At 34.1% G+C, this 62,417-nt stretch overlaps 4 protein-coding genes, 2 long non-coding RNA genes and 1 pseudogene across 8 annotated transcripts in view; 5 read left to right on the top strand and 2 right to left on the bottom strand.

Annotated features, from left to right (window-relative positions):
* The window catches only part of LOC145609647 (transcription factor TGA2.3-like), a 7,665-nt gene extending 4,223 nt beyond the window's left edge, over nucleotides 1-3,442 (top strand). The window contains exons 4-11 of the mRNA XM_081665099.1: nucleotides 1-138; nucleotides 323-397; nucleotides 500-559; nucleotides 772-849; nucleotides 948-999; nucleotides 1,130-1,401; nucleotides 2,012-2,260; nucleotides 2,854-3,442. The exon at nucleotides 1-138 is cut by the window's left edge and continues 6 nt beyond it. Of these exons, the coding sequence (XP_081521225.1) occupies nucleotides 1-138; nucleotides 323-397; nucleotides 500-559; nucleotides 772-849; nucleotides 948-999; nucleotides 1,130-1,401; nucleotides 2,012-2,260; nucleotides 2,854-3,000 (1,071 nt within the window). The 3' untranslated portion in view covers nucleotides 3,001-3,442. The remainder of the gene's footprint in view (nucleotides 139-322; nucleotides 398-499; nucleotides 560-771; nucleotides 850-947; nucleotides 1,000-1,129; nucleotides 1,402-2,011; nucleotides 2,261-2,853) is intronic.
* A 1,164-nt stretch (nucleotides 3,443-4,606) lies between these two features.
* LOC145609118 (uncharacterized) lies at nucleotides 4,607-10,346 on the top strand. Its single transcript, XR_014105981.1, has 3 exons — nucleotides 4,607-4,762; nucleotides 6,321-6,465; nucleotides 9,950-10,346. It is a non-coding gene; the product is annotated as an uncharacterized LOC145609118 (long non-coding RNA).
* A 7,938-nt stretch (nucleotides 10,347-18,284) lies between these two features.
* On the top strand, nucleotides 18,285-24,980 carry LOC145607841 (microtubule-associated protein 70-1-like). The gene is made up of 11 exons (XM_081663437.1): nucleotides 18,285-18,760; nucleotides 20,442-20,527; nucleotides 21,901-21,966; nucleotides 22,074-22,244; nucleotides 22,439-22,609; nucleotides 22,706-22,861; nucleotides 22,967-23,113; nucleotides 23,494-23,565; nucleotides 23,646-24,167; nucleotides 24,255-24,442; nucleotides 24,542-24,980. The coding sequence occupies exons 1-11, from the start codon at nucleotides 18,580-18,582 to the stop codon at nucleotides 24,558-24,560; spliced, it is 1,779 nt and encodes a 592-aa protein (XP_081519563.1). The 5' UTR covers nucleotides 18,285-18,579; the 3' UTR covers nucleotides 24,561-24,980.
* A 1,876-nt stretch (nucleotides 24,981-26,856) lies between these two features.
* On the top strand, nucleotides 26,857-40,098 carry LOC145606736 (DNA gyrase subunit B, chloroplastic/mitochondrial-like). Its single transcript, XM_081662561.1, has 21 exons — nucleotides 26,857-27,134; nucleotides 27,474-27,618; nucleotides 28,331-28,411; nucleotides 28,544-28,657; nucleotides 30,415-30,471; nucleotides 31,539-31,640; nucleotides 32,184-32,334; nucleotides 32,473-32,549; nucleotides 32,820-32,930; nucleotides 33,019-33,089; nucleotides 34,177-34,318; nucleotides 34,505-34,603; nucleotides 34,715-34,843; nucleotides 34,953-35,067; nucleotides 36,500-36,567; nucleotides 38,032-38,145; nucleotides 38,224-38,340; nucleotides 38,435-38,488; nucleotides 38,603-38,708; nucleotides 39,210-39,340; nucleotides 39,618-40,098. Exons 1-21 carry the CDS (start codon nucleotides 26,983-26,985, stop codon nucleotides 39,684-39,686), a joined length of 2,205 nt encoding a protein of 734 aa, XP_081518687.1. The 5' UTR covers nucleotides 26,857-26,982; the 3' UTR covers nucleotides 39,687-40,098.
* Nucleotides 40,099-46,992: 6,894 nt separating this feature from the next.
* On the bottom strand, nucleotides 46,993-51,792 carry LOC145607932 (uncharacterized; annotated as a pseudogene). Its single transcript, XR_014105666.1, has 8 exons — nucleotides 50,668-51,792; nucleotides 49,541-49,673; nucleotides 49,177-49,392; nucleotides 48,685-48,840; nucleotides 48,261-48,513; nucleotides 47,725-48,126; nucleotides 47,452-47,568; nucleotides 46,993-47,366 (listed from the first exon to the last, which is right to left on the bottom strand). The product of XR_014105666.1 is annotated as an uncharacterized LOC145607932 (transcript).
* On the top strand, nucleotides 47,461-51,452 carry LOC145607934 (uncharacterized). Its single transcript, XR_014105667.1, has 5 exons — nucleotides 47,461-47,598; nucleotides 47,688-47,811; nucleotides 47,949-48,158; nucleotides 49,013-49,422; nucleotides 51,347-51,452. It is a non-coding gene; the product is annotated as an uncharacterized LOC145607934 (long non-coding RNA).
* A 3,780-nt stretch (nucleotides 51,793-55,572) lies between the features above and the next one.
* Nucleotides 55,573-61,176, bottom strand: LOC145608042 (pentatricopeptide repeat-containing protein At1g80270, mitochondrial-like). 2 transcript variants are annotated; one of them, XR_014105705.1, is made up of 4 exons: nucleotides 61,004-61,176; nucleotides 59,576-60,173; nucleotides 56,439-57,763; nucleotides 55,573-55,943 (listed from the first exon to the last, which is right to left on the bottom strand). XR_014105705.1 is itself a non-coding variant. In XM_081663647.1 (3 exons), the coding sequence occupies exons 1-3, from the start codon at nucleotides 61,039-61,041 to the stop codon at nucleotides 56,513-56,515; spliced, it is 1,887 nt and encodes a 628-aa protein (XP_081519773.1). In that variant the 5' UTR covers nucleotides 61,042-61,176; the 3' UTR covers nucleotides 55,964-56,512. The 2 variants fall into 2 exon arrangements, 1 of the variants encoding a protein (XP_081519773.1); XM_081663647.1 differs by lacking the exon at nucleotides 55,573-55,943 and having other exon boundaries at nucleotides 55,964-57,763.
* Between the last annotated feature and the right edge of the window lie 1,241 nt (nucleotides 61,177-62,417).

Genomic DNA, 62,417 nt, shown 5'->3' with positions numbered 1-62,417 from the left:
TCATTGGAAAGAGAATCACAACCTAACTTGGCTTCTGTGAGCGGGGGTCATCGTGAAAATTGGGCAGAGTCCAATATGGCTGATGCTAGTCCTAGATCTGATTCTTCATCAGACGATACTGAGGACAAGAATCTACAGGTAGTTTTTTCAAAGAATCATTTTTTGTGATCAACTAATGTGTGCACTTCTTTTAGGAAGGGTGCAGAATGTGTAATTTTGGTCTCTCCTTAATAGTCTCTTCGTCCCCCCTCTTTCTCTCTTTCTTGGACTGTACTGTTTCTTTGATGCTTTCAATAAATTGATATCCTGAACATGTGTGCAGTTTGAAGCAGGTCAAACAAACAAGACTGCTTCTGACTCCAGTGAGAGATCCAAAGAAAAAGCTCTTGATCAAAAGGTAATTCAGCATTACTTAGTTCTATTTGCACTCCTGCTGTGTGGCTTGGCATATTCTACAACCTGCTAGTCAAGTTAAACACTACTCTCTGTAATTTTTCAGTCACTGCGACGGCTAGCTCAAAATCGTGAAGCAGCTAGAAAAAGCCGCTTGCGGAAAAAAGTAAGTCATCGTCATTTATTATGCAATGTATCTTATGGGGATCCTTTGGGCAGTGCAATTTTTTTCATTTTGATTACATACTGTATAAAAATGCTAGAATTTGTGTTTGATTAACAGATGACTTCTCTTGCTATACTTTATTTGTGGTACATATATATGCATGATCCAGAAGTGTGTCTTGCGGTGATAATGGTCTTCCAATTTTTTTTCAGGCGTACGTACAGCAGCTGGAAAATAGCCGACTGAAGTTGACCCAGCTTGAGCAAGAGCTTCAACGAGCCCGTCAGCAGGTGTTCTTCCTGCTGCTTCTGTTATTATGATCTATTCGTTAGCTGCTATTACAAATGAAGAAATTTACCCTTTCTGGTCTTCACCGTTTGCATTGTAGGGAATTTTCATCTCAAGTGCTAGTGATCAATCACATACAATAGGTGGAAATGGTATTTTTCTTTGTGGTGCATATTATTTACTCATTGCTGTTTACTGTTACCAAGATTAATATTACTCGTCAAGTAAACGTTGATTTTTCAATAGTCACTGGTTATAATTTCTTGTTTGGTGACCCTGCAGGTGCCTTGGCTTTTGATGCGGAGTACTCTCGGTGGCTGGAAGACCAAAACAAAATGATAAATGAACTGAGGACTGCAGTCAATTCACATGCTAGTGATACTGAACTGCATACAGTTGTTGACAATGTAGCTACACACTTCAATGATATTTTCAGGCTTAAAGGTGTTGCTGCAAAGGCTGATGTCTTTCACATCTTGTCTGGAATGTGGAAAACTCCTGCAGAGCGTTGCTTTATGTGGATTGGTGGCTTTCGTCCATCAGAACTCTTGAAGGTGAGGCCCATCCTTTCCTGTTGTATTTGTTGCATTTTTAAATTTGAGCAGAAACATGAAAACGTACTCAAACTCTACATTGAGCCTTAAAGCATTGACCAAATCAAAGCCCACCTTTGGCTATTTGTGAGCTTTTATTTACCTACGAAGACTCTAGCTGGCCTCTGGTGACCTTCTGAGGACTCTTCATGATGGCAATGGCAAAGTTATTTATGTGGAGCAAGTTACAGCACTAATCATTATTTACAGCTTACAGCATTGTCCCGTGCTTTTATCTAGAAATTGCTGTGGTGTGGACCTGGAAACTTGAAAACACAAGTATTTTTCAAATTGAGATTTCTTGTTTTGGGTCACCGTAAAGCTGTGATGGAAATCTGAAAACCTAGTTGGCATCCTTCAGGCCTGATGCCCTGCTTTTTTGGATTTGTTTTGTTAATATTTTCGGGCCATATAAAATTTTCTGGTTATGCAAGAAACCATTGGCAGTCAAATTAACAGTCCAAATAAGTAAATAACTGGTGTTTCCTATTGTATTTTTTGCTTCAGTATATGATTGTTGGTTTGTTGTTGTACCTGCTGCATATTCAACTTTATTAGCTTTTAAATGCAGCTTCTGGTGAATCAATTGGAGCCCTTGACAGAGCAGCAGCTAGTAGGCATCTATAACTTGCAGCAGTCATCTCAACAAGCCGAAGAAGCCTTGTCGCAAGGAATGGAGGCGCTTCAACAGTCTCTATCTGAGACATTAGCCAATGGTACACCAGGATCTTCTGGTTCATCTGGCAATGTGGCAAACTATATGGGTCAGATGGCCATGGCCATGGGGAAATTAGGAACTCTTGAAGGATTCCTGCGACAGGTATTTTCTTAACAAATCTGTTTGAGATGTTTCTTAGCTAATGTATGTGGGAGGTTAATTCACAGTTTTCTGAAACTTTGGGATATATCATAGCATTTTTCTGCTTGCAGTTTGTTAGCTAGAGAATTGACGGTATCATGGTTTTAGACAGATATAATTTGTAACTACAGGAAGTTTGGTCCTATATAGGAGTTATTGAGGAAAGTTTTATAATGGAAAAGATCTTTGAGGGGATTAAATAATCATACTATATTGGTTGTTTTGGAAACACGAGATTATTTTTTTGTGTGATTTTTGGGGGGTGAACTCATGGATTGGAGTTTCCACTGTTTTCATCTAATTTTAAGTGCTCAAATTCAATGTCATGTCCTATTGTTTGAAGCTTAAGATATTTTGGGCTGAATGAAGAGCTAGCTAAATTTACATTTCAATTCTGGGTTTCTCACTTGCTGGTGTAGCTGCGGTTTGTAATTTTTTGTTTTTTCGTATCACGAGTTCACGACACTTCTTCAGAGTATATAACACTTGCTGATCTGTCTCAATTATTGTCTCATAATGTCTTGATCTGTTCATTGCAATGATGCTTCATGCAGGCTGATAATCTCCGTCAACAAACACTGCAGCAGATGCACCACATATTAACTACTCGACAATCTGCACGTGCCCTTCTATCTATACATGACTATTTCTCAAGGCTTAGGGCGCTCAGTTCGTTGTGGCTTGCTAGACCGCGTGATTAAGCAGCTTTATGTATCGTATCAATTGAAGTAATTGGGTCTTTTGACTTACCTTGACCCCCTTGGCAGTTTTAAAGGCAGCGGCGTAGTTTGATCCTGGCCCCTGACAATGAAGACACCTTTTCATGTTTTCTTTCTGTTCTTTGTATGATTACTGTTGTTCCGGTTGATGTAATTTAAGGGTATTGTTAGGTTGATGTTATAGTATTTAGAGAAGTTTCTTTTGTAGTATATAGACAGTGGTGCCATTGTGTTAGAATCCAACTCCTTTTGATGTATTTGGTTCCCTTTAGATGCTTTCTTAGAGTTTAGTTTATGTTTTCTAGGCCATATGTCCCATTATTGTGTTACTGTCAGTTCAGTGTTCACTAGGGAATCTATGCATGTACTACATTAAGCTCTTTAGAGGGCGAATGATTAATGAAATCTTAAAGCCTTCTACCAAGTGTTGCCTTGCTTTTATGCTTGTTTGTTGTTAGACCTTTATAGATATTGTGTCTTACTTGCATATTAGCTCCCCTCCAACCCAACTTGATGCGCTAAGGACTCGTGGTTTGGATCCGCTTGTGCCCGCTTTGAAGTATCGGCCGTCACAAGCCCCGACCACCAGCACTCCGTCGCCCAGATAGACGCGAGTGCTCCTGAGATTCTATTGCCGCTTGTGTTGCTTTGTGCTCACAAGCCCTTCTTCCGCTCAAGGCTACCGTTCTTGCCGCCAAGAGGCTAGAGCGCGCCGCACGTTTCGGGGCCCAAACTCCCGGACCGTGACACATTGTTAGTAACCACATTACAGTGTAGAATTTCGCTTAGTATTACTAGTATTTAGGATGTCATTTTTTTTCCTTGTGTAAGAATTTAACTTCTTCAATAAAAAAAATGGCAAGTCTTCTTGGTGTTATGGTTACTACTTGTTCTAAGCAGCTATCTGAACAGTGTTATTGTGTTTATATCGATATATCATTCATTTTTATCTCAGTGATGCTATGTAGATTCAATTTTCATAATAACTTCAATGCGTATGGAGTGTTGGCTCTTGGCTGCCATAGGATGAAAAATCATGACGCTCATATGACTCGAGCACGTCTTGTGCATTCAATGTTATACTCTTGCCATCTTTACCAAATGCAGCTATCGCGGCAAGTGTACCCTGAAGTAATGTGTTTTTAATTAGCGTTGCTTTGCTTACTTGATCCGCTGTCTAACTTATTCCAATTCCAAGATCTCGGGTATATCAATATTGATTCGATCCGAGATCTTGGAATTGCTCATTCAATGAGCATTCTCAATATTATGCCTTGAAGAGGACTTGAACCTCCACGCTCTTTAGCACGAGATTTTGAGTGTGTCTACCATTTCACCACCAAGGCATCTTGAAAGCCATTCGTATTCCATGAATATGATATCTATCTAGTGTGATAAAAATACCACTTCTAAACCAGGAGCTTCTGCTGTCTTGACTCGAACATACCAGTAAGTTGCGGAATTGTAATTTTAGTTCAGTTCAATTCAATAAATTTCAGTCAAAAAGAACGAGACCTAAGACGACCAAAATAACTAATTTAGAACGCACGGAGTGTGAAGATTGATGTTCTTTCAATCTGACACGTGTCATTGATATTTCTCCCGCATAATTTCTTCTTTTCTCAACGGAGCTTTCCAATTTTACTCTGCTCCACTTTCTCTCTCCTCCATTGAAGCGTACTCTCCATTCTCCATTAAAGCAGCTTCTGAGCTTTCTCTCTCCTCCATTGAAGCAGCTTCTGAGGTAACATTTTGTTTCATCTTTTCAATCACTGAATATCAGTTTCATAATCTAGGGTTTAGTTTCTCACTATCGATGTATTCAATTTAGGGTTCTTCTTTGAACTATTGATTATAGTTACTGAATTTATGAACTTATTTATTGCTCGAATTTTTCTATGTGTAATTTACGTTTACATTGATATTCTTAAGCAAGAAGAACCTTTTGTGATTTTTCAAGCCTAATTTGATAATTGAGCCAAATTTGGTTGCTAATGTATTGCACTGTTTAGTTTTTAACCCTTTAATGTTAGGACGGAACTATGTAATTGAACCTTTTCTCCGTGAGTTTGGAGTTATGTGCTCTGGAGAGTATTTAACAATGTCGAATTCAAATGCGAATTATTGAATGATGAACCTTAGTGCAAGAAACCAAAGGCAAATGCAGAACATCTCGATCGCTGCCAATTTTATTACATACGAAGTATATACTTACAAATAGAATGATTGAGTGCATGTGGGTATGAATTTAAGAAAGGAAATGGAATGGGAGCAAATGAGAAAGAGTAAGGGTAATGTTAAAACTTAAAGGTTAGTTCGATACCATTATTAGTGGTTTGGTTCTAGTAAGGAAAGGATTACCTTGTACCTTGTTGGGGATTGAGAATAACGATTATGTTACCATAGGGTTGGGACTTGGGAAGGGTGATATATGGGTGGTAATGGTTACTATTAAGAAATTGAGTTTTTTGTTCCACCTCCCATGCCAAACAATAGGTGATGCAAAGCGACTAATTGATTCCATTTCAACTCTAAAAAACCCTATAACAAAAACGCTCATAGTGTATGCTGCTTTAACTTTCTTTAACCCTAAAACCGTCCTGGTAATTTTACCAATGCCTTAACTGTCTATCTCACCCTGGCAACATATTGTTAGTAACATGCCGTTTTATGTTATTATCAGAGTGATAATGCATTAAGTCATTTTGTTTATCCTACCTGGAAGGAATGTGGTCGTTTTTGTGGATGTTTGGTTACTTTGCTTGGACATAGGATATTTCTAGTCTTCTGGATTTGTTTTGTGCATTTCTTTGGTTGACATAACAAACTAAGTAGAACAATATTTATGTGATTCATCATCAATGAAACTAATTTTAAAATATACAGAATTGGGATTTCTTGTCAATTATGATACCAAATTTTTTATTATGTTCTAGTTCTAGATTTCATTGTCTGTCATAGCTCTGGATTTTCTATTCATTACACTATTAGTGCCGAGTATTTCAAATTCGTTCGAATCCTTCTAGGTTTAAAGGTGCATGTAACTTATAACTTATCTTTATATGATCCCGAGGCTTTGTTTGCCTAATTTTTTCACTTTTTTGTAGACTGTAACACTCTTTGGGCTGTAGTAATATAACTTAGTAACTTACCACAGTGGCACAACACTTGTATATTTTTTTAAAATTTATGGTATATATTTTTTTCTCAAGTGCTTTGGGTTTCCGCTGCCATTTCATTATTAGCAATTGTTACATCTTTCATTTATAAACTCCTGATGGTAATTATATCTATTCTTGCAGCACAAAAGCTTAATCTTGACCAATGCCTCATAGAGCACGGCCTATGGCAGCTCTTCTTTTGTTTACTGGCCTGAATGTGGTTTTGGTGTCATCAATCTCACCTGTCTATGATTATGTGTGCTTTCATCCTTATTGGGAAAGAAGGGTATGATTTTGCACCATAAGCTGTCTTTACCTCTTTTGTTGATATAAGTGCAGCATGTGAAACTTTTTACTTCGTATAACAAACCTATTAACTGCTTTATTAGTTTATTTTAATGGACTCATATTTGCAGAACTCACAATAGCATGTGTAAATTTCTTCTTTTTTATCATATTGTTGATTGCTCTATTCTTATAGGAAACTTTGTTTATGAAACACCTTTTTGTTATTGTAATGGTGGCTCTATGTACATATCTGGCCTTTTCTTCCTTGCCTTGTGTTTTCCTTTAATGCTTTCTAGGCCTTTCTTTAAGTTTTCTAGACCTTGGAAGAAATCAAGAAATAACTATTGTATATTTCTTTCAATCCAATGGGAAAAAACGTGATTTCAAAATAAACCTCTCTAGGGACCAAACATATTCCTGTCAACATATCAAGTAAGGCATTGTTAATATCTTTATCAAATCTCAACCTGCAATTTCCAATACATTTCCCATTCTTACTCACCAAACGCTGTGCAAAGAGAGTAGGAAGTAGAGTTGAAGTATCATCTTGGTGAAATTAGAAAGAAAATCTCATGATCTTATCACCTTTGCCTTTCGTTCTTCCTTTGTCATTTCTTTGCTTTTGGGCTGCTGGTCAGAAATAAATCAATGCAATTTAGAGAAACTATGGTAGTCTAAAACTTCAAGTGAAGTGTTGAGTATCAGGATATTTTGGGCACTTAAAGGAAGACAAGCTCCTTCGTAAAGTTGGTTTCTTTTTATATTTTTTTTACTTTTTATATCAAACTCGCATGGTAAGCTTGGTGCAAAATAGTGTTTTTAAAAGTGTGCTTGAGGCCACCTTGTCTACTAGGCGTTGCTGCCCTAGTCTATGTTACCTGGACTCGGATGAAGTGTCCAATTAGACACGGGTGTCCAAGTATCGGACTCGCCCATTTTCTTGAAAAAATTGTGTTTTTAGTTAAAAATGAAGTGTCCAAGTGTCGGTGTCGGTGTCCAATTAGACACGAGTCGTGTCGACACGGACACGTGAGGTAAATGAAAGAGTCCGAGTAACATAGGCCCTATTGTTTATCTAGGCCTGGACATTGGACAAGGCACTTTTGATGAAGTAAACTGGCTGCTCTTATCTCCGCTGCAAAAATTTTTTACACTGATCATCTTTAATATTGGGAAATCAGAAATGTGCCTCACTCGTGCATTGCACACCTAGGCTTCAGGCCCCTGATTACCTTAGTGTGCCTTGAGCTTTTTAAATTACTTGTGCAATTGCAGCATGCAAAAGTTTTCCTATTTATCTTCATCAATTCCTCTATTGTTATAGTAATCCTTATAAAGCTTCTCTCTTTGTGTAGGGATATTAAATCCCCTAAATTCTTAGAGTGACAGGTAATGTGATGCAAGACATTAATAATGAACAGCAATATTGGGAAATAAGAGAACCTAAAAAGGGGGGTCTAAAGGACTTGTGAAATGTAAGGTGTGTGGGGGGAGATCATCATGACTTACCTCAATGGAAACTTATAGAAATCAACGCTCTCTACCTGTGTGTGTCTTGAACCTGCACATAAAAATAACATGATAATTAGCCTGTAACATATCTAGCCTCACTTTAGTCTTTACTCTCATATTCTAACTTCGGGTGATATATTGAGTTTCATATATTCACATCATTGGTTTGAGATGGATAGTTTGGTTTAAGGAGGTAATGCCAAATTTTGAACAACTTAGAAAGTGAACTGCATAACAAAGGGAATGGTGCATCATATATATGGCCTTAAAGCATAGGATATGTCTCATATGAATCAAAGGCATGGGCTGCTTGTGTTTGAAACAAAGTTACAGCTATAGAATGCAAGATCAAACATGTGATGCATACTAGCTAGCATGCAATAACGCTTTTCCTGACTTTCAACCCAATATGTCAGCACCTACTGGGACACCCTAAAACTCCTGAGTCCTGAGAGCCTACAACAGTTGCAGGGGTAAGGTTTCATGATATGTCCATATGGGAACATAAAACGCGAATTAGCTTTTGGAATACATCTGCAGTTTCAGATGTATATGCAATGACCTGGTCTGTGAGTAAGGAGTTATTTTATTGATTATCCTTCTCAAAATCCTATAGTTCACTGCAGCAAGTTTGAGTAGGCTGCTAGCACTCATGGAGACACAACTCTGCCTAACTTCCTTAAGTTCTAGCCTCCTTTTGAGGATTTGACATGCATAGTGTACCCTATCAAAGTTGTGTATAATTCAAGAAGTTTTCTAAAGATAAATTTTATCTAAGATGAAATGTCTGGTTACTTTCTAGGATTTTTACATTATCTAGGCATGTAATTTTTAGACAATAATGATTAAAAATAATTTAGTTTTTACTTTTTCGTTTTCTAATTAGTTTGGACTATTCTAAGTTTAGCCCTTTATATATTAACTATTAAGGCCTATGCAATGTATAATTGGTGTTTGTTTTGAGCATATGATTTTGGATTAATTCCTTTTGTCAGTTCAATTTAGTCTCTACAATTCTCTTTTTGAGTTCAAATTTAGACTAACTTTGGTTTATGAGAATCATGACTTTCAGCCATTTAAAAAGTTTTACTTGGCTTTAATTCCTGTAAACTTGGATTCTGTTGTGCTTTGTGTGTGGGAGAATTGATCTTATTTTAAGCATTTTTTTAAGGTAAATCCATCTCCTTGTCCATTCAAAATATTTCATTCTTTAGCTTTCTTTGTGTACAGTTGATGCAGATCTAGTCCATCTCTTAGACCTTGAATCTAAATTGCATCACTATGTACGTTCAACAACTCACAATCTAGTGAAGAATTATCTTTATAGGCATTACTATAATGTCATTGCTGAATTGTTGATGTTGAATATCTCTTATTTTCTTTGTAAACCAAATAAAGGTAGGATCTGACTCAATCGCTGCATAAGTTAGTGATGAGTTGTCTTTCATGGGTTCCAGGGTGATAATTCCTTTCTAAAATAAATTGCCCGTTGTTCAGTGGCGAAGAGGGGAGTAAACTCTTTTGCTCTTGCTGTGTTTTGTGTATTTTTGGCACCCATAATAACAGAATGGCTCTGTAATTGAAGTTTTGAGAATGACTAGAGAATCTGTTTTAGACAAGTTGCTGTAATTTAGTGTTGAGTATCAAGTTCAGGACTAGGTTATTGCTTTGGTGCTTTCCATTTTTGCAAACAATTTTCACCATAGCAAGACAAGTTCCTCACTTGAGCAAAAAAGCTGGTGCTCCTTGCAATGTAATAGATTTTGCACTAGCATTTTTATAGACCATTTTAGATGTGCCTGTAAGTTTGAGGACTGTAGAATTGATCATTTATGCCTTTTCTAGGGTCACCAAAAAATTCGATTTAAATTATTATTAACCTTGAATATACGGAGTATTGCTTAACATTGAACATGGTATCAACTTGTCTTTTCCTTGTACTTTGGTTGTTGATTTTGGATTGATTGCAGAGAGAAAGGCGTCGATTGGAACGTGAAGCTTCCATGGAAAGAGGCTCTATGTCGGCCTAATTTCAGCTTCAACATTAAGCTACTTCTAATTGTGGAAGAATTGTCTTAGAGGACCATGTGTCTGGGGGAATGGGGGATCTGCAGCATTATACAGTACAAATGCGATACATACGAGCAAACAAAGGAGCATGTAACAAAGTTTTCCCTTCTTCATAACAGCTTACGTTCAAAAAAAATTATTGATTATTGTCTTTCTGGTGAGTACCAAACTGCCCTTATAATCCCAGATTCCTAAACTTGAGTCCTTAATTTCCTACTGTCTGTCTGTCAACTGACCTTGGCTTTCTTATTACTCTTGTAAATACTTTTGATGATTGTATAGATTAATTTTTCTCGATCCTCATGCTTGAAGCAATCCACTTTTTTTAATTAATTAATTCACTTTTTTTGAGTAAAATTTCAGATTATATTCTTGTGTCTTAGAGATAAATTTATCTGATATAAAGTGTTCCAATTATTGGATGACATGTGATAATTGAAGTGGAAGCTAATGTATTGATACTGACATGTATGAAAAACTTTGAGTAGAAGCTCAGTTAGTACAAAAAAAGTGCAGGTTGTTTTTATGTAGGCAAATGTAAATTCTTTGTAAAAAAACTGGAAAACAACAAACTGAAAGAGGTGAGAGACAATTTGGTTGTTTTTGGAACTCTTTTTATTTTTATCCTGAATTTGATTGAAAACAAAAGAAAACTTCAGGGCTTTTGTTTTTGAGTGAATTAAGGAAATAATTGACGGCAAAATGGATTTGTAGTATGCACGAAATATGTATAACGTAGTATCAATAATTGAGCATGTGAGTTTTGAACGTAAAAACAATAATCGCCTGGATTGGGGACATGAGCATTTGTGAGCTGATAATTGAGCTAGATTCACGATGATTGTGATTGTAGAGATTTTAGGTCAATGTGAGCTTCGAGGAAGCTTTGAGCTTAGCTATGTCTAGCGGGAGGAAAACAACTCCGGTTTGGAATCAATCGTTACATGCATCGTTTCAGTTTTTGTTAATAGTTTTTGTTAATAGTTATACTCTCTCTGTTCCTAAACATATATACCAGTACTAATTTAATTTAAGTTTTATTTTGGCCTAAAACACTTCTTCTAATGATCAATTTAACATATACGCAAATGAGGAAGTACTTTGTACTACTCGTATATCTTAGGGGGGGCTGAATGCCCCGTGACATATCGAGCTATAAGCCTTAATTTTAATTATTACTCGTAGCTCTATTTTTTCGTTTAATGTAGAAAAACTGATAAGATGAAGTACTTTGTATGTTTTGAGAAACATACCTTTTGTTAAGATGGAATTGGCATCTATGCTTCTAGTATTGCTTTGCTGCAATTAAGTACATCACTTATCAAGTTATCATCATTCTTTCTTTTTTATCATCTTTCTTTCTTTTATAAATACAACCTCCATTTCCGAAGAAAATTGCACTTTTCTTTTTGTAGCAATTTCACAAAGATTGTTATAATGACAGCCTACAGTCACTTTTTTCTCCTCCACTTTTTCCCCACTAATCTTTTTTATTGTTGTAAAATTTCATTATACACTATTTTTTTTTAATATTATTATACAGTATAACAATCTAAAACTTGTATACGTACTTGATTTATTCATTTATTTAATTCTTTGGAGTATAATAAGACACTACTTCCAATCATTTTCTTGGTTTTTGTGAATTATAAGGAAGGAGATTAGATAATGCTATAATTTAACATAATCTGAGTAGTTTAGAGTCTTTAGAACAAAAAGGACAGTATAAATTAAATGATGAACTTTTCGTCATAGGAAAAAATATTTTGGGAGGGACTAAAAGAGACTTTTGTCATTTCCAAATAATATGAGTAGTTGAATAAAGTTCTACTCCGTATTTGTTTGTTTTGGACCCCCAAAATCCCCCATTAGGTTGATACGAGTAATTACTACTCCATACATCCCTTAAGTATTAGTTTCAAGTTTAGTATAACCTCTGTGTCTTAAAGAACGACCTATTTGACCTAATTTTAATCCCAAAAAGAATGAACTATTTGCATTAAAACACCCACCAATTTGTAATAATATTTGTGCAAAATTAGCCTCATATAAAAAAATTTGATTTTCCATGTAATTTTATTACTTTCTCTCTCTATTTTTTTATTACCCACATTTAAATTTATATTTTCAATATACTTTTACTTCTTTTTATTTAACTTTTTTAATACCCGCGTAATCAATCCAAATGGGTCGTTCTTTTGGGAGACGGAGGAGTATTTCATATAAAATATTTTAAAGTTGCAGGTAATACTTAACGGAGGTAGTATATGAATAAGTAACAACATTCTATAACCCAATTCATTTCACAAGTAATACTAATTTATTACTCCGCAAAAACTTTATTTATATATAAGAGAAACAGAGTAATCATTTAAAAAACAAAACAAAAAAAGGTCTGTCATTTATTAAACTGAACTAATTATTTTATGAGAGGAGGAAATTAAGAACTAAAATGAATTGAACTTAACTTAACTGAAGTGAACTTAAGATGAAGAGAACAGGCACTTAGCGCCTGTTCTGACCTGAACTGAACTGAGTTGAGCTGGGCTGAACTGAACTGAACTGAAATCAATATTTTATAAGAGAAGGAAATTAGGAGCGGAACTGCACTAAATTGAGCTGAGCTGAACTGAACTGAACTAAATTTCAACGTAAGAGAACAGGCCCTAAGTTTGCCATCTTAGTCTATGAAAAAAATTGCACCTTCTAACCCTTATTCAATTCTCAATAGAGACACACTGAAGTTGGGGATCTATTATTCTTCTCTTTCACTTTTAAAATGTCTAACCCACAAATACCGAATCAAACAACCATGGAATATTGAGTCATTTGGAGTACTTATGCTTGGTTATGTAGAATATGAAAATGGGACCAAATAATAAACGGAGCCAAGAAGAGTGTGCGCACGCTTTGTCTCTCTCAGTACGCAACCCCATGTGCTTAACCTTTGCCTTCCTTCTCACATGTGCACTTGTCCCATGTTATTGTTATCGTTTCTCTCCACTTTTTTTTATCTTTCTTTTCTTTTTTTTAATTTATCAAATATATTTTGATTATCTTTTTACAACTTTACAACTTTTTTGGTTTTCTTACTTTCTCATCAATTTATGATTTGTTGTATTGTTTTATTTGTCTCCTTGATTTAGGTCATTGTTACTTGTTACTTACCTGAAGATTCTTGTTTATTTTGTGTTTTTGATTGTGATTGTTTTATACAAGTAGTCAATAATCAATATTTAATTAAGGGTATGTTCTAATACGTTTATTTTTAAGTCAGTTTAGTTCAGCTCTAATTAGTTCAGTTCAACTCCTAATTTCCTTCTCTTATAAAATATTATTTTTTCAGTGCAGTTCAGTTTAGCTCTAATAAGTTCAGTTCAGTCAATAAGAACAGGCTCTAAGGCCTTGTTTAGTTCACCTTATTTTTACTTATTTCAAAAAAAATAAGTTCAGATCATATCAGAAAAAATAAGTTCAGACTAGTTCAGATAAGAAAAAATAAGTTTAGATCAGATCATCGTTTTATGTGCAGTTTTTTATCGCTAAATCTTTAATTTCATAATGGAAAAAAATTATGAAAATTACATTTAAATAAAATACACATTATTACGAATCTAACAAGATCACACTTGATATATTTTTTCCTTATAGATTATTTGTACATCTAAGGTCAAAGTTTGGTCAAATTAGACAATCAGATCAGACCAGACCAGATCAGATAAATTCAGATAAGCAAAAATAAGGTGAACCAAACAAGCCCTAAGTAGTTTTTCCCTCCAAATTTGGAGTATTATAGTTAGTGTTAGTTATTAAATTAGTTCATACTCCTATTATTCATCATCTTATTCTTTCTCTGTTTCGTATTAATTGATATGTTTGACTTCGTAAAGGTTTAAACTGTATGACTTTGACTTTAATTTTTAGTAAAGCGGTTTGTGTTTTTAGACTGCTATATGTAATTTGAATTAAAATTGTTTAAGGTCAAGGTGTGCCTTGGAGATCTTAGAAAAACAAGTGAAATTTTGATACATTAGGAATTCAAGAGTGGAATACATTAAAATTAGGATAGTTCAGGTTCAAATTACGACTAAAGTATATTCTTATAAGATTTAATAAGTTTAGATGAATCTAAATATTTAATACATAATTGAATATATTTGTGATTGGAATAATGCATTGACAAGAGTAAAAAAAGAAGTATGGTATGTAAAAAGAAACAAAGCAAATACATAAGATTAAATACAATTGTATGTGCTTGTTAAAATTGTCTTAAGACCTATTTGGTAATTACTTTTATGTGTTCGTTTGACTAAATGTTAGCTATTAGCTATTTGTATAAACTGTTTTGACTTGCTAGTTGTAACTAGCTATCTGTGTAAAAGTATTTGGTATATAATGGTTGATTATTAGTTGTTTCAGTGTGTAAACAACCAAAAAGCAGTTTTCTAAAAAGCTCCTTATCAGTATTTGAAAAAGTGCTTTTAGAACTAAAAAAAAACTCTTTGAAAAAGCTTCCAACCAAACATTTGAAAGAGCCATTTAAAATGGTCAAACAACTCTTTTTGCTCCAAAGAGCTCTTTTAACTCTAAAAAGCTCATATTTTAACTCTAAAAAGCTCATATTTACCTACATCGTATTTTGAAATGAAACTTTTATTTTGAAATGCAAAGAGTAGTTTCTTGTTAACAGTATGCATTCTCTCTTTGTAATGTACAATATATATGTACGCCGCTCATCTTTTGTACTATTTTAAAACAGGAGTATAATGAGTTTAATATGGAGTAGAAAGATTATACGAGTACATACCGAATTTTAAATTAATTGATTAATATCTCCTGCATCCAAATTACTACGTATTAGAGTAGCTTATTTCAAAATTAAAATTAAAAAAAATTATATGATTAAATTAGCTCTTTGATTGATTGATAAGCCTAGTGAGTAGTGATTAGTGAGGGTGATTAACAAATTTGATGTTTTGTCTTATCCAGAAATATGCTAATACAAATTCATAATTTCATTCGTTAGGTAACCTGTTTGAAGATTGACATTTTGGTTAATGATAGATATAGACTAATTACGTTAACAACCAATGATGAACCAATTTCGTAAAAGTTGCTTTTCTATTTCCGCAATTTACCAAAGTGAATTTTGCGTGATGTAAGGATATATTTCCCTAATAAGCTACTCTTACCATACTACCACCCTTAATACGATAACTATGTAAATAGCCTCAACTAATCTATTTATTTCATGTATCTTGTCTTTCCAATCAAGCTATGACACAATTGCTTGTCACCGTTAAATTACAACAATTCGACTTTAAACCGTGTTAATTTGTATGATACAGAATACTGTTAAATTTGTATCAACTTTCTATTATTATAATAATAATTAGACTTGTGCATTTACGCTTGTAAAAATCAAACCATTTCAATTTAATGCTCTTCACTTATGTGCATATCACAACTTGTTTCTATGTTCCATAAGTCCTTCAAGGTACATTGAAATAATATACTTGTATGATAGAATTTGCAATTTTATTTAGTTTTTTTTTTTTTTTTTTCATATTTTGTTTATGGACAACATTGTGTAAGATATTTGTGACGAATAAGTGGAAATCCCACATCAATATCATAATAATATACGCTCATATTAATTGCTTGGTCACCTATGCAAATGCCAAAAGTGGGCAAGAATTGGGGTTGCTATCTTTGCTGTTTTTGCGGCCCTAAGAAGTGATCTAATCTATCAACAGATCCAAAAGTTAAAGTATAGTCTTTCTCTCTGTTTTTTTCTCACACAAATTTCTTTTTTCCTTTTTTAATGTAAGATTCCGTTAGGTCATGAGAGTGACAAGATGTGGCAAATGGGTTGTGGATACTTTCAGGTCGAGTATGAGCTGAATCGAGTTGGGTGGGAGTGACAAGATGTGGCATACGGGTCGTGGATATTTTCAGGTCGAGTATAAGCTGAACCGAGTTGAGTCAATTTCAGGTCTGTTGATAATTGTTGTAGACTCAATTTCGATTCAACTATTCAAGTCATCCTCTTTCGATTATAGTTTGAGTTTGAGTCAGTTTCAAATCATCCAATTTTCGGGTATCTTACAAATTTAGATATGGTCCTTATAAGAGTAATTAAGGTGACCACCTAAGGAGATTAATAGCGGTTGAGATACCTTAACAGAATTGGTAGTGGCCGTTGGATCATGGGCACCAAAAAAGTGGCCCACAAAATAAGCTAAGGCCTTAGGTAGACCTCCACCATCAAATTATGGCCCACAAACTAATTCAACAGTAGTTTTTTTTCCCTTTGTTTTTTAATTTTTTTTTTTTTTTTATAAAAAAAAGCCCTTTTTTATTTTTAGATTTTTTTAATATATAAGGATTTCATAAGAAGGTGATTGCACTTGGAAGACAAGGTAATGTGATAAACAGAGTGGATAAACCATGCATTAATAACAACTTAAAGATAAATTCTGAGCATTGATTATTCTTGGTTCAAGGAAAGTGCAAATCTCAATTAAAGTTGTCAAATTTGTACTTAAATTAGTGGGACATTTTGTAGCACTAACCACCTTATATCCACATGATATCTTAGCTTGTACCTTCCACCTTACCACAAACCTTTAATATGTATGTGTGTCTTTCAATTTTCTTTCTGACATGAAAATGGATAAAATGGATTTATTCCTTGATCTTTACATATCATGGGAGCTGTATTTGTGTAACCAAACAACTTGGCAATTCTAACAAAGTTAACATTGTGATAAGGGGCATGTTTCCTGTACTTTTGAGACTCTGCGCGATAAAAATAAAAATAAAAAATAAAGTATGGATCGTCTTGATTTGTTTATTTATGATATGTAAGGTCGAGGTCAATATTATTGATTGAGTACTTAACGTTTGAAATTTAGTTTCAGTTGTAGTTGGCTTGTAAACTATAGAATAATCATATTTGTTCGATCCTCAAGACCTAACATCATCGCAAATATGATTGATTTACATGATATTATTGCTTTTACTGAATTTTGTAGAACTATGAATACACCCATATGGCCATATAGCTTTACATGATTGTTTTATTTCACACTGTCTACATATGAGGAATTTTAAAGGGAGGAATGTTAGGCATTTAGAAATGCATAACAAGGGGTATTCATGTAATTATGCATATGTACAAACGAATAAATATTCTGGTATCATTGGATGATCAAATGGTACCACTGAATATACAGTGATACTATATATGCACATAATGGTATTATATATGCATTCAGTTGTACTAAATTTATGCGTAAATAGTACCACTGAGGATTCAATGGTACTATATAAACTTTCAGTGGAACAATTAGCATGTGGTCCCCCATCACGTGATACAATCCGACCAAAAAATAGGTGGGGTGATTTCTTCCATTTAAAATTCATTTTCATACTAGTATATCTTAATATATCACATAACCTGGCCTTCCACAGTACAAGTTCATATAAGCTAAGGGTGCAATACTTAAAATGCAAAAGAAAAATTGCATTTTTGAGATGTGTTATACAAGTCTCTATCCCTTTTACACTTTTGATCTAGATTAGACCAATTTCCCTTTTACTACTCCCTTACATACAAAGAACTGAATAGAATCATAAAAAAAAAAAAAAGGTTGTATATCACGTGTATGCACAAGTGATACTGTGACATTATATCTTATACATTTAATGGTACAGAATATTGATTACTAAGTTTAAGTAGTCCATTGTATTAGCAGTTTATATAAATTAAAACGATTTATTTTATAAAAAGCGAAATACCATAAACATTTTTTTTTTCAAGTTTAGGAAACTCTTAAGGTACATAAGAGTCTTACCAAATGAGCCAAAATCAATTTTGCCGAACATACCCTTAGCGACGTTAATAATGAATAGTGAATATGATCCAAAGGAGCCTGGCAAACACCTGGAATACAAGGGAAGGAAGAAAGCAGAGGAATGAGAACAGAACATCCATCACGTGTTCACAATCACATAAATCAGATCCTGCTATTCATTCTTTCGAACGTGGACCAACTTTATACAATACCCTTCAAATTATTAACCAATCAATTAATTAATTCTTTTATTTAATTAATCAATAATTAACCCCCTTAATTTAATCCCTCTTATTAAATCCCCGCCTAAATCCTTTATATACCTTTCAAAATCATCAAACCCAAAAAAAAAAAAAAAAAAAAAAAAAAAAAAATCCAGCCAAAAAGGCAAAAAGCACATTCCATAAAATCATAAATTATTAATTTTTAAAAAATCATTCCCCATATTCACTCTTCCCTCCCCTTCATTTTCTCTCTCTTCACACTTACTTTCTCTCTCCTCATTTTTTCAAATTCAATCAAAATATTATTTTTGAGCTACTTGTTATCATTATTATTACCAGTACAAAGTACTAAGTAGTAATTTTGAAGAAAGATTTGATTTTTATTCTAGGGTTTGTTGAATTTGGGAGTGGAAATCGGAATCTGAGCAGATCTCGCCGGAAAAATCAATGGCGAACGGTGAAGCGACGGCGGCGCCGGCGAAGTTAACGACGTCGGCGTCGTTTAAGTACCGGAAAAAGAGCGGCGGACATTCAAGAGTAAATTCGGGAGTTGAAGATGTTGTTCATTTGTTGCACGGTTCTGATCCTGTTCGCGTTGAGCTCACTCGCCTTGAGAATGAAGTTCGAGGTTTTTTTTTTAAAATTTAATTTAATTTAATTTTTGTAAGTTGGTGAATGAATTTTTAATTTTACTATTGGCATTTTTGAAAATTTGAATATTTTTGGTATTCGTATCGAATATAATCGTGGTCCCGAATGAACATAAAGCTCAAAGATTGCAAACATATAGCTCAATGATTATGAATATATACCAGTAGTTTATTTGCTATTGTGTTCACATGGAATTTACAGAATGATTAAGGGTATTTTTTTTTAAAATTTTTGAAGAAATTTTGTGGTTTAATTTTTTGGAATTTAAATTTTTGATGGATATTTTGAGAGGCAATTTTTTTTTAAAAATCTATATTAATTGGCATTTTCAGATTGTTGCCGAAAATATCAGGAAAAGTTTTTATTTTATTTTCATAATTTTGATTGATTTATGCGATTTTTCTATGTTTTTTTTTTATTTTTTTATTTTTTTTATTTTTTTAAAATGGGTTTGTAAATTTAGGTAGAGGATGTTCCGTTTTGAGTTGTGACTGCTGAGTGCTGTCACTTTTTTTGATCAATTCTTAATTAAGTAAAAGGTTGTTTTTTTTCGCTTTATTAATCGAGTTTATAATTTTAGGTAGTTGAATGACTTTTAGTGTTTTTTCTTATTTATTTGTTTGAATAGTAAGTGTTAATTAATATGAAATTGTTGTCTCCTTGCTATAATTAAATTAAGAGTGAATTATGGAGTATTCATTTTGGATCTTAGGTAGATTATGTTGTATTTTATGACATATTAAGCTTAATTTCCTTAGATGGAAATGATTAATTTTATTGGGTTATTGGATTGCAAAAATGTATATTTCTATTGCAAAAAGTAACATAGCATCTATTGACTGAAGAGGTAAGTTAGATGATTACGCTACTTCAGGAATTATGTTTTCCCTATAACTTTAATAATGTTATGAATAAAATTCGAAAACTTTGAATCGTAATGCATACTCTTTTCTAAAACAAGAACAATTTGTCAAAAGTGATCTATTAGAGGGCTGCAACATTTGCATATTTTTAGTGACCGATGATGAAATCAATGGTCAATTTGGATATGAACAAAAGGTTAAGAGGATTAGTAGAAAATGGTTGAAATTTACATATTAAAATAATTAACTTCTGATGATGGTGAATCGATGTTTGTCCGCTATTTTAGGATACAATTATGAAAGTGTGAAGAGAATAATCTTACTGTATGGGAGGACTTGCTTTTACTATATTGAGCGAATACGGATTAGATAACATCAATATACAGACCCTCTTCCTGGTAAGCTTTATGTGATTATTTATCATGATGGCTGCATGGAGCAATGGAGGCAGTTTAGGTGTTTAGCTTGTCTACGTATTACTCCGGGATAGACAACGTTTGTATTGGGTTCAATGGATGTAGACCCGGCTGGTTTAGTTAGTAGTTATTGCATAGTAGATAAAGTTTGGATCTGTCCTTGCATATTAGGTAAATTAGGATAGGCCTTCTAGTATCGTTGTGGTGTCTTGTGATTAGGGAAGCAACTTTCAGTAGTTATACCTACATTGGGTCTGATAATCCTAATCGTACTTGATTGTCCATTTGTCCTATAAATTTGTTGGACATTTGTTTTTATTACAGATGGATGCCTTGTAAATGTATCTAATTCATGTATACTTTTTTTCTTATGCTGCAGAGAAGGATAGAGAATTAGGAGAAGCTCATGCAGAAATCAAGGGATTAAAACATTCAGAACGCCTTAAAGAAAAGGCAGTCGAAGAGGTATTTTTGACATAAATCTGCCTCCCCTACATTCTTGCTCTATGCAGTATTGCATAATTTCCAATCTTCCCAATGCTCAATTTGCAATAGGATTTTGGAGTTTTAAAACCAGTGTGTTAAAAGGCACTCTATGTGCTATGATTTGAGACGCGTTAGGCATGGTGATCTCAGTGAGGTGTAATTGGTGCATTCTAGGTGCTGGAAAAAAATTAGTCATGTATATGTGTGCTATATATGAAATAGTTGCCAGTTTTAAGCTTTAACCTATTATGAACTCAATCCAATTAAGGAATTAGTTTGTTAGTTCTTGCAAACAAAATGAAATAAAGAAACACATGGGAGTAATTGATCAATCAAGAGAAAGTTTGAGGAAAATTAAGGGATGGTATTCAAAGTAATTGAAGAGCGGGGGAAGGGAAAGAGGTGAACAGAATATTAGTACATCAAAGTTGGACCTGGATTTTTTTTATCAACTTTTTTTTTTTATTATTATATTATGGTATTCGAGTGCATTGTTATAATGTTTCTAGCTAATTTTATTTTCTTGTTAAGACTTTAAAATATTGGTTAGGTGAATGATCATAGTTCCCATGGAACACATGTGCGTTTTCTTAGGTTTACACCTTGGCTTCTCGTTTTATGCTTAGACCTTGGGAACCTATAAGTGAATATTCTTCATGGCTTCCATATTACTACTCGATGCACATCTATCTCAGTTGTGCTAATATTATTGACAGGCAAATTGGTAGCTTCTTCTTGCGTAATGTCTAATAATAGACAAAGTGTCGTTCAATCATGATGTGGGTCAATTTAATCAAGAACCAATGCCATAAAAGGATTATAAATAGTAAGTGAACCATACTTCATTTTTGTTTGATCGATGAAACCGAGGACAATACACTGTGAACTTAATAGTTTCCTAGAATTTTTGTACCTCTGAAGAAGCTCATGTGAGTTGGACTTGTTATACGAATAAAATCTTCTAATGACACAATAAAAAAAAATTAAATGTTAGAATCTAGGTTGGGCTGTAAAATAATGCTTTCTCTGCAATGGCTTGTAATGTCTTTTCCGGTCTTAAATATTTATGCTATTGTACAAAACATCATGATTGCAAGTTCCATTATTTCTAGCATGGAATCTTCCAATGACGATCTACCATACAATCTGCGTTTATTGGTATATGAGAGATGTCAGAGAACAACTTTTTTTGTAATTGGCTTATGTGCACATCCTGTCGTCGTGGTAATTTGTGCTGAACACTGCCTTCTTTCACCTCTTAAGGGTATACTTTGCACGTAGTTCATTGAGATACATGTTCAGTTTTGTACAAATGAACAAGGCTGATCACACGTTATTTGGCTCTATTCCAGCTTAGTGAAGAGCTTCAGAAAGTGGATGGGAAATTAAAAACTACTGAGGCTAATCTGGAAAGCAAGGTACCAAGCTTAAATATTATTATATCAATTGAAACTTTATCTTCAGAACTTAAAGCATAGAGGATGGCTTATGGATGCTATAGTGAAGTTTCAACTTAATATTGCAGAATCTTGAAATAAAAAAGATAAATGAAGAGAAGAAAGCAGCTCTTGCTGCACAATTTGCTGCTGAAGCCACACTTAGACGCGTACATGCTGCTCAAAAGGATGATGACATGCCACCAATAGAGGCCATTATTGCTCCGCTAGAGGCGGAGCTAAAGCTTTCAAAGCAGGAGGTACATATTGTCCATTATTCTTCATTTAGTGCTGCATTAACCCATTATTAATTTTCTACTCGTAAGTCAATTTGTTAAGGTGGTTTGCATGAATGCTGCGTATCTCATCTTTGCCCATTCCCTTGTTTGGATGAAAAACCAGATCTTGTGGAGTTGGAGAAAAGTTCTGATTCACTGGTCTATTTCTTTTCTAGATTGCAAAATTGCAGGATGACAACAGGGCATTGGATCGTCTTACAAAATCCAAGGAAGCTGCATTATTGGAGGCAGAGAAAACTGTTCAGATGGCTATGGCAAAAGCATCCATGGTTGATGATTTGCAGAACAAGAACCAGGAGTTGATGAAGCAGATTGAAATCTGTCAGGTATACTGATTTGCTGTTTTTAATTTCTTTTTCTAGTCAAAGTACACAAATATGGTCACTTTTCAGCTGCTTATTAAATTATATGGATTCTATCAGGAGGAGAACAAAATATTGGACAAAATGCATCGTCAAAAGGTAGCAGAAGTTGAAAAGTTAACCCAAACAGTTCGGGAGCTTGAGGAAGCAGTGTTGGCTGGTGGAGCAGCTGCCAATGCTGTGCGTGATTACCAACGTAAAGTGCAGGAGATGAATGTAATTCTATGTTCTTATAACGGATGTTGTTTCAAGAAATAGACAGCTTGATCAGTATGGCTTGTGCTTTATGCTGATAGTGATTTATTATTGTTTTCTTTATAGGAGGAGAAGAAAATCCTAGACAGGGAGCTTGCTCGTGCAAAAGTAAACGCTAATAGGGTTGCTACTGTTGTGGCAAATGAGTGGAAAGATGGCAATGACAAAGTAATGCCTGTAAAGCAATGGCTTGAAGAGAGGAAATATTATCAGGCATGTAATCTTGTTATCTGTTTCAATTGACTATCTTGATGACCTTACTATAGATAAGGATGCCAATGGCCTAAACCGTGTTTCAAGATTTCACCTAAATCACTCATCTGAGTTGTTAGTGTTTTGGAAATGTTTACTCTTTGCTTCTCTTAAACTTTGACTTAGGATGACCTCGAGTGGGTGATACTGTGAAAGCCATCTAAAAAATAGCTACCTACAATAGTTCCTGTAGTAGATGGCATGAATCTTGGTTTCCAATTCTTTTATTTAGTGGTTCTATATTACTCTTTTTCTGTAGGTCTCTGTTTATCTTTCTAATGAATGTTAATGTTGAAAACATTTATATTTTTTAAATAATATCAATTTCTGCATCATTGCAGGGAGAAATGCAACAACTTAAGGATAAGCTTGCTGTTGCCGAGCGTACAGCAAAAGCAGAAGCACAGTTAAAAGTGAGACTCCTTTAGTTTCTTCTTTTGATGTAGTCCATCATTCTCTATGGTTGTCTAATTCTTGCATTACTTTCCATTAGGAGAAATACCAGTTAAGGTTTAAGGTTTTAGAAGAAAGACTGAGAGGATCTGCGAGTGTCAACTCTTCCCGTGTCACCCCAGAAAGAAGAAGCATAAGCAGTGGTCGAACACGACGCCAATCTCTTGGAGGAGTAGAAAATTACTCAAGGGTGGCTTCTAATGGATATTTATCAAAGAGAACAACAAATTCACCATCCGGCACTCTACGATCTAATAGCGTAGTTGCATTGCTAAAGAATGCCAAGAATCCGTCACAATCATTTGACGGCGGTGATAAATCTCAAGAAGGAGGTAAGCCATGTCCAATGATGCCAAACACAACTTCGAATGGTATTGACAAGACTCACAATGGCTCCCAGAGAGAGGATGATCACAATAATCTAGTTGAAAAAACAAAAACAGATTGTGATGACTATGTATCTGGGGCATTGTATGATATGTTACAAAAGGAAGTTGTTACTCTAAGGAAATCTTGTAATGAGAAAGCTCAGAGCCTCAAGGACAAGGATGATGCTATTGAGGTTAGAAATTGCCGCAGCTTCCAAACTCGCTATCTTTGTTTTATTTCAATGTTGGTTACATCTTACCTTAATGTATGAATTTCTCAGATGTTATCAAAGAAGGTTGAGACCTTGAACAAGGCGATGGAAGTCGAAGCAAAGAAAATGAGGAGAGAAGTAGCAACGATGGAAAAGGAAGTTGCTTCCATGCGTATTAACAAGGAAAATGATCAAAGGAACCGGAGAATGAGTATGGCTAGAGGGGTTGTCAATGGTTCTCAGCCACATTCTGCAAGGTAAAGTGTTGGGGCATACTGAAGGTTATTTATTTAATTTAATTCTTTTCTTTATACAGGAGATTGGTTTTTAACCAGGTTGTCTTTTCTACCATTCAGGAACATTCGGCATATGTAGGAAATGATCCTTGCAAGGTGAAATTACACTCGTAAGGATTCAGTCCTTGAACTCTAGGATGATAGGGCTTTATTTTACAGATTTCTCCCTCCACAACTCGCTTTCTTCTGACATTCCCGCTTCCTATTCAAGAGGCTTCCCCAGTCTGCTATTCATTTGTAAAGAGCTGACTTCTAGATTGGTCCACGGAGAATTACATCAATCGTGTATATTTTTGTATTAACAACATGAGTGTGAATCTATGTGAAAGTAGTGGTGTGTATTAGGTTTTTGTGGTCATCTTTCAATTATATTTGATTTTGAAGGATTGCTGATATTCTGTAAAGGGCATGGTTGCATGCCCCAGTTGCTACTCTTGAAGTACGGGTGAAAGCTACTTTGACTTCATAACTAGTTATGGATTATAGATCTTTTCTGAAACGCCTCCAACTTCCATGTTTGTCATAACTGATTGTATTCGGAAATGAAACTATCTTCAGTTCCATTGAAGAGTTAAACATGGCTAACAGAAACTTGTGTTGCAATGTAAAAAGAATTTGCCTACCGTGCAAAAACCCTGACTAGTGCTCAAGTTTGTGAGCTGCATCCTTGGGGGTTAGGGGAGTGTAGGGTTAGTTACCGGGATCCATCTTTGCCCCATTGACATTCTAATATCGATAGACAATTAATAGCCAAATAACATATTGTAGACTCAAACTCTCATTGTCTATTATCATTATTATTATTATTATTATTATTTGAAAAGACTCTCGTTACCTATTACTCCCTCCGTGTTTTTTTAAGTGATACACTTTGACCGGCACATAGTTTTAGGTGATTTAATTGACTTAAATAAAATAAGAGGTAAGTGGGGTAGTGGAGTATTAAAAAATTGTTAAAGAAAGATAGTAGGGTTAATAGTTTATTGAAAAGTAATGAATGTGAGAGGAAAGATATAATAAAAAAGTAGTAGTGGGTTTGGGTGGGGACCATGAGAGGAGAGAGATATAATATTTTAATGTATTTTATTGCCAAAAAAAGACGTGTATCACTTAAAAAAACACGGCCGGAAATGGAAAGTGTATCACTTAAAAAAAACACGGAGGGAGTAAATTACATTATGGTATCTATAAAGAATTTTCTTGCACATTCTCCATAAATTTTTGCAAGTAGCTTACCATGACTATTGAAGTGGGGATTTTACTGCTTAAACATGCTACACTGCTAGCAGAATTTGATTATATTAATACTTGTATAAAATTTAAAAAAAAAAAAAATTTAAAAAAACATTGGTATCATTTAGTCATTTACTTTGTAATAAACTTCGTGGTAATGATACAGTGTGTTGTATCCAACCATTAGACTTTAATTATGGCTTCAAAATATATTACCTTGAAAATCATACTCCCTCCCTATGTTATAGTGCTAATTTTTAATGATACAGGAATTTAGGATAGTAGTGAAATTGGGTAATATTTTTAAAAGAAAAAGTGTTTTTTATATGAGAAAAAAAAAAAAAAAAAAAGAGTAAGTAGTGATTTAGAAATACGAGAATTTTACAAGGAAAATCTTAAAAAGCAAATAATGAATGAAATTTAGGGAAATGTAGGGTATTTATATAAGAAAAGTTAAAAATAAAATTATATGGATCATGATAAAAAAATATGTAAAACAAAAAAAAATATTAAAACAAACACAACTTTTTTGGGACACATAAAATAAACATTTGCATTATACTATGGACGAAATGGATACCAACTAGACTAATCGGTTAAAATTTTGGGAGGTTGTATCCAAGACATGAGATCAAATCTTGTCTACATCATTGTTATTTTTGCGGCTCTCTTTACACACACAAAATAAACTTAATCGTGTAGCTCTGTTGGTTTATGATGTCGGTTGGGCCACTGGTTGGTCGATACCCTTTTCGCGTCCTTAATCGATCCGTTGATGAGAAGGAGATGGTGGGGTTGTCAATGTCGTCGCCAATAAGGGGCAGCTCTTTCTCCACGCTGCTATTGTTGGGTGAGAAGTGGGGAACGAAGTGGCATAAGTTCTGGTGGTGGCAAGTTGAAGGGGGTGGTGGCAAGAAGGGGAGGCGAAGTTATTAGGGGCATTATGGTCACTTTATCACCCTGACACAATGTACAACCCGTCATATGAGAAAAAAAAAATTACTAGATTTGAAAATGAATAAGTTTACTCTATTACCCCAACACAATGTACAACCGGTCATATGATGAAGACTCGATCAACTTGAGCCTAGCCCTCCTAAGGCTCCTAGGCTCCTACTACCCCAACCATTTCTAGTTTCAACCTTTAATTTAACCTTCACCTTCTCCCTTTCTCTATTATCCTTCTTTTACGCCGCAGAAAACAGCAGTGAGTGTAATAGGCAACAAACCCCTCAAACAACAGAGGTTTCTGAATGAATTTGAACTGAATGGCGCTTCTTGTTTTCAGACCTCGCCATTTCTCTCTTCGCCTTCTAATGGCCACTGCTTCTTCATCTTCTTCACGTTTCCTTTCTTCTTCCTCTTATCTTCACTCATGTCCTCCTCCTTCTCTCACCTCCTCTTTTCCCCATACTCTCAGGTCTCTTTCTCCCTCATTTTCTACTTCTTACTTTAACTTTTTTTTTATCTGGGTATTGTATAATTGGGTTTTTTTTTTTTTTTTTTATCCACCCTTTTTGAAAATTTCATCTTTTGCTACAAAAAAAATTCTGGGTATTTTATTGGGTTTTCTCAATTTTTTCTATGAGTAGTGTTTTGGTGTTGTTTAGAATTAGTCTTTTCCGGGTTTATATAAATTATGCTGTATTTTGCTTTGTTTAGTTGATTATTACTGTCTATATTCTGAGGGTTTATGCTTTGTTTAATTGGTTTGATGATTTTTGGTGTTGTTAATTTTGTTGGGAATTTGTGGGTGTAGGGTTAATTTCAGATTGAAGAGGGTTTCTAATGGTGCAGTGGCTAGAAATGTGGCATTTCCCAGAGCATATATATCTTCTAGTACTGCCACTGAGTCTTCTCAGGAAAATATGGCTTCTAAATCATATGGGTCTGACCAAATTCAGGTATCTACTAGCTTCATCGTGTTCGCGGCCAGTATTATTAATCTTAGCTTCATCATGATATTGTATGCCAATGAGTTTTTGCTTCTCCATTGTGTTGTGCTATCCATCTACTTGATGTTGATAATCAAGGAGTTAATATGGTATTGATTGTGATATGTGCTAATTGCATATATTTTTTTTACCTGTAATTGGACTTTACAATCGGTAAATTATGAGATAATGAGGCGTTTTTCATCATGTGGTAGCGTTTGAGGTATTGTAGAGTGCCGTTTTTCTACTTAAAATCATTATTAAGGGTGTTTTATATGATGCATTGGCAATTTACCTTGCTGTAGGGGCCAACTTAGCCAAACACACCAAGAAAGGAGGACATTTTATTGTATATGTTCACCATGTGGAATATATCTGTGTTTCTCTGACCTTTTTAGAGCAACCTTATTAGTGTCGGGTGCTAATATGCAATGCGTGGGCAGCTTTAGTATCTTTCTAATCATTGACTGAAAAGAGAGGACTAGAGTAGATCCTTGGTGAAGATGTTGTTCTTTCATCTGGTCTTGTTTTTCTTAATGATTGATGTGACTTCATTATAGATTAGATGAATATGTGTCATCTTTCTTTGATTTACTGCGCAATTGTGTTCGCAGCTTGAGGTTTAATTTATACAGTATGATATATGTATGGCTTATATGTTTGTGATAATTGCTTGGCACAGGTCTTACAGGGCTTGGATCCTGTTAGAAAAAGACCAGGGATGTATATTGGAAGTACAGGTTCTCGGGGTTTGCATCACTTGGTATCTACCTTTCTGAATTATCATTTTTTAGCTACTTGAGGTCCAAATGCTGTCTTATTATGATATTATGGTTAGAAATTAGAGGATTATGAACTTGTGAATTTAAATTGACTCCAATATGGGATCTTTCAGGTTTATGAAATCCTCGATAATGCTGTTGATGAGGCACAAGCAGGATATGCCTCAAAGATTGATGTTATCTTGTATGCTGACAACTCTGTTAGCATTACTGACAACGGGCGTGGGGTATGGAACATCAAATTCCAATATTTGCACTTCTTTGATAGTTTGATTATGTTTGAGAGTAACTTAGTGCTATAATTCACACAAATTTTCTGTTAATTGTGGTAGACCATCCCAACCCCTTTACCCAAAGGCATTGCTGAATAAACATCAAACAGTGCCTTGAGACAGCAGTTGACTGCTTTGGCTTCCCCTGGTTTTTCATTATCATCCATTAGTGATAAGTTTGGTTTCTGCCCATTTTCCATTTGCCTTAGGTGCCGAACTTTGTTCATATAGTCCTCCTTTTCTTTTTTCTTTTTTCCTCCCTCTTTGGTGGATAAAATCTCCTGTGAAAACAGTGAATAAAATAAATACACCGGAATAATTCTATTCTTTCAAGTCCCCATTTAAGTAATACCTAGTATCTTTTATTTTTGCAGGGAGACTAAGGATAATGAAAAGGTTGAGAGAAAAAAATGAGTGAGTGTGGGCCCAAACGTAGAAAATGCTGACTTATATATGAGGTGGACTTACAAAAAATTTTGAAGAAAATATAACAATATACATAGTTAAGTTTGAACCAAACAATAGTAATAGGGGATTAGGATAAGTATTCCATTCCAACCTAAGACATGTTTGCAATTCATACTCTCTTATGAGGTGTATTGATGCTTACATTTACATTTCCAACAATGATTTTTATATCGTTTGTGTGCTTGAGTAGATGAGTATGTGGCTAAGCAAAAATGACTGCGAATACATGTACAAATATACTTCCTATGACACATACAATGATACAAAAAAAGGTAGTTGGAGAAATTTTGGGGCTATATTTTATCCACAAGCATCATGACCAAATAATTACGAAATACTTCCTCCGTTTACTTGACTAACATTCCTAAATTGGAAATGCCATATTACATGACCCATTCTATATTAGGTATGATTTTGGTTGTCATATTCACTAAACTACCCTTATAAAGTGCATGTGGGTTAACATTTCATGTTCTTTCAAAGGATAATAAAGTAGACCATGTGCACCGATTACAACTCCCCCCCCCCCCACCTTCTCAAATATTGTGCCAAAGGCTATGGTTCCAGTAAAGTAAAGCAGAGGAAGTAATACTTTAGACGATGATTAGCGTATATGTCTATGATGTGGTTTTTCTTGAATCCTGCTTCTACCTTTAGCTGTTTCTTTGTGGAAATGATATGATTTTTATCATGACCTATAATTTCGTCGTATCTATTTATTGATAATGCATATCATATAGGTGGCCTGAGTACTTCAGTCTCTTCATACCTTTTTACCTCCCACTCTGTTTTTCTGTGTGAATGTATTGCATGTTATCACTAGCTACTTATCTAGGTTCTGCTTCAGCATTATAGTTGCTCTGGTAAATGATTAAGCTTGCCGGTGATTGATAAATATATATTTTTGGTGTTTAGAGAGCCACAAAGGCGGGTGATGAGATTCGATCCCAAGATCTCTTGGAACCGGGAGGGGAGCTCTAACCACTTGAGCTATCCCTCACTCTCATTGATAAATATATTTTAAGTGTTGTGATATTTATAATTATTTACCTAGAGGCATCAAGCTAGTGTCCACGATAATTCATGTGTAAACTGCATATTGTAGACATCTTCCTTAATATATTTAGTCATATAAGGAGTGACATATCACTTAATTGCAGATTTTGACTTTTTTTTTTTTTTTTTTTTTCCTTTTCATATTGTTGTTTCTATCCTAATTATTTTTTCTCGTCTGTATGTTGCAGATCCCAACTGATGTTCATCCAGTAACGAAGAAATCTTCTTTGGAAACTGTCTTAACGGTAAAACCTTAGAAGAAAATCAGGATAGAAGTTGCAACCTTTCAGTCCAATTTTTACGTTACAATTGCAATATATCCCCCCCCCGCCCCCCTCTCCTCCTTACCCTCTTGGTCTGCTTTTGAAACTCCCTAATTAGGTTCTGATAAATTGACTTATGGTATCAGAACTTGTGAGTTTGTGTTATTACATACACGTTTGTGTGACAGCCACTTTGTATCATTGTTCAGCTTTGTGTATTAGGTTTTTTGCCGTAGGAACTTCACTAAATAAGATGTCTTTAACCTTCCAATCCTCCATATGATTAGAATTATTTTGGCTTGTTATGTCTGTATTGCATATTCCCCCCCTTTTTTTTTCTTTAGCTGTGTTTAATAGCTTTCATGACTTTTGTGGTATTGAAAGGTGACTAGGAAGCTTAATGATCAATTTGGCATTCCTGATTAAGAAACACTGATTCTTGCCTAGTCATGCAGAGGTATCACATCTTGAGTCTACTAAGGCCACTTCTGCTGGGGATATATTGAGTGCAACGCAGGATATACCAGCTGAAATGAAGCTTGGTTTAATCTATTGTCTTTGTGCTTCTCTGTTTATTGCAGTTGTGGTTGCTTTTTGAATGGTTGGTTTATGTGCAAAGTTACAGTGGTATTCCGCCCCTTGTTGATTTAGTGTGATTGGGTGAAGCAGTGAGTAGGTGATGGGTTTAAGAACATATGGCTATCAAAAATTTAGGATGAGTGTTGCAAATGGGATTTGTAATTGAGTAGCAAGAGTAGTTATCTATACCCTCTATGATACAGTTATTATGCTTTGCTTTAACAGATAGTAATTGCAGAAAGTGAGCTGCTGCATTTAATTGAAAAGAGATATGGTTATTAATATTAAAGAATTTATCTGGTTGGCAGTGGTGGCCATATGAATATTGAACATGGGAAGCTGTAATTGTCTGTTAGAATTCATTGCTCATGGTGAAAATATACTCTGTTTATTGAACTATTTCGCTGCATAACATGTGCTTCCTATAGTAATTTCTAACAGTATTGAATGATGGCTGCTAATTTATGCAGGTCTTACATGCAGGTGGGAAATTTGGTGGTTCGAGTAGTGGGTACAGTGTATCAGGAGGATTGCATGGCGTAGGTCTATCAGTTGTCAATGCATTATCAGCGGTAGGTACTTCGTTTATGATTCAGAAGTATTCACTTCTTTTTTTGTGTGTGATTCTTATGTTTTGTCTTAATTTCTAGTCTGTCGCAAGATTGAGAAAAAATTTCGAAGTTATTTCAATTATGCTAGCTGCAATATTGCTCCTCCTTGGAGAAGACTTTAATGGTTGACCTTTGACACATCAAAAATTCTACTTTCAAACACACAACATACATTTTCTGGGTACACAAATATATTGGGTAATTCGGCCTTAGGCATCCTATGATTTAGGAGCAATAAAATTGCTCTAGGCCTATTGCCCATTTTGCGCTCTGTCATCTGATATTGCAGTATGCTTATTGACATTGGCTTAAGACCCTGGGTTTTCGTTCAGTTTCCACTGCATATGGTTTTGCATCACATTTATATTCATATTCTTGTCTTATGTTTCTTCTGGATGGAGGTCAAAAAATAAGAAAAGAATCTCTCTTAATACTATCAAATTGAAAGATGCAACTTTTATGCAAAGGTATTTCGGTCTCTGATGCTCTACTAGTATTGTGTAGGCTCTAGAAATCACAGTTTGGCGAGATGGAATGGAGTACAAGCAGAAATATGTCCGTGGAAAGCCTGTGACAAATCTGTCATGTCATGTGCTTCCACCAGATTCTGAGGATCGCCAAGGAACATCTGTCAGGTTTTGGCCTGATAAAGAAGGTAACTGAGGAGCAGTGTATCTTTGCTATGTTTTCTCTGTATTGACTTTGTTACTTGGCAAATGCTGTTTCTTTGTATTACAATTATCCTTTGGATTTGGCTGCTAATTATACTTTTATAATGACAATTTTATTGCAGTATTTACCACTGAAATTGAGTTCGACTATGACACAATAGCTGGGCGTATTAGGGAGCTTGCATTTTTAAATCCCAAGGTAAAGTATTGGCAATGTATCTGGATACTCTAACTTTTGAGTAAGATGTTTTTATATGCGGTGGTGGCTTGGTGTTGATAGATTATGAGGCTAATTCTTTTGCTAATTGGTTGTATGAATTATATTGGTAATTGATCATTGTGCCTTTGTTTTTCTTCTTTTGCTTTTTAATTTATTGGAATGGCAGGGGAGGATATTTATGACTTCTATTCACTAGTTGGGGCTATTGACTGAAAGCATCTCCTTTCTGCTTTTACTTCCTGTTTGCAGCTTACCATTGCCTTTAGCAAGGAGAGTGAAGATCTGGAGAAGAGCCGGTATAATGAATATTACTATGCTGGTGGGTTGGTTGAATATGTGAAATGGCTAAACGTTGATAAGGTATGCTTTCCACGATGACATTCCATTTCTGATTTTTGCTCCACATTTTCACATTATTTTGCTTGCTAATGCTGAAATGTGCATCCAGAGACCAATTCATGATGTCGTTGGGTTTCACAGAGAAATAGATGGTTTAGCTATTGATGCAGCTTTACAGTGGTAGGCTTTTATATCTGCGTTTATATCTGGACTTTTCATAGCTACTTATTGTTAAGCATTGCAATTTTTTTTTTTTTTGGTTCTGTTTATTGCGTTGCCTCTGTCTATTCTTTTAAGTTTGTTTGTGTTGGTTTTGATATAATGTATAGGTTTTGCTTTATATTTGTATCCTTTGGCTGTTATCTGATTTTGAGAGTAGGCATTAGATATGACAACCCCACAAATTCCCTGAGAAAATACTGTAGGAATTTTGATATGTTCAGTTGCGTTTTAATCTTCTCAATAGCTATATATGTCGGGATTTTTCTCGTAATTATTTAATATTGGTTATTAAGATGTTGATTTCTCTGAGTTTACTTGCTAAGCTTAATGTGATGGATATTTTGTTTTCTAAAGTTTAGTTTTCCTTTGTCAGGGTATTCTCCCACTGTACTTGCATCTATGACTTTGCTTCTCCTTAATCTAATCGTGTTAGGGTGGTCTGCCAACTATTATTGTATCTATGACTTTTCTTTCCCTTAATCGCACCGTGTGACTGAGCTAAACTTAGTCCATGTCTAGTTCACCTTATTTTTGCTTATCTAATTTGAATTTTTTTTTTTCTGTTCTAATCTAATCTGAACTTTTTTTCCTTTCTTTTTAATATGATCTGATTGCCTGATTTGAGCTAAACTTAGTCTTGAAATCATTTGACTGAACTTTGACCTTACATGTATGATTTCACGTTAATCCATGGAAAGATTATGTCAAATGAGGTTATATTGATCTTTATTAATGTATATATTCCAAACTTGTACTTTTTTTTTAAATTTATTTTTTAGTTTTTTCATTATGAAATTAAAGATATTTAGCGATAAAAAATCGCAAATAAATTGATAAGGTCTATGAACTTATTTTTTCTAATCTGATATGTTAGAATTAATTTTCTAATCTGATCTGAAATACTAATGAGGTACTTGAATAAGGTGAACTAAACATTACGTTAGTATTGTTTGTTTAGATTTTGCAACAACGTTTGCCTTTGTATTAGCTGTATATGAGACGAATTCCTTCTGCCTGGTTGGATTAAACTGCTAATTTTTTGTAGGTGTTCGGATGCATATTCAGATACAATCTTGGGATATGCCAATAGCATACGCACCGTTGATGGCGGTACTCACATTGATGGCTTCAAGATTTCATTGACAAGAACTCTGAACAGTTTGGCAAAGAAATCAAAAGCTAACAAGGTGCATTAATTTTCTTTACTTTTGATCTTTCCTTGGATCCAATGTACTATTATTCTATGATAATTGTTTTACGAAACAGGAAGCACTTACAAACTATGATGAATTCCCATAACATCTCTTCTTGTAACGTGTTTAGATTTGTATTGTTTTTGTTTGTATAATATAAGAGCTTAATTTTACTTTCAGGACAAAGATCTTACTTTAAGTGGCGAACATGTAAGGGAAGGATTAACTTGTGTAATTTCTGTCAAAGTGCCAAATCCAGAGTTTGAAGGACAGACAAAGGTTTTTTCTTATTACTCCCTTTCTCCTCTTTTGTGGCTCAATAACCTAAAGATGTTTGCAATTACATTCTTGAAAGCTGAAGACTGATGCTATGATGTCCATGGTTGATAGACAAGGTTAGGAAATCCAGAAGTTCGGAAGGTGGTGGATCAATGTGTGCAAGATTATCTCGTGGAGTATTTAGAGTTGCATCCTGATGTTTTGGATTCGATCGTTTCAAAGGCTTTGAATGCTCTCAAGGTAAATTTGTGATAAATTTTGATTTGTAAATTTATGTTCAGTAGACATTGTGTAGCTGACCAGACCTTATTACTGAACTGCAAGGCTCTCCTATTAATTTTTGTTTTAGGCTGCTCTGGCTGCCAAAAGGGCAAGGGAGCTAGTGAGGCAAAAGAGTGTCCTGAAGTCATCTTCGCTTCCTGGAAAACTTGCTGATTGCTCTGCCACAAACCCCGAGGAAGCAGGTAATTATAGTGACTTCTCTCATTTAATTATTGTCGTCTGATCTTCAAAATGCGTTATTTGCTGCAAGTAATTATCCACTACATTTCCAATTCGGCAATATATATATTTTTTCTGAACTTTATTCTTCTATTTTGCAATAAGAAACTAGATCAGGCCTTTAGAGTTCTGACTGACCTACATTGAAATTTAAACCTAAAGGCTTGAAATTGGGCATCAAAATCAGATACAAGCTCTCTAAACCTATTACTAGTTGATATTTACTGTAAACTCAAAAAACTAGATGAGACTAGTTAAATTACATCATGTTTTTTATGGGGCTAGCACCAATTCATCAGTGGTTTCCGCATTTCCACTATCTATTGCATATGCACATGCATATTGCAATGAACATTCTATGTGGCGGATTCATCAATTTAACTTTATATGCTAAATTGCCTAAATGTAAAACTCAAGTGCTCAACTTTAAGCCTGATCAGTGGGTCCTTTCCATCTTATCTCCTTGATCTATTAAATATGTATCTTTTTACAATCACCACCTGGGCGTTCTTTTTTGGTGAATGTTGATTTGTCCTAGGGTCAGAATCCATCTTTAGTGGGAAATTCTATGCTATTTTTAATTTGGCTTTTGTGTGCCAATAAATATCCTCTTTCCTGTTGATTAATATATAACAAGTAAATCTTCGTTGCTTTCTTTTACCGTTTACTATCTGTCTCTTATTGTAAGTAACAATGTGATTTTGGAGTGAGACTACTTATCTAATGTTGAATGACGTATCCAAAGAATCTTTATATTTGGTAGTAAGACTAGATTCTGGGGTAGCTTTTTAACGAAGGAAGTCAAACTGCCAGTATAATACTTAGAAAAGAACATTTGCTGAAGAAAACTATATGAGAAAGTTGCACTAGAAAGTCTAGAATCTTGATGTGTAGGTTTATAATACTAGGTCCCCTCCCCAAATTTTCAAATTTTTATGAGATTTGTGTTCTTAAAATCTTAGTGATATGTTTATTCCTGATGAACAGAAGGTAGATATTTCGGTAAGTGGTGGGTATTCCTGAAATATAGTACATGCAATATCTATAATCTATAATTGTATTAGAAAGTAATGCCAACGATCAACCTTAAAATAGCTGGGTGAAATTCCCCCTACCCCCCCCCCCCCCCCCCTTCATGCAAAAAGGTAAATAGGAATATCACATAGGATGAATTCTTTGCTACTTCTAAATCTATTTGTTCCCAAAAAGTTGAGGGATTTCATAGCTATTCCTGGTGCTAGATCTGCTAGCATCATTGTGTTATGTGCTAAAGAATTGGAAGATTTTCAAAGATTTCAAACCTCAAAAACAATGTGGAGTCTTGGAGGCCCATATTGTTTTAATTTTCTGTCCATTGCTTTACTAAATTACCTTGGTATTGAATTATGCCTGCAGAAATATTTATTGTTGAAGGAGATTCAGCTGGTGGAAGTGCAAAACAAGGCCGAGATAGACGCTTTCAAGTGAGTTATTACACCTTGTACTTGAGGCATCTGTGCTAAAGGTGGTTCGTGTGCCATTGCATTGAATTGTTTATGTAAAATGTGTCTTTTTATTAATTTTTTTTCACCTTATTTCTCAAACTAGTTTTTCTGTTGATTTGTGAGAAAATATCATTATTTGATCTGGAGTAAGAATATCAATGATAGGAGTTCAACTTTTTTCCCATAAAACAGCTTTTTCCTTGTAAGGGGAGGAAGGTAGACGGTCAATAGATAAAGGATGTCACAAACCATAGTTAAGGAATTGTTGGTGCTTTTTATGTGCTGTCTTGAAAACATGTTTCATGCAAGGGAGCTTATATTATCCTTTTTCTCTTTGATATATATTTTTTTCATGGGACTGAAATAAATTAATACTCCCTCTGTTTTTTCTTAAATGCAACACTTTGACCATGCGGATTTTCATGTGGTTGAGTTGAAGTTATTATTGCTGGGGAATTAAAAATGATAAAAATAAACATGATAATGGGTATGTAGTTTTTTTAAAAGTAAGTGACGTGATTGAAGAGAAATATTAAGAAAGTGTGAGTGGGGTAGAAGTGGTGACCATGTGAGGAGAGAGATGTACTAAAATAGTGTAGAATGTTTCCATTTAAGGAAGTGTTGCATTTTAAAAAAGGCTGATTATAGGAAGTGTTTCATTAAATAAAAAACAGAGGGAGTATATTTTAGTTTTTCTGTGATGGATATCAGATTTAGGTTAGTATCTTCCATTTATTCTAGGATGATTGACAAATTTGAGAAAATTTGTAGAATACTCCCTCTGTATCTAAAGAATTGCCCCTTTGTAATTTTGGTCTGTCCCTAAAAAGTGCCTCAATTTCTTTTTGACTGACATGGTTCCAACAAATCCTCTCTAGTGTATTTCTTACCTCACATCCTAAACAACAAAACTACCTAACCATTTATACATCTCTTAATCAAGTGAAGTGGGGCAACCTTTAAAGGGTAGAGGGAGAACAAACTGATGCTGTAATACATCCTTTATGCATAACACAGAAGTGAATTTTTTTATTGAATTCTTCAACTTTCCTTTTGACTGAAGCTACCAGTAATATGCTTGCTATGATATTTCTTGAAGCCCCTTCATCTACCGCCTTTTCTTTCCCCTTTGGCAATGTGGCAAAATAAATAAATCTTTGTTACCATCCTCTTGACTTCATCACTTACTTGGTGAGCTTAGATGGAAATCACTATTTAACTTGCATGTATTACTTGTTGTCTTTGAACATCACTGGTGCTTCAGTACGATCAAGATTTATGCTATTGAGGGCTTTGTTCACAGATTTAGCATTAAAAGTGTAAGATAGGACTTACTTTGTTGTCTTGAGGTGAAAGAGGCTACAGTTTTGTGTATGCACATGATCTTTGGTTGAAAAGTTTAATCTATTACATAATGCTTTCCCTGAAAATATTTCCTTGCAGGCTATCCTGCCCTTGCGAGGTAAAATTTTAAATGTTGAGAGGAGGGATGATGCAGCTATGTACAAGAACGAAGAGATTCAAAACCTAATTCTTGCTTTGGGACTTGGAGTGAAGGTACCGGTGGATCTTATTTTAATATAAAATCTGTTATGAATTTAAACTTAACTTTATTGACTAGTTATCTTTTGCCAGGGTGAAGATTTCAAGATGGAAGATCTTCGCTATCACAAGATTATTATTTTAACTGATGCTGATGTTGATGGTGCTCATATTAGAACTCTATTGCTAACATTTTTCTATAGATATCAGGTATATGCTGTACTTTGGTGGAAAAACTGTAAGTTATGCATCTAAAGCTGTGTATACCAGTAAGTCTAATGTGTATGAGGCTTCTTTCTTGCAGAAGGCTTTATTTGATGCAGGTTGCATTTATGTGGGAGTTCCTCCCCTATACAAGGTATCGTTTATTCTTCTGGCACTGTGGTCAATCTGGAGGAGTTGAGGACTTTAAGCTCATACACACCTCCTTCCTTATGGGTTCCTATTATTTAATTTGTACCTTTGCCTTCAGGTTGAAAGAGGGAAACAATTTTATTATTGTTACAGTGAAGCTGAACTTAAAAAACTCCAGAGTACCTTCCCTTCAAATGCATCATACAACATTCAGAGATTTAAAGGTATAATAAGAATTGCTTTCATTCATGATAATCATATATTCAAATGCATATGGGTTTTCATGTCTTCTTTACTGAACCAGTGCTTTATTCATCTTGGTTTTAGGATTGCTCCTTCCGAAATTCTTTAATTGCTTTCCCTAGTTAAAAGGCATCATAAACATGTAAATACAAGCTCAGACAAGTAATTCTGTATTTGCATCTTTAGCATGTAAATTATTTGGGTTCTGAACATATCTTGAAGAAACAAAAATTTTTGGCCCTTTGCTATACGAAAAGATTGGTTACAGTTATTACTAATGGTGACTTAATGACTAAAGCACTATCAAAGATGTTCCTGCTGGTAACCCTGAATTCTAATTCGTATGTTAGAAGGAACAGGGCTTCTCCTTCATCTATGTGATCATACATGTGATTTGTGTGCAGATCTCATTCGATGTAGTATGTTCTTAATAGAACAGTATTTTTTTTGTTTCTCTATTGTCTGATTTAAGTATATCGTAGGGTTGGGTGAGATGATGCCTGCTCAACTTTGGGAGACAACAATGGATCCAGAAAGTCGATTGCTGAAACAGTTGACGGTAGAAGATGCAGCTCAAGCAAATCTTGTTTTCGCCTCACTCATGGGAGCCCGGGTAAGTCATTTCAGTGTGTTTGTTCTTTTCATAATTTTCCATTACCTGTGGGGGCTTTCGTTCCAGTGCTATTGCTTTCAGTTATGGGATTTAATATGGATATAATATTTTCTTATGTTATAAAGTACTATTCAATTCACAATGGCACGTTGATATTAATGTCTGATGGTAGTAATTCTGTGATGGATGAACTGGACTAAGATTTATCTGTTTTTGGCTCTTTCTTGTATGTCAAATTAAATGAGTTGGCATGACTCTTATGCTTGTAATTTTCCAGGTTGATGGACGCAAGGAGCTTATACGAAATGCAGCTAACATTATCGACCTTGAGCAGTTAGATATATAAGAAATATGCTGTGGATATAGACTGATTGCAGCTTTTTACCCGAGACATTGCCATATAGCCCGGAGTGTCGCGTAGGATGTCCTCTTCGATCTTATGAGTATTCAAAGATCAATCCCGAAACTAATGCTCTTCTGCAGAATAGTGGAAGCATTTTCCACATTTCTTGTCCTTTTCAGGCAGGTTTTAAGTGCTAGAAGTTATTCATGTCCCAGGATTTTGCTAGTTTCTGTAGGTGTCATATTTATGTTCAAGCATATGATTATAGTCCCTCCCAATTAGCGTAGAAATGAATGGTTTTGGCTAATGTTACATTAGATTTGTCACATTCATTTCATATGTATAGTTTTGTAGCAATCACATTTATACAGTTTGTAATCTAGATATTTAGTGCAGCTCTTTTAATTCCAGCACAGATTTGTGTGTACCAAATTATGAGTTTGATTTTGAAAGAATTTCTAAATACATTTTACTCATTGATATATCTATATCTGTGTTTTGTAGAGAGGTTAATGAGAATTGATATAATATGATATGATACAGTGTCATATCATATATTATGATATGGTATGACATGATACGATATGATATGGTTTGATTAATAAAATTTAACTCCGTAAGTAGTTACCTTAACAAGTTGGATTCTGTATTTCTAGACATTGTAAACTCTTATTCAAAATTATGTCAGTGGAAAATAGCGTGTATGTTCATTGACATTGATTATTCCTAATACTTATTGCCATATTGGTTTCAACATATTGGACTTCTAGAAATAGAAACCAACCTTACGCCATATAGAACATGATTTATTTGACTTGTAATCTTGATGTACAGTACGAGTATTATTTTTGTTTTAAAAAGACCCGGGAATCCTATCAAGCTGCAATGCATGAATTCAATTCCCTCGGTGATTCCGTGAGTATTCTTACCAAAAAACTTTCCATTTAGTTTAGAACAAAATTGAAATGTTCTTCCTTGTTCATTTTCTTTCAGAGAAAAGATTCATATATTGCAGAGGCCAAGAAAAGGTAGAATTTCCTATTATTGTTATAAATTTTATTCAGTTTTTCTTACTTGATTTGATTTTGGTTTCAATATACATGCTGTGATTTCTTTCACACAAACTTTTAAATAAAACGGATGTTTAGTAAATTACTGAACGTCCGTTATAAAGTGACAATAAAATGCGCAAAAGTTACACTAAAACGCACAAAAATTACTCTGACATATATAAGAGTTATTTATGTTTCACTGAAAAATTTGACAAAAGTGACACTAAATTTAACAAAAGTGAACCTGATGTACAGTAAATTACTGAAAACCGGGTGTATACACAAGTGATTGTTTCTTTCAATACATGTATTGTGATTTAGGAATTCTGTGGAAAACAATGTCTGAGAGAGCAGGCAGTAAATCAGCAAAACCAAGGAAATCGGCAAAACCAAGGAAATCAGCAAGATCTAGGAGAGACAAGGATTTTGACATGAATATATGGGATAAGGCTACGGGAATTTTTATGAAGGCTTTGAAACAAGAACATTTCAAGAATGATCCTGAATTCAATTTCAAATTTGTAAGATTTTTTTTTCTTTTTCTGCTACACATCAAATTCTTTTTTTAAATGAATTCAGTGTGTAATTTTGTTTTGTATTTTGCTATTTACCGAAGGATTTGGAGACCTGCGATTCCGGATTGCATGAATTTGAGACTATTCTCAATGATGATGTAAATAATTTTGCATAACATATTTAGTTGAGTTATTATTTAGTTAAGTTGAGATGTCATATGTTATTATTTCAAAAAAAAATTTCAGGACAGAGCTACATATATTAGTGAAGCCATGAGAATCTACCTGGATAATTGTGTCAAGAATTTGAAAATATTTAGAGAAGGAATTTATTAGACAATTTGATTTGGTTTGATTTCTTAGTTTTTCTTCACTTTGAATCTTGTAGACTTTGTAGCTCAAAAATGTCAAAAGGCTTTAAATTCTGTACTGAATTTATGTAACACCCCAATAATTCTCCCTTTTACAACCCACTTACTTTAAATAAAATAGTGGATAACTATTGACATGTTACCGCCACGTGTTAAAACGTTAAGGCTTTATCAAAGTATTGCAGCGGAAAACCAAACATAAGTCTTTAAAATAACACAGTTTAGAAAACGAATAAACCCAAAGCTTACAAAATGGAACCGTGTAAGGCCCTTATTTAAAACCAAACCAATATTAAAAATCCAAAACATAAATGAAATTTCAAAGCATAAATAAGTTCAACACAAGAATCGAATACTCTCAATCACACCAATCCCTTGACAATGCGTATGTCAAATTCATGAACTTCACATCGTCAAGCTAACCTGTGCATACTGCTCCCCAATAATACAAGTGTAATAATTGGATCATCACAGGGTCATTGAAAGGCGAAGGCCATGACCAAAAGAAAACACACACAAAAGCACGCAATCAGCAAAGCTGAGTACATACAAGCTACAACGTACAAAACCTAACATGCTCAATTACTTATAACAAATAAACATACAGCACGAATTCATTAATCAAGACTCTACACTTAGACAATTCAATTGACTCAACATACTTACTAATTAATTCCAAACACTTGACTCTATATTTAGTTTAATTAATTTAGTTTGGAAGCAATAGACGAGGTTGTCCAATCCACCTAATCATTTTGGTCCCAAATGACCATTTGAAATAAAAGTTTAGCGCGATGCAAGAATGGGCGCGACTCCATTCTCACAAAGTTAGTCTAGGATCCCATCTAACTTTCATTATAAAATAAAATGTAAATACCAAAAGAGAAGAGGACATGTTGATCAAACAAGCCTCGAAAAGCCACGGGCTACCACCGTGTACCCCAACCCATAATTGTCAATACTCTAGAAATGCACGCTTTCCAGACATGTTTCAGTTTACGTGATTACAATTTTAATTAATTGCCGACTCATTCAAGAAGACCATACATAACAATCATACATCAATTCACTTTTAATTTATTTAGGACAATGGTAATCACATCACAAATTGACCTTTAATTCCATTAAACTTCTAAATTATCCAAAATTGTTGAACATAGTCAACTCACCTAGCCATTCGGCTTAATCCACCTTTACTCAACATACTTATAAGTCATGATTGAGTAATAAATAAATAAATAAATAATAACCTTGTGGAATAATTAATAAATTCATTCCACTTAAACCATTCAATTCCAACCCTTTAATCATCCAAACATGGTTAATAAACCAAACCAATAAAATTACGCTTGTATTGACATTCCATACAAACAATTAATCCAATATAATTCAACATGTTTGAATCCATAATTCCATACAAACATAATCAATTCACCAAAACATGTCTCATAAACATAAGCACATGAATTAAATCAATGTGTAACCAAACAATTTCCATCCAAGTGTTCCCCAATCATGAAACTAAGTTCTTTCCTTTTTGTTACCTAACCATGATACTACTTATAATGAAGTAGACATGTACGTACCTCGTATAAACAATCCTTTGTGCCACTTTTAGTCACTTAAAATTCTCCTAGGAAATAATCACTTCCTAGAAAACAACCAACAATTAATATTACTAACCCAAGTAATTTCCAACAATATAATATGATGAAAAACTTATTAAAATAATAAAATACATATTTATATGCTTAATTAACTTTAAACATAATTAATTTTATTAATCAAACTCAAGGATAAAATTTTAAGCTTTAAAAAAACTTCGTTAAAAATAAAAAAACTGCCCGAAAAGCTTTCTTAAAACATCGTTTCCACATGAAAAACACTACTTTTTTGTCAAAATCGGATGAGTTCAGAACCTGATCGGGATTAAAACGGGATTAATATTAACGAACCGAAATCTAAACATTAAAACACGAATTTACGTGTTCAAAATAATCTGGAATTAAGTTAAACTAATTAGTAGTTATAATCACCAAAATTTCAAAACATCATTACTATAAAAGCCCTAAATCAATTGTTCATAAAAACCCTAAAATCATGATTTTCAATAATTAAAAACCCTAGGTTATTAAATTTACAAAATCTAAAAATTATAACATTTATAAAATCTGAAATTATAAAGTTTAATCATCAAAATACAATTTGATACTAATTAAATTAATTTCAAACAACAAAATCAAAACCCATAATCAATAATTATAATTACAGAAATTAATAAAACAAAAGAAAAAGAAAATAAGACTAACCTTTTGTGTGGGGAAATTTTGGAGATGTATGGGTATTTAATGGGCCAATTAAGAAAGTAAAGTGGGTTTGGTTTGTTTGTTGGACATAAATTATTGAAGAAAGGTTCATAAAAAGTTCTTTGTAATAAAATCGTTCATCAAACCCCAAAAATAATTTGAAAATTTTGAAATTAAATCCGAAAAAAATACAAATAAATATTATGAATAAAATATAATTTCATAAATAATCTATATTATAATTACAGAGTCGTTTTGATGAGAGTGCTCCAAAACCCAAATGCTCAACTCTCATGCATTTAGGATTTTTTTAGAAAGAAATAACTACCCATCCCATTCCATTCCATTACTTTATTTTTATTTTTTTTAATCATTTTTTTTTTGAAAAAAAAAACAATAACTACTCATTCACTATTCCCTTTTTGGAAAGCTAAACGTCGCCCTCGAATATCTAACTAACGCCCGCAAAATAAACTAAAATTACAAATTTACCCTTTTTTAATCAAAAAAGTTACCCCTCAATTTACCCTCTCTACATACTACCCACCACCACCACCTCCTCCTCCTCTTTTAACCACCAACTCCTTACATCCGGTTTCACGATCTACACAGCCGCGATAATGACAAGTAAGGACAGAGGGAAGTCGGTCGCCAACGGAGAAAATATTTTTTTTCTGAATTCACGGCAAACGCCTTGATTTTTCGCACGCCCTAGGCTCAACGCCTTGTTCCTGTGAACAATCGTGTGGTTGCATGAAAAATTTGGGCGTTTGAGGTGAAACGCCTAGTTTTTATAATACCCTAAGTTGAAACGCCTAGTTTTTTATAATACCCTAGGCTGAAACGCCTAGTTTTTTCGAATAGCCTAGGATGTTTCGAAAAAACTAGGCGTTTCAACCTAGGGCATTCTAAAAAACTAGGCGTTTCCTGGATTTCAAATTTTTTAAAAAAAATTATCCCGACGTACCAATTTCATACGGTTCGACGAACCTTCTATGAGCGTCCAAGGTTGTGTTTCTTGTACTTCGTCGTTGTCCATAAGATCTAACGAAATTGATTTTGCAAAATTTAAATAATTTGTTTGATTTTGAAACTCACGGTGGCCGGAGTGGTTGTTCGATGACCGTTGGTGGCCGTTGACCACTAGAGAGAACAGTAAAAAGTTTTGTGTACAATAAAAGTGTAAAATTGAGGTAAAATTAATTATTTTTATAATCGTTATTATAAGGATAAATACGTAATTTTATTTTATTTTGCGGGCGTTAGTTAGATATTTGAGGGCGATATTTAACAACCCCCTTTCCTTTTGGTTTTTTTTTTTTTTTTTTTTTTTTTTTTTTTTTTTTTTTTTTTTTTTTTTGTTTTTTTTCAAGGGACTACTACTAACATTTCACTTTGGTACAATAGTATAATACATGTCATGCATTAGCACGAGTATACAATTCATTTATCAACAATTCACTATAATACTTTAAATTCCCAACCCTTTAATTATATGCATTTTTGTAGGGACTAGCCTCCAAACATTTTCCACTTCTTTAATCATCAAAAAGCAAAGCATAGAATATCATATTTCAGCATAGCACAGCAGGTGTCACCACATTATTAATACGATTATTAATACTCAATACAACAGAGCTAATTAGGGTTCAACAAAACCGGCCAGTCCAAAACCAACCATTATAGCTCAAGTCTAAATTACAACATCAAAATCAACTTTCCATATTTTAATTATACTTTTTTTTATATATCCGTGCATTTTGCACGGGTCCACTCTAGTATATAATTATGTATCGACATATAGATATAGGTTGGAGATTAAAGATTTAATATTTGAATTTGATCGGTATAAACAAGAAATTGTTGAATTTGAAATTGAATTCGCGAGTACAGCACATCTTTATGACAACTACAAGCTACAACTCTTTCAAGCATGCATAGTAAATGTACAACTCTTTCATATATATATATATATATATATATATATATATATATATATATATATATATATATATATATATATATATATATATATATATATATATATATATATATATATATATAATATTTGAATTTGAATAAATGGGTATAAACAAAAAAAAAATTTGAATTTGAATTTGAATTCACAAGTATAACCCCTCAATTATAAGATTCAATTCTTTTTTTTTCATTTTTTTTTTTTTTTTTTGCTTCTTTTTTTTGAAGAAATATAAGATTCAAATCTTTATTATTATAGAATTACAATTTGGTAAAAAAATAAAATAAAATTACTCTAGCTACATTTAAGCCAATTTGGTTGTTTTTTTTTTTCCTCTATAATTTCTGGTTTGGTCAATTTCTTCCCTTTACCTGATTTTTTTTTTGATTTGTGTAAATACATGTATTGCAAAAAAAAATAAAAGCACAAGAGGGAGAATATGCGAGGGAAAAAAATGCGAATATGCCAAAAGCATTAGAATCTTACTAACTACAAAACAAACATTGTTAAACAAACACCCTTTGTTAAAACTGCACTATCCTTGTTTCAGAATTTCTGAACTAAGCTAATCATCACCCTAATCTCTTCTTCCTCTTTTAATCAGGTAATCAATCTGCTAAATTCAATATCAATTTATAAGTCTTTTACTTCATTTATTTATATATTTACTTGTTTTATTGCTCCATATTATAGTTTTTTTGTCATCAACTTTTTCATTTTACTTGTATTGAATGATCATATTTATATGGTAGACTTTGTAGCTCAAAAATGTCAAAAACCTTAAATTCTATTTAGTGTTTGTGTCATTGTGTGTGCCCGTGTGAGCCCGTATATGTTTGCTCCTTCACAGTCTCTATTACATAGAATATTCATTTCGCCTCAATTACCCTAGTTGAACCCTCGACACTCAGATATGGGTTTTAAAATTATTATAATTTTTTTTCAAAAAGAATAGCTCGGTCATCATATGCTTAGACATGTACTTGTGTCGGACATGGGTTCACAATAAACATTGGTCAAGTAGTTGTATACTTGAATATGCTGATTTCTATTTGTTGCTCCATAATTTTTTTATACACTTGTTACAGTTGATAAAAAAATTTACATATAAGACTAGTATCATAGAATATCTAAATCCCTCAAATTTTGAAGGAAAGTTTGAGCAATAAAAGATCCAGACTTGACAAATACTGCTGGATAACCTAAAGGAGCATCTATCTTAGCTTCAGTACCTAAGCAGTTGTACACTTTTCCTGTCCAAATATGAATCCAAGAACAACTTTCTTCATTTTCTAAGGGAAAATAAACCTTTGCTTCTCTTTTGCCTTTGTCTAGTACAGGTGCCACCAGAATCTCTGATCCAACTAGGAACTGCTGGTATGTTAGTGTCTGCACGTATTCGTCTTCAGGGTAGTGAAGAAATAAGTGCCGGCACACCGGGAGTCCCTTCTCTGAAGCTTCCTGTTATAACACATTACAGTTCAGAGAATGACATGATATGTAGGTGGTTAAAAATAGTTGGTCTTTGGCTAATATAGGTAGTTACCTTAACAAGTTGGATTCTGTAGAACTTCCAGGCCTTGTACACCTTTGCAAGGCGGGCGAAATGTGATAATGTTTTGTGATTGGAGTAGAATTGAGAGTTGCAGGATGGTTTGTTTCCCTGTATGAGACGAATGTAACAGGATATATGGTAAGTTTGCTGAAAATTATGTCAGTCGAAAATAGCATATAATATGTTCATTTGACAGTGATTAATACTGATACTTTCTGCCATATTAGTTTCAAGAAAAGGTTAAGATTGTAAGAACAAACGTACTTCATGTGTCCGGAACACTGTGGTGAAAGCACTAAACTCCATCCATCTGAACAGCAGTTCCTCACTTCTATGATAACTTGATTAGAGGTAAGTTTACTGCACAATACCCTCCAATATCACTGTGATTAAGAGCATAACCAGAAATTCCGCTGCTAAGTAGACCGACAACAGCACTTTTAATCCCATCATTTGCTTGCCAACTGACCATTTGATCTCCCTCCCAGAACAGCATTGCCCATTTCGGACTATCCCTGAAACCGGCCCTCATGAAGAACACCAATGCCTCTTCAGGATCTTCCTTTTCCTTGCCTGAACAACTTGATTTCCACTCGTCGACAAACTCCCTGTTTATCTGAGCCCATAACTCTGGGTATCTGTTGTGAGCAGCTATAGGATCTTCATCTGAGCAATGAATGCATTCAGATTTATCCGAGGTTAGTCTGTTTTATTTAAAGCAGTAATTTTAGACTTCAGATGATGCAGAAGAGTTATATATGTCCATCCTTCTCTTTATTACTCGAAGTATGGTAAAGTACCTGAATAAAGGGTTGCATCAACTGGGAGGCCTTCACCAAAATCAGCCATCCAACCCCTGACTCCGTCATCTACCATTTCTTGTAGGATGTTTTTGAACCATGGTGCGGTTTCTGGGTGTGTTAAATCCAGCATCCCCACATCAAAGGCCGTGTTAGGAACCATGTATGGCTCTCCATCCTTGTCTTTCACTAGTATGTCCAACTTCTTTGCTTCTTCAAACATGTTTCTTCTCCTGTTTGGCTTCTCATCACTCTGCCAAGCACATCATTTAACCAGTCACTAACCATAGTGAATTAAGGTGAAAGAACTAGAGCTAATCATGGGGTGGCCAGGTCCAGGATACGGCGCAAAACAATGAGCTCAATGCAAAACATCAACTGAGAGCTTGTGTTCCAGAAAACAGCACAATGAGATATTACTTACCGGTGCTAGACAAGGATTGCAGTAACTCATGACTTTGATGTGCTGATTATTTAGATCTTTAACAAGTTGCTGCCATCCTTTATACCGCGTTGTGTCTACTTCCCAATTCCACCATAGTTGTGATCCTACTAGTGTTTCTCTTTGTCCAACCCAGTCCTGTAGTTGCAGAATTTCATTTCTTGTCATTATTAATGTGCATTAAGGTACAAAGCAACATTTGCAATGTTGATCAATAATCCACTAGTAATGGGTTAATGGCACAAGTTTCTAAGACTTCAAACAAAGTTTGTGTCATCCTTTACTAATGGCACAACATATATTTTTGTAGGGCTGATCATGGGTCAAGCCGAGGTATCTGCCAAAACACAGGCCAGGCCAAGCAAGCAAGGACAAAAAAATGAAGTGTATCCGGAATGAGTTGAATAAAAATCTGGCTTATACTTGATCAACTTTGTTTTTTTTGTTTTTCTTTATATATGCATTTGAAATTACCTGCAGCCAGAATGAAGAAATGGGAACATCATAAGTCTTAAGAATGTCCCAAGTATTGCAGACAGTCTCGGTGCCTCCCTGCATTCCAACAACAGCCCCTGATATAATCCAATGAGGAAGTTCAGGAGGCCTTCCTATAGATTCTGTGAAAGTTTCAATGATCTCAGTAGGTGATTTTCCGTGCAATATTGCTCCTGCAACCGAGTTTCCATGTACCTATACAGCCAGTGTAAACAAGTCAGCAGGGTATGACTATCCTAACTTTTGTGTACTTTTCCTCCGACTAAATCATGAAATGCTAATCATTTCGATTGGTTCATATTTTGTAAAGATTGTACCTAGTAAATCATTTAGCATGCTTTACCTGTATCTGAACTCTATCTTGCATAGTTAAGTCGAAAATGGTGTAATCGTATCCTTCTAAGTAAAGAGACCTCATCTTTGATGTCATATAGAAAGGAGAGGGTGCATAGGTTGTACTCCAATCACCAGCTGCCCTGATAGAAGAGATCAAATATTAATTACTAGTCTAAAGTTTAAACAAATTTTAAGTGTCGAGGTTCAGGCATGGGTACTTGAGTGAAACAAAGAGTTCAAATGACATAGATTAAAAAAAAATCGGTCATTCATCACTTTTAGAGATCAAAGTGATTGTGACTAGACAAAAGAAATTTGGATGGGGTAGCTTAGATTAGATATGATTTACAAGTGTTGTCTACTCAATAATGAGAGTAGATGTTCTTAGGTGGAGCGTGTTTTCCTTGTTTAAGATAAGGTGAGATGAAAATGGAAGATATTAACAAAATGTTAGCAATCACAGTCACAATCACTCAAAATACAAATAAAGTTTTGCAATAATTATAAGATGAAACTCTGAAAATATCAGGGGTTCAGGGTCCAAGTGTGAAACCATTATCCCATAATATGTTAGATTGACTAAGATCATACATAGCATACTGAATGATAACGTTTAAATAATAACGTAGAAACTTTTATTACTTGTAGATTATACTGTAGAACTATATGAACTATGGTGTTTTCTTGCATAATTGCATTTTTAGGAAAATAGAGGAGCCAATTGTTGATTTGTTGATATAGTTTTACCACAAAAAATCAAATGTTATTCTTTGGTTGAATTTAGTTTAACTAACAAAGTTATTATGATCTTTGCTATGTCATGCACATTGTTGTATAACCTGTAGAATGACTTGTATTTTGAATCTAAATGCCTCAAAAGTTTTGAAATGTCCTAAAAAATACCTCATCCTTTTATATTTGCCTCATTTTGAAATTTTACTCTAATTAACATGGTTGCGCAATCGCTCTCTACTTTATTTTCTAGCCATATAGCGACAAAATTACCTACCAAGGTCACCAACACGACACCTAAAAAGATAAAAGTTTCAAAGATACGAAGCAAACATTTAGAGACGAGTGGAGTATAAATTACGGCAGTTAATAAAAGACTGAAAAGAAAGTGTAATTATTTACCTATAACTAATCAAATTGATTGCTAGAGAAATGGGTTGATCTCCTCTTCCAATCCCTTGTTCTTGAACAAAAATAGGAACCCTTTTGCCTTTAAAATCCATATGCGAAAATTGTTCTCCAAACCCAAAAAATCTCTCATTTTCTTCACTTGAATATGTCATACAAATCCTGTTAAACTCAATTGATTTTGCTAACCACTTCTTCTCAATTTCATCATCTTCAACTGATATCACTGCTGCCCTTAATGGTAACCAACCTAACCCAAATTTTCGCCTCCGAATTCGACCCGATTTCTTATTAACACCCTTTGATCTTACATGATTTAGCTCATAGTTTGGCTTATCAACCTTCACTTGGAACCCAATTTGATGGTCATTTTTCTGATAAAAAATAACCCAATATTTAGCATAACAAGAAATTTTTCCAATTTTAATTTTCTTGTTCTTGTTATAAACCCTCCCTGTTATTAGTAAAACAGGGGATTTAGCCCCTTTTAAATCTTGTTTAAGATCAAATCCAATAAACCCAGATGAATAATCTTGATCATTAACCTCTAAATTCCCATCTAAATCAAAATTGATCTCTTTAATCTCTTCAATATACTGGTGTTTACAAACTAAATTGATTTTTCTGTCGCTTATCGCGAATGATCCCCTGCTTTCTTCAACCTCTGTTTCAGCCATTGCAGCAGAAACAAAGGATTTTCCAGGAATTGTAGACCAAATTGATGTTTCAGATTTAGAAAGATGAGAAATTGAGAGATTCCCGCCATTTTTGGAGGTCCAAAAAGCTTGGAAATGGGTTCCAATGGAGTAAAAATGGTGGGAAGGAAGTGAAAGAGGATTGAAAGAAAGGGTACCTTGAATGAGAGGGAGAGATTTTGGGGTTGAAGGAAAAGGATTATTGAAATGTTTATGATGTTTTTTTATTGTTTTGAATGTTGTCATTTTAGGGAATAAAAAAAATTATTAAGAGAGAGAAAATTTGTTGGGCAAAATTGATTTGGTTTGATTCCTTAGTTTTTGTTCAATTTGAATCTTGTGGGTATTTAACCATTTATAGATTCTAAAAGTTAAGGGTATGATTCTTGACTCTTGAGGTGCATCTAGACCACCAATGATATCTAATTCATTTGCCTCCATGGCTCCATGCCTCCATGTCACCATGTATCGTCGAACATTCATAATCACGTCAAATCATATAAAAGATCCTTTTCTTATTTTTATCAATAATTATATAGATGGAGTGAAAAACACGGATTGTATATGCATGTTATATAAAAAAAATTTGCTTAACTTTGACCAATTGGCGTAAGAATTAAAGTTTATTTGGATTATAGAGAAAATACAAGTTTATCTTCTCGATAAACAATTGAAAAATTTCACATTTGCTACCGGCAAAAGCACCTTATGCCTACCCGTTTAAATTTTTATTTTATTTTACTGCCACCCAAATTCCAAAATTATAGATATCACTACATGTTGCATTATGCCCTTTATTTAATTTTTTCTTTTTAAGAAAATATCATTTATTATCGATATTAAGGAGATAAATTGAGACTTTTACATGAATTAGACAGGTTTGTAAACTAATGGGATCTGTCAATATTCCACTTTCTTTGGTTTTGACTTCTTGCTTTAAATTGGACAGTTTTGACCGACTTGCCGTCATCGACGGCTACGTATGAACACAAAGTTGGCCTATGCAGCGTATGCTAGATCAAGTATGAATTTACTCGTATTAGTGAAAATTCTAAGTTTGAGTTTAGGTATACAAGGTACTGGAGTTGTTGATAATGTCTTTTCTAAATTTTGAGCCTAATAATACCATTATAGGAAAATTAGAAACATAGTACATTAACAAAAGTGTGTGCATGAGTTAATATTCGATACTAGTAAGTAGCAATATCGTCAATATCGATATAACTAACAATGGAGTATCATTTAAAAGCATTTGACACAACAAGTGTTTTCCTTTCTTATTTTGGTTCAGTCGGGTCGATACTAATTCGGATTTGAATCATGCTAAATTATTGCGCTCATATAGATCAACTTTGAATAAGATTAGGTCAAGCCGATGTAATCGAATTGTATCTTTTTTTAACACCAATAATATTGGGTCGTCAAATTAGCATGATAAAATTGTTACATCACTTGTAGTTTACAAATTAAATTACATTATTACATGACAATATACATACACATCAAAAATAATAGGGTTTTTTTTTTTTGCTGCTCATGACTCACGACGGGCTAAGCCCAAAGAAATAAAAAGCTAAACAAAAATAAAACGTGCAAAGGCACACCTACAATATCATCATGCATTCATGCAAGATACGTCCTAACTCAATAGAGGGAAATTGAATCAACTCAATTTTGTTATTCTAGACGACACCTTAATTAGCTAGCCAATCCGCTACTCTGTTTGCTTCACAATGGATATGATTAAGTCGCACTACATCAAAAAAAAAAAAAAAAAAAAAAAAAAAAAAGGGTGTTGTTTAACAAATCACAACATTTATGTGTCATTAAGGTAACATTATACGGAGTATTTGTGATTAAACAAAAGAATTCTTCAACAAATCTGTTAAATTTTATTTTATTTTTCATAGTAACATAAACTTATACAGATTATCATTTCATTATACTCGTTCGTAATTTGAACATCAAATCCAAAAGTTATCTCTGTGCAATAATTCATCATACAAGTATCATGTTAATTCAAAATTAGTAAGGGTAATCCAAAATGTAATAAAGATGGTTGAGACTTTTTGTTTATATGTAGTTGGAATATATAAGAAGGATTGAATTTAATTTTGTCACATAAAGTGACTAAATTCATGATGAATGTGGCCATGATATGTAGGATTTTGTACCAACCCAATAATATGGGGTCATTCAAACCTTCTTAAATTCAGACATTTATCTAAAGATAAACTGGATAAAATTTAAGGAAAGATGAAGATTATAGAGTATACATACACAACCAAGTGACTCTTCTCTATCTCTCATGGTAGATTTATCCCTTCTATTTCTTTGATAAATTGATTTTGTCTTTGGGCACAAAGCTAAGTAGGAATCCATATATACTATCGAGTCTCGACCATCTAGCCAGTAACCGCTATCTACAAGTAACCATTAAATTTTTCATTATATACTCCGTAAGAGTTATTCTTTAGAATATTACTCGTAGTACCATTTTCTTACTGACCTAAAATACATACTTCTGTTCTACGAATAAACTCATCATTTACTATTTATGTAATTAAATTAAATTAAATAGATTTTAGTGTAATTTATACTTGTATTATACTTTATATAAAAGAAACATAATAGCAAGTGAAATCTTGTTAGATTTGTACTATCTATATGTAAAATATCATGATATTAACCTTTTTTTTATAAGTTTCACTTATAAATTATAACAAATTTCATACAGCAATATTGTTCATGACTTCATCAGTACGTAGCCGTTAAACCGAAAAAAAAAAAAAATGAATGTAGCCTCAATATAAGCATATGGTTCATTTCTGCCAAATGATCTCACAATCTTTATTTATTTATTTATATTGGTTGTATTTTAATGGATTAAGAGTCCACGGCAATTTTGAACTTATTTTCAATATAGTACAATTACTAGGTTAGCTCCCGTGCAATGCATGGTGATCTACAGTTATATATAGTATTTTATTATAAATTAGTCGAGAAATAATAAAAGTATGTGATATGTCGATTTTTTAATTGTAGCTTCTAATACACAACTAAAACAAAAGTAGGCAAAAAATCAAAGCTATATATTTTCTTGCTATAAAGTAGGTCACAAATTACTGCGAGTATGATTTTTGGTTTATATTTTAGAAAGATTTGTGAAATCTTTTTATTGTAAATATTATAATTTCTACTTATTAATATGGAATATGTATATAAAATAATGTTATTTTTTTAAATAATTTGATTTCCTTAATCAATTATTTTTTTTTAAAAAAAGAGAAATAACTAAAGACACACCAGGGGATGACACGTGTCATTGCTGGTGTGTCTTTTAGTATATAGTTATTGATAACTTTTTTTTTATAAGTTTTACTTATAAATTATAACAAATTTCATACAGCAATATTGTTCATGACTTCATCAATACGTAGCCGTTAAACCCAAAAAAAAAAAAAAAAAAAAAATGAATTTAGCCACAATATAAGCATATGGTTCATTTCTGCCAAATGATCTCACAATCTTTATTTATTTATTTATATTGGTTGTATTTTAATGGATTAAGAGTCCACGGCAATTTTGGACTTATTTTAATATAGTACAATTATAAGACTTAGAGCATGTTCACATTTATTGAGCTGAACTGAACTGATTGGAGCTGAACTAAACTGATTGGGGCTGAAATGAATATTTAATGAGAGAGGGAAATTAAGAGCTGAACTGAACTGGACTGATTGGAACTGAACTGAACTGAAATTAAGTAAATGTGAACAGACTCTTATTCTTCCGAACTTATTTCCAGTTTGGTTCAATTCTAAGACTTGTTCTTTTAAATTTATTTTCTGTTTAATTCAATTCAATTTAGTTAAGCTTAGTTATTTTTATGTTCATCAATTCAACTCCAAAGGATAAGGTCTAATATTGAAAATATGCATTGATAACACCTTCTTTTCTCAACTCAAATGCTTATCCAACATTTATTATATATAGTGTACCATCTCTTATCAATAAAATATACCGTATGATCAAAGTTGGTGTGTGTATAGTATTAAAGTCAAACTAATAACATTTGATGGAAATATACTAAATTACTAATAGAGGTGACATTACATTACATACCTTTTAAGACGATTTTGACCTATTTGAACCATATATCAAATGTTTAAAATTAAAGAGGCAGTATTATAAAATAAAGAGCGCCATGAGCTAATTTCAAGAAACTTTTACCAATATTATCTCAAACCGTTAATAGCCAATTAGCCACTACGAAAACACTACCACACAAGAACAAATTGTACTTCTAGCTTAAATTTGACCCACAAAACAAAGATATTAACCCTTAGTTAAGATTGGGCAAACAAGCCCGTTCTCTAGTCTAAATTGAAATTAGGCTCATTTGGCCTAAGGATCAAGTATAGCACCAACGAGAATCAGCCCAATTTTGATCACCACGCACACCAATCTCAGCAGCAAAAGAACAAACCACACGGAACACGGATTCAATTAGTGTAGCTCAATCAGCTCTATACGAAGGTACCATTTGCAACAGTGTCCGATGAAATCTGTTCACTGCAATTCATAGTGATAAAAAAGACATAGGCTTAGAGAAATTGTCCACAATAATAACCTAGTAACAGAGTACATAGTTCATTCAGTTGCAAGTCTGAAACAATAATTCATCCAGGGAACAACTGATTATATTTCAAGTAGAATTTATATATATTATTAGTTCAAAGGATGGAACTGGATAAAAAGAGCACAAGGCCGCCTAACGGACGAATTTATTACCAGACAGAGTGAACCACATAACAAATAGATGATTCAATCACTAGTACCTTGCTGTCATATGAATCATAAGTAATATATTCACATTGGAAGTGTCCAAGGTGATGTTCTTGTATTCCAAAAAAAAGGAAAAGAGAGAAAAATGACATCAAGATTTGTATTTGAACTAGCAAAAGCGTACTTCTACAGTGGTCTAAAGCCTACGCAGAATATTCTAACATTAACAACAGAACTTACAATTCGAAGCTGTATTTTAGATACCAGAGATGGAATAGTTACCAACTTTAGGCATTCAATAAAAGCAGATATGCAGTTTCTACTGCAAGAATGCAATGGATCATTCAGCAGAATCTTCAATCGAGCAAATCAGACACGGCATTTTTTTTAAATGCATCAACCTGAGCTAACTGTCCAGCAAGTCCTTTATTTGGGAATATATTATCTGCCTTCATCCTCTCTCTAAACCCATATGCTGGAACCTTGGCATTTATGTACGCTTGGAGAAGTGCACTGAATGGCCTCGCACGGGAAACATAGCCAGCCTGCTTCATCCGAAGGAACATTTTCTCAGCATTATGGATATCACCCCTTTTAGCATACTGGTCTAAGATGGAAATATAAGAACTAAACATCGGCCTCTTCTGCTGATTCTGTGAGGTTGCTTTCAGCAATATAGAGTCTGCTTTCTCCACTTCCCCAGCTTCCACGTAGAGCTTCACAAGAGCATCCCAAGCAACTGGCCCAATTGGGCAGCCACTGTCTCCCATCTGCTTTAGTAGCTGCTTTCCCTTGCACAGCATCTTGTTTTCTGCATATACTTTCAGCATGCAAGAATAATGCCGAGTAGAAAGCTTATTGATTGATTTCGCCATCTTATGGTACACAGCTTCTGCTTGTTCGACGTTCTTCAGCTTCCCAAAAGCTTCAATAGCAGCCAGGTAATCTCCATCTCGGGGCTTTGGCTCGCAAACTTTCCACACTCTTTCAACATCATCAGCCTTGCCTAGATTTGCATAAATTGAGAGCAAAAGGGGGCAGACTCCGCGATTAGAGTTTAAGTCATCCCCTTCCATCTCCTGCAGAATTGCTTCCGCCTTTTCTTTGAGTCCACCAAAGGCATAATGACGAGCAAGAGTGGCTTGGACACGGAAGTTGGGTTTGATGCCTTCAGCTCGCATTGTCTCAACAATTTGTTCCATACCAATAATGTCATTTGATAGCCCTTTTGTGTCTATCAAGAGTTGGTAAGTAAAAAGAGTGGGCTTAATATCATCTTTCTCCATCATTAAAAGTACATCTGCAATTTTTCTCTTATCAGTTCTCTTGTAAAGAACAAGCAACTGGTTGCAAGTAAAGGGCGAAATTGGAAAGCCAAGGTCCTTCATTTTATTAAATATCTCTTCAGATTTAGCCACATTGGTGATAGACACACAGTTGGCAAGCAAAGTTCTATAGACCACTTCTTGCCTGTGGGATTTAGGGATAGTGTCGATAAAAGTCTCCGCCTTGTGCAAACCACGCACCTTGGCAATCAGATCCACTCTAGATGCATAATCCCGCTCACTGAGCTCAAAATCCTCTCTTTTATCTAGCCACTCCGACAGCTGACATTATGTTTAAAAGAGTAAGTACAGCATTAATATGAGTCCAATATCAACATTATCATACACATATAAGTCCATAAATCCAGAATTATGTGGAAAAGACATAAGCATATAATGATACAAGACTTCCTTGTACACAGAGTCATAGACTCCTAAATTATGGACTACAACAACAACAAAGCCTTAGTCCCAAAATGATTTTGGGGTCGACTAACATAATCGTCATAAGGATCCGTGCATAAAGGAAACATTAATTATGGCTAAAAGCCAAATTAAAATATCACCAAATAGATATTCATATTTTGAACAACTAAAACAAAACAAAAAGGCCCTAAAGTTGCTTCTAATACACGATCCACTTCCCTCCCAAGTTAAACTGTTTCCTTAACAAACCTACAGTAGACTACACAAAATTCAGTCCAGTAAGCAAACAAAGCATATAAAGTAAAGTTGTAAAAATCTGACAAATGCATTTTGCTTCCAATACAGCAACTCATTTTCCATACAGCAGACTGCAGAAAATGTAACGTATAATGTAATCACAAAAAATAACCAAAAATGCTCTACCTTTTGAAAAAGAAGTGTAAAAAGAAAAAAGAAAAATAGACCCCACAGCAAAGAGTGCAATCTGCTGCCTTGGACTGTTCTCAACCAAAAAAAAATCAATTCCATCCTAGAACAAAGGCAGACTTGAGAAGATAGAAATCTCGTTCCTATGCATAATTTAAAAGTTCAACAACTTTGCCATGGATGTAAGCTAAAACTCTAAAAGTAAATATGACAACATTTAATAGCATTAACATAAAAGAATTATACTGATAATCATAACTGATGAAAAATTGCTTCAGATTTGGACAGATGAGGTAGGGAAAAAATCCATCACAAGATTATTAATTTGCAAGGATTGAAAAAGTGCATCAGCATCTAGATGAAGAGGCCACCCATCTAAACATTTATTGCTAAAAACAAAAGGCACAAAATAATCAGCCACTACGTAGCTACAATTTAACATAGAGGCGATTGGATATTCTTTTAAAACATGCTGCTGCTATGAAGATGCACCATTAAGAAACACAACAAATGAAACACGACAAGAAGATGATCTCAGAATAATATGATACCATCATAAGCACATTGCAACAAACAACAGCGCAAATATGTAAATCATTCATAAAATTGATAAATATTAGAAGAGCAAATGGAGTTTCTATGTGGTTTACACTTTACAGTAAACCATATCCTACTAAGAACAGTGTGTTAAAAAATACAATCCAATAACTTTTTGACCACAAGACAAACTCCATTCTTGACAAATTTTCTACACCCATGGATGTGACCATATAAATCATATGACCTTACTCATCTTTAAGTTGAATACAAGATTCTAAGAAGCCACTTCTAAAGTTCTCGCCCATCCCATTTTTAGGAGATGACTAATGCCTTGATACCAGAACAAAAATTGGGGCATTTTGAGCTGGATATTATGAAGCTATGAGTGCTTTCTCTTTAATCAAATTTGATTTATCTGACCTTTTCACACTTCTAAAAATTTCTCTGAACATTGCAACTTAGTTGTAATTTGAACTAAACAGCCCTTATTGGTTCTTATCCAAATTAATTAAAGTTAATTGGAACTTATTAGAGCTTATTGAAACTTAAATATTTTTTTTAGGTGATGAGAACATAGCCCAAGCACTTGAATTGGAAATGAAGAACAAGTCAAACAAACAAAGGAGTAAATGCACATGCACATGCACATGCAGATGCCGCAAATAATTAGCAAAACACATTAGAAGATGCAAGCATGAGCACCTGCAAGGCCTTTGAAAACATCTTACGCCGTCTTAGATTCAAAAGAGCATGATAAACTTCAGCGCGATTTAAATCCTTTCCCTCAGTAGCATAATTATCAAGAGCTTTCGAAAGAGATGGACCAGACTCTTCAAAAAGTAGTTTCAACAGAGGCGAATGGCCCAACTTCTTAGTTGCAGATATCTCCCCAGCATCTTTCAACAGCTCAGCTTCCAGGGTCTCTTCCGTATTCTCATCGACACTAGATAAGTCAGACTCAGACTCAGAATCAGAATCAGAATCAGATGAACTGTCACTATCTTCAACACCTCCCCCAGTAGACTCAGAGGGATCAGGTGTTTCAAGCTCAGAAAATCCCTCTTCCAAGTCATCCTCTTCCTCTCCACCACTCTTAGCACCAGCTTCTGAGGAAAGACTTCGGCAACCAGCTGAAAACTTATTTGGAAAAAGTACAGTACACTGGCATGCATTAGATGTTATCCACCTATCACGCATCAAACCACGATGCTCACAGTTCTCTGACTTGTCTTCTGTATGGCCACTGAACTTTCCAAGTCCAGCACAAGCTCGAAATGCTGCTACATTTAATCCTTGAGCCCTGAAATCACAATGAAATCAGCAAAATTCACCAATCATTAAAACAGTGAAAGCCAAGGCACATTTCATATAGATAATATAAGGAGTCGACTACATATAATAGATTAATAGATGAAAGTCAAAAGGTGTTGAAACAGCCACTATTTGAAGGAATCAACTCAATCAAGTCCAAATGCACACCTGCCACTCCTTAAAATTTCTACATTTCTAGCTATATAGCTTAAAACCATTACAACAGTTCGCGCTTAATCTAGTAACCAATTCTACTTGTAAAAAAAAAACCCAACACGTAAAAGATATCGTCTTACAATTCTTAATATTGACATTCAGTTTATCCACCCATCCCCAAATCCTTAAGAATGCTATAATGCATCCCAATACCAAGATAGGGAAATGAGGAGGATGTATTTAAAAAAAAAATACAACAGAACTTTGTTTCTTTTGTATAACTCCCCAAATTCAAGCAATCCTTTCTTCCTCATAACAACAGGGTCATTTCATATCATAAATTTCCCAAAAATAAAACCACAAATAATTAATACTCATATTCTCTCATCTCAATATATAATCACCATCTTTAGACGGAAAAAGGTGAGAAATTACAAATATTAAACAAAACAAAAATCTTTAATCCCAATTCCAAACCACAATAAATCAGTAAAAAATTCAAAACAAAATTACACATAATTTGATTTAACTCAAAACAAAAATCATTATTTTATAATGAGAATTACATTCATCAATCATACAATGTTCTGTGAACAAATGCAATCAACAACTAACAAATCGAAAAAACAGACGTTAATACAGATAGAAAGAGAAAGAAAATACCTGATAGAATTTGCAGAAGCTCGACGAAGAGCCCACATTATTCGGAGCTTCGAAGATGATTTACAGAAAAAATTGTAGAAGATTAGGGAAGAAATATAGAGAATTTGATCGAAGTTTGAGAGAGAGAGTGATAAACCCTAGAAATGAACAAAGCTTAAACCCTTGAAAAAGACTGAGAGAGTAATGTAAATTGAACGAAACGACGTTTTCCCAAATTACACTATGGATTTGTTTGATTTTGGCCCAAATTATACGGGCTTGTTGTATCTATGCCATTGGAAATTTAGGGTCTAGGGATGGCGGGTGGGTATTAAAAGGGCGAGTAGCCGAGTATGGATGGTGGTACTGCTTTGGCGGATATAGGTACAACCGTACAAAGGTCGAACAGAGTATTCCGAGTATACATCATGGGTAGCACTGTAGCAGGGTGGGTGTTGGATTCAAGTCATATCCGCCTACTACCCAACTACTCATCTATCACTTACCAAATATCTACCATAAGTTCACAATTGCACCTGACTCAACCCCTAATTCCTTATTACTATATTATTATTTTACCACAACTTTGTTGAATTATTTTGAGAATTGTAGATAAATTTCAAGTTAATAATTAAATTACTTAGGCAATGGTGTTGTAATTTAATTAATTAAGAATATTAAAGCAAACAATTAATCTTGGTTAAAGATTAATGAAGGAGAACTCAAACACCATAATAGAAAACCTCTGTATTAGAGGAGAAGAACCGCTGCCTCTGTTCACTGCTCCTTTCACCGCCCGGTCAGCCGCCCGGTCAGGGTGGTGCTCGCCCGACCGGGCGCGAGGCTGTTAAGAATTTTGTTCTTCTCCACCGCCCGATCGGGCCACCACCGCCCGATCGGGCGCGAGACAGGGAGGAAAATGAAACTGACAGTTTCGTCAGTTTTGTTTGATTTTTCGGTAGTTTTCTCTTGTGGCTGTTGGAGATATTGCTTTAATATATATATATGTTCTTGGACATATGTTGAAGATATACTTGAGAAAAATATCAGAATATATTTTTCTTGGAAAAAAAAAAAAAAAAAACCTTTGCAATTCTTATTTTTCATCATCATAAATTCACAAGCTTTTATACATTGTATTGTAATTATCCTACTTGTAATTACAATTGTTATTCGTTGTATCTCCTTAGTAAATTTCCGTGTAAACCCGGTTGTAGTATAGGGTCGGAATTATACTTTTGGGAAAGTGATCCCGTTCACGCGCTCGAAGTTTTCCGGTTCAATTGTTTGCTATTTTTGTGACCCTTGATCATACACAAATTCCCCAACAATCCAAAAGTTTAATTACAAAGATGGCAAATGTTAAGGAAATAATGACCAACATTCAAAAGTTGGACAAATTCGAGGGAGTTGATTTTCGAAGATGGCAGAAAAA

The sequence above is a fragment of the Chenopodium album genome, chromosome 23, assembly GCF_948465745.1.
Source record: "Chenopodium album chromosome 23, dcCheAlbu1.1, whole genome shotgun sequence".
Lineage (NCBI taxonomy): Eukaryota > Viridiplantae > Streptophyta > Magnoliopsida > Caryophyllales > Amaranthaceae > Chenopodium > Chenopodium album.
The sequence above is the reverse complement of the archived record's forward strand: the minus strand, read 5'-3'. Positions and strand labels throughout refer to the sequence as shown.

Excerpts from the sequence above, each read along its gene's own strand:
- LOC145608042 (XM_081663647.1), bottom strand. The coding sequence starts at position 61,041 with ATGTGGGCTCTTCGTCGAGCTTCTGCAAATTCTATCAG. Across the intron at positions 60,174-61,003 it reads GCTTCTGCAAATTCTATCAG|GGCTCAAGGATTAAATGTAG; the intron begins GTATTTTCTTTC and ends TTGTGATTTCAG. Across the intron at positions 57,764-59,575 it reads TGTTTTCAAAGGCCTTGCAG|CTGTCGGAGTGGCTAGATAA; the intron begins GTGCTCATGCTT and ends ACATAATGTCAG.
- LOC145607841 (XM_081663437.1), top strand. The coding sequence starts at position 18,580 with ATGGCGAACGGTGAAGCGACGGCGGCGCCGGCGAAGTTAACGACGTCG. Across the intron at positions 21,967-22,073 it reads AGGCTAATCTGGAAAGCAAG|AATCTTGAAATAAAAAAGAT; the intron begins GTACCAAGCTTA and ends TTAATATTGCAG. Across the intron at positions 22,862-22,966 it reads GTAAAGTGCAGGAGATGAAT|GAGGAGAAGAAAATCCTAGA; the intron begins GTAATTCTATGT and ends TTTTCTTTATAG.
- LOC145606736 (XM_081662561.1), top strand. The coding sequence starts at position 26,983 with ATGGCGCTTCTTGTTTTCAGACCTCGCCATTTCTCTCTTCGCCTTCTA. Across the intron at positions 32,931-33,018 it reads AATGGCTAAACGTTGATAAG|AGACCAATTCATGATGTCGT; the intron begins GTATGCTTTCCA and ends ATGTGCATCCAG. Across the intron at positions 34,844-34,952 it reads AGGCTTTGAATGCTCTCAAG|GCTGCTCTGGCTGCCAAAAG; the intron begins GTAAATTTGTGA and ends TTTTTGTTTTAG.